This window comes from Carettochelys insculpta, chromosome 3 (genome assembly GCF_033958435.1).
Source record: "Carettochelys insculpta isolate YL-2023 chromosome 3, ASM3395843v1, whole genome shotgun sequence".
NCBI classification, from domain to species: domain Eukaryota; kingdom Metazoa; phylum Chordata; order Testudines; family Carettochelyidae; genus Carettochelys; species Carettochelys insculpta.
The window spans coordinates 157,259,524-157,331,612 of record NC_134139.1 but is presented as its reverse complement, the minus strand read 5'-3'; positions in this window follow the sequence as shown (position 1 = coordinate 157,331,612).

The window sequence follows — 72,089 nt, the reverse complement described above, 5'->3', positions numbered from 1 at the left end:
TAAGTCTAGTATTGGAAATTAAATTGTGAATTTCCTGATTTCTAGTGGCTTTTCAATTACTTTATTCTAAATGTAAAAGGATAGGATGCTCTGGTTTTATGCCATTTTTAGTAATATATTTGCAATGTAATAATATATTATTTTCCAAGAAGAGTGTCCCATTTTTTGACCACCTTTACTGTGCCCAATGGGATCACTACTTTGACATGGTGGAGGGCTTGCCTGTCTCAGGGACCTTCTGAGCTATGTCTGCAGGAGCCTAGTGCTCCTGTTAGGGTCATCCACGCTGGACCGGGGAGTGTTATCAGCAAGAATGTGGGCACTGAAGAGACTATCAGCCCGAGAGTAAGAAACAAGCAACAAGCCTTTGCCGTATTATGACCAGTCTGGTCTACAAGAGCCATTTCAACAAAAAACAAACTATGTATATCCACTTACAATGTGAAATCAGGGCTGCTGTATGGCTCAGAGAAGTGGAGAGTTGCCAGAGCAGCATTAAGAAACTTCAGATGGTTTTCATTAAATGCCTTAGATATATTCTTCAGCTAAGGTGGTTCGATAGAATTCTAAACAAAACCTTGTAGACCAAAACAAACCAGATGCCAATGGAGGTCCAGATCAAGAAGAGCAAATGGTGATGGGCAGGCCATATCTGTACAAGGACTGTGGGGAATATGTCATGAGACACAAGTTAGAATGGAATCCAAAGGGAAGGAGGAAAAGGGAACACCCCAAACAAACATGGGGACAAAGTTTCCTGGTCAAAGTAAAAGCAGCTAGTTTAAAGTGGGATCAAATCAAGACTATAGCCAAGGATCACAAGAGATGTACAATGACTGTGCTATGCCGTATGCTTTACTAGGAGCTCAAAGGATTAAGAAGAAGAAGAAGAAGAAGTGTGTGTTACTCAGGTTATATGCATTCTTTTCCATTATAAATCAATATGCTTCAGAGTCTATGTCTACACTAACACCCCCCTTTTGAAAGAGAGATGCTTATAAGACAGTTTGGGTATGCTAATGAGGATCTGTAATGAATATGTGGTGCCTCATTAGCATAATGGTGGCTGAGTCACTTCAAAAGGGCTGTGTTCGATTGCACACGGCTCATTCACATGGGGTCGTTTTTGAAAGGACCCCACATACTTTGAAATCCCCTTATTCCTATAACTTTATAGGAATAAGGGGATTTCAAAGTGTGTGGGGTCCTTTTGAAAAGGATCCTGTGTAGACAAGCTGTGCACGACTGAAAGCAGCTGTATTATGCTAATGAAGCACTGCATATTCATTGCATCACCTCATTAGCATATCTCAGTGTCTCATTAGCATCCCCCTTTCAAAAGTGGGGTGCTAGTGTAGACGTAGACAGAATGATTATTTCATGATAGATAATACTTTCCCTGTGAAATATATTATTTCATTCTTTAACAAATGCACTTCATTATACAGAGTATATCATTCTATGTGTATCTCACAATTCATAACATAAATTATGTCTAATGGTGTTTCTTACTCTTCCTTTAAAATACTAAATCAAGTGCTGTTTGCCTAGACCTGTTTTCTCACATATGTAATATCAATTGAAAGTAAAGCCATTTTCAGCCATCAAAGGTACTAAAATAGTCTCTTAATAACAAAAATTTATGCTGAGAAAGCAGGAAATAAATGGTAATTCTTTAACGTAGTAAGATAGAACAGAACAGCCCATCCACATTTCTTCCCAGATATAAAAATAAGAGGCAGAGTACAAAATTCTCTCTGACATTCTGCATAAACATAGTGAAAAATTGTAATGTGCTTCAAAATATATTGATGTCAATCACAATACAGGTTGAACCTCTCTCACCTGGCACCTTTGGGATCTGACCAGTGTTGGATGAGAGAATTTGCCAAACCAGAGAAGGTCGATATTGCTTAGCACATTACTAACACTTCCACTGCTTACTGGGCTCTTAGAAAACATTTAGGGGTAAAGTACAGCTGAATAACAGCCCAGAACACAGAGGCAAGACTGGGTGGCTGTATTCAAACTTTGTAGGATTGCAGGAAACTTGGCCACACACATAAGTGATCATCTGACTAACAAAAATCATGTTAACTTATGTATGTTGCTGGGTGAGAGAGTTCCACGTTAGAGAGGTTCAAGCTGTATTATAATGGGACATAAATTCTTTAATTAAACAATGTATACTATGTTTTACCATTCCTAGAACAATCTCGTCATTTGGTTTTGGGTCAAATCATATTGAACATTTTGAAGATAATTCAATATTTTTCAATAAAAGCAAGAGAAATTTCATTCTTTAGAACAGGGACAAAATAAAGGTCTAATTCTTATCTTAAATCTACAAATCACACAGAGCAGCCCTGTTAGTCTGTGTCTTCACAAAGCGAAAAAGAAGTTTTGTAGCACTTTAAAGACTAACCAAATAATTTATTAGGTGCTTAGCTTTTGTGGGACAAATCCACTTCTTCAGCTCATAGAATTCCCATATCTGAAGAAGTGTGTCTGTCCCATAAAAGCACATCACCTAATCAATCATTTGTTTAATTGTTAAAGTGCTACAAGACTGCATTTTTGGATCTACAGATCAGTTTATAAGAATATCACAGTGTTTATTCAAGGTGGATTAAAAGTGTCTGTATCAATCTTCAGGGTGTTTTATTTTTTAAAGAGGAAACCAAAAGCATTTTTATTTATAAAATTAACTATTAGCTGATTATATGAAAAGTCACCATACAGCTGTGATTGGCTTTCATTACTTGTCACTCCTGTCAGAAAAAAAACAAAAGTATGAAAAAATGTAAGTGACTTAAATAGAGTGGTTGAATGAAAGAAAACAGCTAGAAAGTTCAACAATGGCTTATGAATTCTGGAAATGGAATTTAGAGTACTAGACACTTCAGTGTCTAAATCCCATTTACTTTCAATGACACTTAATTGCTTTTGAATATGGGGACTAGCATCCTAATTTCCTTGCAACATTCTAAAAATTGATGCTACATCTTCAGCCGAACAAGAATCTTTAGGCACCTACCTATCTTTAAAAATGTGGCCTTATAGCCTTATGAAAATTCTAATTTTAGTATTTAGAAACTAGTAGGTTACTCTAGGTTTTTCCTCTCATCTTTCTGATATGGGTAGATGGAAGTCACCATCATCATCATCATCATCATCATCATCATCATTATCAATAACTGTGGGCTTAGCGCCCATTGGTGTCTGATGCCTCTCTCACTATTTCCTTCCATCTTTCTTGTCCAGTGCAGAGTGGCTTCGTTTCTGTAAAGTAGCTCTGCACCAATTGACTATATTATCTGTCCATTCTCTGTGGAGTCTGTCTCTCCTAACTGAACCATCCATTATGCTGGATACCAGGGTCTTGATTTTTCATTCATCGTTCATTCTGCAAATATGCCCAAATAGTTGTAGCTTCAGTTTTATAACCTTCTGCAGCAGTTTCTCTTTTGGCTGTATCTTTCTATACAGTTCCTCATTGGTGACCTTCTGCATCCATCCTATTCTCAGAATTTTTCTATAACAACTCCTTTCAAACGCCAATATTCTTCTTTTCGCATCTTTCGTTATCACCCATGTCTCACATCCTTACAACATGCCGCTGAATACACACTTTTTCAAGACACTCAGCTTCGTTTCTTAATTGCTTTGCTTTTCCAGATCTTATCCATTGTCTTCAAACTCACTCTTGCTTTCACTATTCTAGTTGCTATTTCCTTCTTACAGTCTAGATCATATGTTATGTTGCTCCCCAGATATGTGAACTTCTCTACATTTTCTAGTTCAATACCATCAACACTGATCTTTCTTCCTATTTCCTTATCTCCAAATACCATTGTTTTTGTTTTATTGATGTTCATAATCAGTCCATACCACTTCCCTTCTTCATTTAGTACCCGCACTGTTTTCACTAGCTTCTCCTCATCTTCCTCATTGATAACTATATCATCCAGGAACCTCAAGGTGTTAAGTCTTTTCTCTTGCACAAATACTCCTTCTACCTCTTCCTTGATCTTTTTCATCATTCTCTCCAGATGTGTGATGAAGATATTTGGTGATACTGGATCTCCTTGTCTCGAACCTCTACTTGTTTGAAACTAACTTCCCAACTCCCCACATGTTCTCACCGCTGCCTCTGCATTGTCATTCATATCCTTCAACAACCATATCAGTCTGCTATCCACTCCATATGACTCCAACACCGCCCAAGTCACTTTTCGCTCTATACTGTCAAAGTAGATGTAATTGCACTGGACATTGTCTACAACTGGCAGTAACTTCTTGGGTATGATTTTTAGTGATATCTGTGTATTCCTTCTTTCCATCAATTTAAAAGGAATTGGGCTATCATATCCCATTAGCAGTATTAAAAACTCAGCTTTCTCATTTGTCCTAATGGTAATAATAAATGAGGCAGAGCTGTGCTCAAATTCAAGAACGATCCCTTCAGAACAAGATATTCTTTACTCATAACTAGCAGATGAATGTTGTCCCCCTTCTCAATGCCCCTCTCCTTCCATGTTCTGGAAATCCATGGGATTTCAGCCACTTCTCCCTTTCCAGGAACAATCAGCTCCTGTCATTGGTTTAAGTTACAGAGGCAGCACTATACCAAATTTCATAATCGTAGCTCTAAGGGTTCAAAGGGCATTCTTGAACAAACATAGGACAGACGGAAAGACAAAGACACATCTAAAATAGAGAGAAAGAAGCTGTGGGCACACAATTCCTCTCTTTCAGAAGGGACATGTTAATGAGGGAGTTCAGAAGATGCTAATGAGGTGCTGACATGAACATGTAATGACTTATTAGCATAATGGAGGCTGCGTGCATTTCAAAAGTGCCACTTTCGGAATGAATGCTGCTCGTGTAGAAGGGACCTTTTGAAAGGACCCCAGACTTTGAAACCCCCTTCTTCCTAAAATCAAATAAGAAGAAGGGGCTTTCAAAGTCAGGGGGTCCTTTCAAAAGGCCCCCGTCCACCTGGGTGGCATGCAACCTGAAAGTAGCACTTTTGAACCACGTGCGGCCACCATTATGCTAATGAGGTGCTGCATATTCTTGTCAGAGCCTCATTAGCATCTTCCAAACTCCCTCATTAACATGCCCTTTCTGAAAAAGGGGGGTAGGGGGGACACAGCCAAAGAGAGAGAGAGAGAGAGAGACAGAGAGAGAGAGAGAGAGGCTCTAAGATAGATAGATGGATAGATAGATAGATAGATAGGTTATAGAAGTTTATTCCTGAAGTTTTTAGCTGAGCAAACTTCCAAGGATCACAATTCTTGGAAATACCATGATCAAACTAGATAAAATGTAAAAATATTTAACATGTACTAGAGGGGTTGATGACTGCCAATAAAGTCAGCATTCAGAACAGTATGTACAGTATAAAACATACTTAGGCTACTTCTACACTAAGAAATAAAGCTGAATTTATTGAAGTCAATTTTCTAACACTATATTTTATAAAGTGTCCCTATGTGTCCATGAAGTCAACATAATGTGTCTTCATTGTCTTTGCTAGGGTCAACTGTGTCACCAATGCATTGCGGGTACCTATCTCACAGTGCCTGCTGCCCCATTGAATTCTGGAGTTTTGTGTCATTGTCTTATCAGAAAAAATACACCACAAATGCTTGTGGGTATCTGATGGTACCATCCCAGAGTGCATTGCTCCCCCCACCTGTGGAAAACAAATGGCCCAAGGAATTTTGCACCATTTTGGGCCATTTTTCCAAAGCCTGCCCTGGCTCATGATGCTACACAGTGTTAGCATGAATCCTGAACAGCTTAGAGCCATTGCACAGTGTGTTATGGCCACTTCCCAAAATATTATGTGGTATTTTATTAGAAAAGTCCAGTGGGACCATGAGGTGGATGTGGACCTTGATTCAGATGACATTGAAGGACTGGAAACCAAGAATGCACAGCTGTTGAGACTGAATTGTGTTGGAGCTCTGGGATGACCAGAAGTGGCTGCAGAACCTCTGCATTCACAAGGCCACATTCATAGGACTTTGTGATTTCCTGCCCCCTGCCCTGAAGCACAGTGATACCAAAATGAGACCTGTTTTGACAGTTCACAAGCAAGTGGCAATTGCTCTGTGGAAATCTGCAACACCCAACAGCTACCAGTCACTGGCAAATCAGTCTGGGGTGGGCAAATCTACAGTGGGGACTGTGGTGATCCAGGTAGTCAAGGCAAGGCAGGTAGCCTGTCTGATGTGGAAGATTATGACTCTTGGAAATACACAGAACATAGCGGGCATCTTTGCTGCCATGGGGTTTCCTAACCACAGTGGGGTGTAGATGGAATGTACATCCCCATTCTGGCCCCAGATGACCTGGCGTCAAAGTACATAAACCACAAGGGGGTACTTCATGGTATTGGAGGCTTTGGTAGATCACAAAGGCCATTTCACCAACATCTATGTGGGATGGTCGGGAAAGGTCATGTCACATACATCTTTAGAAGTTTAAGTCTGTACAGAAACCTCCAGGATAGGACTTTTTCCACAGACCAGAGAACCAAGATTGGCCATGTGGATCTGCCCATAATGTTACTGGGTGACCCTGTTTACCTTCTGCTCCCTTGGCTCATGAAACCGTACACAGACTCCCTGGACCACAGCAAGGAGCACTTCAGCTACAGGCTGAGCAAGTGCAAAATGGTGATGGACTGTGCCTTTGGTCATTTAAAATCCAGATTCAGATGTCATTTGACCTGTTTGGATCTTTGTGAAGATCCAAATCATTGCTGTGGTTTCAGTGTGCTGTATTCTTCATAACATTTGTGAATCAAAGGGGGGAAATTTCATGCCAGCCTGTGTGGCAGAGGCAGATGTCCTGGGCAGTGTTTATGCACAACCGGATACAAGGGCAATCAACAATCCACAGAAAGATGCAATGAAAATTAGGAATGCTTTGAAAAATAGCTTTATGAATGAGCAAACACCCACATGAATCTGCTGCACTTAACTATTATGGTACCATCCCCAACCCTCAAAATGATGTGTGCTTGACCTTTATGAAAGCACCTCCAACTACACCCCACCACACAGAACCAATAAATGATAGCGTGGTTTTGAGAACAACATCTTTTTTTAATTTTTATCTCTCACCAGAGAGCCAAGCATTGTCTCCTGATGTATCCATGAAATTCTTGGTGATTGTGGTTGTGTCCTTCCTAAAAATTGCATCAAGCTGCTTATAAATGCAGCATGCTTTGGGAGATGTCCCAGATCACCCATTGGCTTTTTTCTCCTTCTGATAATTCTGCCTGAGCTCCTTGAGTCTGATCCAACATTTCTGAGAGTCCCTGGTGTACCTATTCTTCTTCATGCTCTGGGAAATCTTCCCATGAATGTCCACCTTTCTTTTGTTGGCTTGTAGTTTGCTCAGCACAAATTTGTTACGCCACAAAGAAGTGTGATAAGAACTAGAACTCTGAGAACTCATGATGGCTAGATGCCATCACTCCTGGGAAGTGCTCTCCATGCTGGTCAGAAAGAAAATTAATTCAAATTCCCAAGCTCCCTGTTACCTACTTCCTGTGCACCTGGAAAGCAGTGGAGGATAATGCAGCTGGAAAGGAGCATTGTGAGGCATTGTGAGATAACTCTGTGATGCCTCTGGGGACCAATAAAATTGGTTTAAAGTAATGCTGTTTCCACACAAGCATTATTTTGACCAATTAAATTCAAACTTGGTGTTACACCTCCTTGGAAGGGTGGCAAAAGAGAATTGACCTAAGCACCCCTTAAAATCAATCTAATGGTATTTGCAGTGAAGACAGTGACACTGTAAAACTGAGCTAAGTGCCTTAAAATTGACTGTATGCTCTAATGTAGAGGAAGCCATAGAGTCATCATCTCTAGTGGATTAAAGTACGCTGTTTATTGTCTGAAAAGTTAAACTTTATATTAATTTCTTAGGGCAACAGTGTAATTTTTGAGTAGCGTGTGGTAGGCAGGCAACCCACCTCAGTGAATATTATGCTTCAGAGGCACAGTGCTTCCCAAGGTCTTTGAAACAGAGTGTGAGTGTTCTCATTGCATCTGAACTTGCTGTACTCACATGGATGGCCATTCCTCTGGCCGGCGGGGAACAGGCATAGTGTCCTCCATTACGCTTTTGTGGTAGATTGTAATCTAGCTAGAGAGCACTAGCCAGGAAACATCCATGAGCTCAGCATGGCAGATAGAGGCTACGTCTACACTTAGAAAAATCTTCAAAATGGCCATGCAAATGGCCAAATCAAAGAATATTAATGAGGCCCTGAAATGAATATTCAGCACCTCATTAGCATGCCTCCAGCCATGGTACTTCAAAGTGCTGTGTTTCACTCACCTGCAGCTTGTCCACACAGGAAGTCCTTTCCAAAATGACCCTGCAAACATTGAAATCCCCTTATTCCTATCAGAGCTCTAATTCAAAACCTACAATCATTATTTATCTATCATTTGTGCTTTATGCAGTTCCGTGTAAATGTCTGAGAAATCTTTCAATAGACCTACAAAATTTATCTATTAAGAATAAACAAAAGCTCTAATTCTCCTCTCCTTTGCAGGAGAGTATATCAGGAGCCTGTAAATATGACCAGTGGAGTTATGCCAGTGTAAAAGTATCAAAACAAAAAGCAGTCAAGTAGCACTTTGAAGACTAGCAAAATAGTTTATTAGGTGAGCTTTCGTGGGACACACCCACTTCTTGGTCTGAAGAAGTGGGTCTGTCCCACGAAAGCTCACCTAATAAACTATGTTGCTAGTCTTTAAAGTGCTACTTGATTGCTTTTTGTTTTGATAGTGTATAGACTAGCACGGCTTGCTCTCTGTTACTATTCAGTGTAAGAGTAGTGTGAGAATGGAATCTGGCCTAAAGACCCATCACTAAGTTTACATCAGATGTAAATCCAAACTACTGAGATGACATCTTGAAGACTTGACATATATAATGGGATTGTTTTCATAACAACCAGGGTATTAACACATTTGTGCTAAAGAAATTCCAATACAAGTAATTACACTGTCAATATAAATCCTCCTACATTTAATTTCAACAATCTATTTCCTTCTCTCCTACTGCACTGTTATGTGTTTTTTGGTGTATACTGTTAAATAACCACTGAGTTTCAAAAGATGGTTGCATTTCAAAAGTGTGCAAAGTGAGTGATCGCTATACAATATAGTGTATAATTCATGTATCTGTTTGGAATGCATTTTGGAATCCTTTGTGATGAAAGCCATTATATAGATAGAAGTGATTATTCTGCATTTTTATGGTCTCATGGAACAAAACTGTTCACAAAACACAATAATAGCAAGAAGAAAATGTAATTGAAATACTGTGAACTAAACTTTGCAAGTTCCTACTTTAATCTACAGGAAATACACTTTGCCTGTCTTATGTATATTAAGATACTCTTCAGAACTTCTGCAGAGTTAGCAAAACCACTGTTAATTGGTTCTGTGGCTTTTTAGGGATGATGCATGTCAGCTACTGAAGAAGAAAATAAGTATGTGTATAATTGTGATTAATTAGCTAATGCTTGCACAGTTCTTTGAAGGTGTGAGGCACTATATATATGCTAATTATTATTACTATAGGAAATATTCCACAGAACAGATGAGTACTTACCCCTCTCACCAGCACTCATAGCTTCCTGACAGTGATTAATAGAAGCCTGTGTAATAACTTGAAATAATCATGCATGTAAATTAATATTGGTATACTTTACAAAACTATTTCCTTGTGCATTTTGGTATGTCAAGCTTCAGAGCTGGATGAAATTTCATTCCTAAAAGGTGTTACAAAGTTGTATAGATTAATGCTAATATCCTATTTGAAAATAAGTGACAAAGACTTGCCACACAAAACCACCTGGGGAATAAAGATGACAAATACATACAATTTAGATTTAATATTCCAGCATATCATTTGGTAAATGCTGACATCTAAATTGATACATCCTGTGGAACCATGTCAATTTGAGCACATTTCAGTAGAAGTCAGAATAGGTTTCCAATAGAACCCTGCCTGCCAGGCTAGGATCTGTAAGGAATGCCTTTTTTCCTGTTAGGCTTGCCTACCCAGCTCCTCAGCAGCCTGCCCGTTCAGCAGTTAAGAAACCTGAGACCTGGAGTCCTAGGTGCTCAACAACCCAGGCTTCTAAACTCTTGTTTAGGCCACCAGGCACCCTGGAGCAAGAATGCCTAGGATTCCAAGCACCCCAGAATCTCCCAAACATGCTTCCAGTGCCCTAGCTCTCCAGCACTCTAGAAACTCCAGATCCCAGACTCGCTGAGTTGTTCAATTCCAAGGTTCCCAAGCAGAGGGGCCTCCCTGAGGTCTGGGGATGCAAGGAGCAATTCAAGAAGGCTGAAACAGAATTTCACCTTGAATTTTCTGAAATTACATTTAAGAATTCCAGTTCTGGAAAAAATATTTAAATCTTCAATGTTCTTGTTCCGTTTCTGAAGGGATTTTCTTTTCTTTTAATTTTAGAAATTCCCATGGAACAGGAATTCCAGTTATTGGACAGGGTTACTAATGGGCTTGTCTACACTTGTTCCCAGTTTTGAAGGAGGCATATTAATCAGGATGATGGGACATTACGAATGAAGTGCTGCAGAGAATATGCAGCACTTCATTAGGCTAATTATCCTCTGCTGCAACTTCGAAGTGTCAAACACATGCTGGCATTTCAAAGTTTGATATTTCAAAGTTACCACAGGGGAGAATTAGCCTAATGAAGTGCTGCATATTCACTGCAGTGCTTCATAAGTAATCTCCCATTGCCCTGATTAACATACACCCTTTGAAGTTGGGAGCAAGTGTAGACCCAGCCAATGTGATTAAAGTAGACAAAAAGATTATTTAGAGATTAATTTTAATTCTAGAAATTCTCTTAACCAGGCAATGATGGTAGAGGGGGCAGTGGCAGGATATGCGAAGGTTGCTTGGCAATGACCATGGCGAGGGTCTGGAGGCCACAGCGACCTCACTCCAAGCCTCCTGCTGACAAATCATGTCTGCCTCCTCAAGCTCCATCCGGCACTGGAGCATGGTCCCAGTCTCAGCAGCTGCTTCCTCCTCCTCCCAGCAGCAGTGGCAGCACATCCTCCAGGCGCAAACAAGTCTAGGCAATGGGGGATGGGGTGCCCAGGCCCTCTTAGTGCCTGATGCAGGTCACACCTGGCCCTGGATGGGGTTGCCCAGACCTCAGAAAGTGGAGCTGTAGGGACAGAAGAGAGAAGAGAGGCAACCCAGTCCTGTGACCCAGCATCTGGGGCTGTACCTTCTACCCCCTGTGGCCAGCGCCCCCTGCCATCTGCTGGCCTGGCCACCCTGGGGGATCTTTGGCACCTGGGGGTCCCCACATGGGTGGGGCACATTCTGGGAACAATCCATCCACCCCTTCTCTTTTCCTGGATTTGAGGGTTGTGGTCTTGTCCATGGGAGAAGGTGTTGAGTGCTGTGTATGACCCGCTGCATGGCCCAGGGGATGCAGTCATCCGGGATGCGGTCATCCAGGATGCGTCCAGACAGGGGCTGGTGGCAGTGTCTGAAACACCATTTGCCTACCTGAGGGTCCCTCGATGAATTCGAGAGAGGCCCAGGTGGAGGGGGCCTGGTTCAAGGAGCCAGATGGAATTTCAATCACCAGGGACCCCTGCTCATCAGACAAGGACTCCAGCTCCTGGTCACGGGTTCTGCCCGAGAGTCCTAACAGCTCCTGAGGCTCTTCCTGAGGCTCCAGCTAGGGATCTGCCACAGGTGCCATCTCTCCTCATACCCTCAGCAATGCTGGGACTAGGCGAGTAGCAGGAAAAAGCCCCACTATGCCTTCAAGCTCAGGGGCCGACCACTAGAGCTCTCTTGGCCACACCTCCAGGGGCCACGGACTCACGTGGTACCCCAGGAAGACCAAGAGTGAGCATGGCAAGGAGGCCAGGCGGGAAAGAGCAAACTAGGATAAAAATCAAAAGTTTTACCAGTGTATTTTGGATTGATGTTCAATAAGTACTTACACAAGTCAGGATTGTCACAAACATTATTGAAAAACCAGTAGGTGTGAACTCGAATCTGGTAAGGATCCAGGTACAGTACGAGGGTAAGTAAGTTATATATGTATATTTTCTCTGTTTATTAAAAGGGGGGAAGAGGGCACTACTCCCCTTTCACCTGCCAGGGACTGGGTCGCTGCTCCAGTCCCAAGTAGTTTTCTCTCTATGAAATTATATATATATTTTTATAAGTGGCTGATAGAGGCCATTACCCCTCTAACAGTCCAGGGTAAAATGAATCGGAACAAAGGTGTCAGTGGTGTCAGATGGCAGGACAAGGAGTAATGGTCTGAAGTTGAAGAAGGAGAGGTGTAGGTTAGATATTAGGAAAATCTACTTCACCAGGTGGGTGGTGAAGCATTGGAATGCGTTACCTAGAGAGGTGGTGGATTCTCCATCCCTTGAGGTTTTTAAGTCCCGTCTGGACAAGGTCCTGTGTGGGATGACTTAGTGGGGGTTGATCCTGCTTGAAGCAGGGGGCTGGACTAGATCACCTCCTGAGGTCCCTTCCAGCCCTGTGATTCTGTGTGATTCTGTGTGTGAAAGGGGAGGCCATGACTTCACCCTGGTAAGTACATTTTTTTAACTAATATACTAACAAACCAATGATTACTAAGAACAACTTATCTACTGACTACTAACAATTATGAAAACTCTAACAAGAAGTATAAAAATGGTTAAAACAGTAACAAATTTAAAATATAAAACCCTATTAAGTGTCTATATAATTTTTAGTCTTGGTCAGTAGCTCGCAAGGGCTGGCCTGGGGTCGACCCCTGGGGTGCTGCACCTGTCTGGCCAGGCAGGCACACAGCAGGGGGATTAGCCCCACTCCTCTGGCAGAGGTCCCCTTTAGGCTACTGAAGGAAAAAATTGAGAGTTGGCTTTCCCATGGGCCCCGCGCCGAGGCGCTCAAAAGGCCTGTCAAATCAGGTAGGATATTGTTGATTTAGGTAAGTTGAGTCAAGTCTGGTGAGTTACATTCGGTGGGTTGCCATTGTTCAGGCAGGTGTCAACGATGCACAGCTGCAGCTCGAGTGGCAGGCCCTGAGGATTACAACACAAGGGACACAGTGCCTGCAAGCAGGCCAGGTCAATCCCTAGCATGTGCACCTACAGGGGCGCTGCCTTGCTGTCTTGAGCTGACACCGCTAGTGCCACCCCAGGAGCCGCCACTGCCGCAGGAGCATAGTTAGATGACAGTCTTGCGCCTCAGGTGTTCTTCAGGCTTCAGTCCTATGATGTCTTCTGACCAAAAGGGTCAGACCTGGAGAACGGTGGACACTCTTAAGAGCCACACCCCCACACCCCGTAAAGGGTTTTCGGATGGGCTTAGAGCCCCTGCTTATATAGACCAGATTCATACATTATTCATGAGGACATTAGCATATTGCTAAGTCCTCAATCAGGTCCGCTCTGGCATGGAAAGTCCTAGAAGGTTTTGTCTTTCCTCCAGTCAGAGTGCTCCATTCCCTTATATGTTAATTGCTGGTGACCTCATCTCATGATTATTCATAGTTCTATACATATTCATGAGCATAGATTCAAATTCTCAGGGGAGTTACTGGTCAAAATGGAACTGTTACAATGGTGCCAATGGGCAAACAATAACAATTTAAGGTTTCATGTGTTTGTATAGTTTCCCATCAGCCAATCCTCATTAGACGAGATCATGTTTTCCCCTGAACAACGGGGATGATAATGCCCGTGTTGGTGGTATCACACGACACCATCATGTCCAGCAAGGTCCTTCAGCCATGGCAGCTTCTCTAAGTCATTGTAGTGGGGGGCAGCCAGAAGGCAGTGTCCCCAAGTGGCTGGCTGCAAACAAAGCCCAGAACTATTCCTGCCGCAGCTCCTTGACTTTTCACCATACCTGGTCAGCTGTGTAGTGGGGAGGTCGCCCAGAGAGGTCAGTCCACCAGACAGTCAGGAGAATGCCACTGCATTCTGTCACCAGCTACTAGCATGGAGGAGGACCTCCTCTTCCCCCCACAGTCCCAGCAGGTTTTGGAGCTCATTTTCACTCCAGGAAGGGGGCCCTTTTCTTTGGCCCCTGGCTGAGCTCCTGAGAGCCATATGGGTTGGAGGGGGGCATCTGGCAAGAATGGGGTCCTTGGTGCTGGCCATGACATTGGTGGGGTGCCTGGTGCTGCTCAAACATCAGCTGGAGGGTGTTTAGGAGGAGGGTCGTGCCTTTATTGGCGCCAGCATGCTCTTAGCTTCCTGTCATGGGGTTTGTAGGTCACTGTGTCTTTAAACATGGCCAGATATGAAAACCATAGAGCCCTGCTTGTGCTGACAGGGGCGACTCCGTGCTTCGGCTCGACGGCACCATGGAGGATCCCCTCTTTTGAAAGAGCAGCCCACGGAGCATTTACACACACTTTCTTTCAAAAGAGGCTTTTGAAAGGGGGTGCTGTTCCTGAAACAGGAAAGGAAGAGTGAATTTGAAAGGCAGGCCATATTCTTTTGAAATTCCTTTTGAAATAATGCATTTTGTATGTAGACACACTGCAGTATACTTGGAAAGAGTCCCTCCTTTCAAAATATATTTCAAATTAACTTGCTAGTATAGATGTGGCCTCAGGGAGCAGGAACATAACAAATTTAGTACAGCTGTCTATATACATTCATACAGATTACAAGACATCTACATTTAACAGGATTATGTGCACTCAGCTTCTGAAGTTTCATAACAAATGTTGCAGTTCAGAAACAACTATCAGAGATTTATCCCCTAGAGAGATTTTCTTAAGTGCACCCATACAGAAATTTTGCATGGACTGTAGCTAATTAAATATAAGTTACATATGTTATTATTTATGTTAAAAAAAATTTCTCCTATGTTATATGACATTGACTCTTGACTGTATGGCTGTTGTTAAAAATAGTATGAATAAAAAGTATTTTAATCACCAACATAAAATAAGATGTAAGAGATGAGAAGCTAATTATTTTGGCATGTATAGGCTTACTGAAGGAAATTGTGTGTAAAATGTATTTAATATAGAGAGTGACTTTTCAACAGGTCATTATATTCACAGATCAAATTTAGTTTTCACTCAGTTGCTGAACGATGAATATGAGGGTTTTGTTAGCTTCCTTTGTAAAAAGGCTCTTTCCCTGTCCAATTTGAACTCTCTCACCAACCTTTTTGATAGCTTATAAAAAACAACTGATTTTCCCTCACCTCTCCACCACTTTCTACTCTATGAAAAATGACTCGAAAAGTTCCTAAAAATCACCTTTAGAAAACAAGCAAGGGCCAGCTATTCAACAGATGTAAAACAAGATCAGTCCATGAAATTCTGTGGACCTGTGCTGATTTACAAGCACTAAGGATCTGGTAAGCATGGAGATGTTCAGATTGAAAGAAGAAGCTTTCAGAGACTTAGAACATGTTTAAGAAGGGGCTGTCCTTTAATCTATCCATGATATTCACTACTGCCCCTGCAAAAATATATGAGGAACATAAAGAACAGAGAAGTAATTTTGGGGTTATATTACCTAATAACTGTTGATGTGCTCAGACGATTTATATATTTTCAGTCTCTGAACCATTTGATTACCAAATCTTTAAGTGTTGCACATCAGTATAATCTCATTTTCTTGGGTATGGTGTATTTTTATTTAAACTCTGGCTGATGCAGAAATGTGTTTTATTCAATTGATAAACCTTATTCTTGAAAATCTGAACAAATAAATATCTCATAGGCTACGTCTACACGTAGTCTATTTTGATGAATAACATCTACACGTCCTCCAGGACTGGCAATGTCAACGTTCAACTTTGACGTTGGGCAGCACCACATCGAAATAGGCGCTGCGAGGGAACGTCTACACGCCAAAGTAGCACACATCGAAATAAGGGTGCCAGCAACAGCTGCAGACAGGGTCACAGGGCAGACTCAACAGCAAGCCGCTCCCTTAAAGGGCCCCTCCCAGACACAGTTGCACTAAACAACACAAGATCCACAGAGCCGACAACTGGTTGCAGACCCTGTGCATGCAGCATGGATCCCCAGCTGCAGCAGCAGCAGCAGCCAGAAGCCCTGGGCTAAGGGCTGCTGCACACGGTGACCATAGAGCCCCGCAGGGGCTGGAGAGAGAGTGTCTCTCAACCCCTCAGCTGATGGCTGCCATGGCAAACCCTGCTATTTCGATGTTGCGGGACGCGGATCGCCTACACGTGCCCAACTTCGAAGTAGGGTGCTATTCCCATCCCCTCATGGGGTTAGCGACTTTGACGTCTCGCCGCCTAATGTCGATTTCAACTTCGAAATAGTGCCCAACACGTGTAGCCGTGACAGGCGCTATTTCGAAGTTGGCGCCGCTACTTCGAAGTAGCGTGCACGTGTAGACGCGGCCATAATGAGAAATAAGGTCAGTAGCAGATCAAAAAACTTGTTTAAAATAATTATTCGTGTTTATTTTTGCACTGGGAGACATTTGTTGTTTGCAGTGTTCTTCTTTCATACATACAGGCTACTTCTACACTAGTCAAAAACTTCGAAATGGCCATGCAAATGGCTATTTTGAAGTTTACTAATGAAGCACTGAAATATATATTCAGCACCTCATTAGCATGAGGGCAGCCACGGCACTTCGAAATTGATGTGGCTCACCGCCGCGCGGCTCGTCCAGATGGGGCTCCTTTTTGAAAGGACCCTGGCTACTTCGAAGTCCCCTTATTCCTATGAGCAGAAAGGAAAGGAGCCCAGTCTGGACAAGCCACGCGGCGGCAAGCCACGTCAATTTCAAAGTGCCGTGGCCTCCCACATGCTAATGAGGCACTGAATATGTATTTCAGTGCTTCATTAGTAAACTTCGAAATGGCCATTTGCATGGCCATTTCAAAGTTTTTGGCTAGTGTAGACATGGCCACTGTGTGATAAACAGAACAAAAAATTTTCTTTTGTTTAAACATTTAGAAAACTGATTTCTATTACTTCCCTGATTTGTTACTCAGTAACTAGATTTATTAATAGCTTAACAACTACATTTTAATATAATGGAAAATTTTAATTTGCTAACTCATTTTTTTTATTTTATAGCCAGTTTTTCATATCTATGCTGTTATGAGAAAAGATAAATGTACCATCATTATGCTCTGTCTTCAAAAAGAAAAGTAGAGGTATATCTTGTTGAATGTAGCTGTACCTACTTACTCAGTTCACTTTAAAATAAATTATAAATATTAAATTTAATGGTTGGCTGGCAGATTGTGAAGTAATTTACAAAAATCAATTAATATATTTGTGGACAAAACACACAGGAAGCCCTTGGGCTTTTTATGAATGCTGTCATTTACTAAACTAAATATGAGAATGGCATTTACAATTGTAAAGCTCTGATCACTCTTTCTACAAAGAGAAAGTGATACAGTGACAGAAGGTCAAGTAGCACCTCCAGGGAATTCCTGCATTAGAGGCACAAATGCAATAATGAATCATTATGACAGCATTCTAAAACAATAACTGACTGAAAGTTTAGATGAAAAAAAAATAGTACAGGTTTGAAAGCTTCATAACTACAAAATAAATGGCCACAGCATCTATCCATAGAATATGATGAAATTTTTTTTTCTTTTCTAGTGTGGCAGAGCTGTTGAATTTTCAGCCATTTTTAAGGATGGTGAACTTGAGGGGAAGAAAGAAACTTCCAACCAAAACTAAAAGAGAAGTAAAAAAGTAGACAGTCTTTTTAATGTTTCTGGCTACATTACTTTAATTAGATTTCTGGAGCAAACTGTTCAGGATTTGGGGTGTCTATCCTGAATAGCTTTTGATTTCTGCTGACCACAACATACACAAATTAGTACATGATGTAATGAACAATTATGAATGGGCTGTCTGTCTCCTTACTGCCCTCTTATGATGCAAAAGCAATCTGTGAGGGTCCAGCCTCAGTGTCCCTTTTTTCAGCTTGGAGTAGTATGATGGGGCACACTCCCCCTGCACTGGTCAAGAAGGCGTTAATTCTGCACTGAGGGATGAGAAAGCCACACCTCTTCAATTTATTGGCCATGCCCTAGCTGCTCTTGTATAAAATCAAATACCTTAGCTCAACTGGAGCTGACAGGGGAAAGGAAAGTACCTGCGCTGGTTGCTCCAGGAAAGCTGAAGTGAGAATCCAAATTCTGAGGAACCGCAACTGACACTGATGTTGAGAAGCTTCCAAAAGGCCCACAGGGACTGAAGACCCCAGGAATGGACAAGCCCTTACATCAGGGAGGAGAAACGGAGACCCACCCTACAACTGGAAGGATGTTTCCCAACTGTGTCCCAAGCATCGTAAATCAAAGTGACAAACTTGTTTTCTCTGGTTCAATCATTTTCCTCCCTAAGATTGGATTTATTAAAATAAATTATTTCAACATAAAGTTCTCAGTTTCCATTTATACAATACAATGTGAATGCAGATGGCCCTGGAGAGAATAAATGGGATAAAAAGTAAGAAAAAGGCATCCTTTGACTTTACTCGCTGTTGGCAGGAACCAAAATCTCATTTCTTTGCTCTTCTGAGAAGAATGAACCCTGTGAGTTACTGTCCTTTGGGAGCAAGCACCCCAATATGGGAAAGGAGAAGAGCTCTCCTACTACACAGGGAGAGTATACTGAACCTTATGAAGTGGGTTTGGTGTACGTATATTCTTCTTGTGTCCTGGTGATCCCAGGAAATATTTCAGAGATTTTGTTTAAGTGGTCACCAACCAAATGCCTCCATTTTTAAGTACCCAATTAAATACATCTTGTCTGCCTGTTCTGGCACAGAGTTGAACACTGCCTCAAAAATGAACTTAGCCCAAATGTTCAAAGCCTGTGCCAAATGACACCTGGTCATCTTGAAATGAAAATCACCTACTGAAATATATTAAGGTAAATGCCTATCCTTCTGAAAGGAAATGTTAAAAATTCTCTTATTCCTTTGAGAACCTGCTATGAAGACAATTCATTTTACTACATGAATAATAAAATATTTATACATAAATATTACAAACTTTTTAAAATCCCTAGAGTTTATTGCTGTATAAATTTGGGATAGTTATACATTAAGCATTTATGATTAAATTTATTGTTTGTACTAGGCTACTAAAAACTCCTTTCTTCTGGACTATTTTAAGCCTCACATTGTTTTCCTTCAGTCAAATCCAATACACGTAAGCTGCCATAATGGCAATAGAGTTCTACAAGGGGCTTTATTTCACCATAATTGCTCGTTATTTGCTGCATCCAAACTGCTGAAATGCCTTTTTCAATTCCCCTTAGAGGCTTTGAAGCCAGAATTATTGCTATGAATTGGAATCCTGCGATGAAGTCTGCAATACGGTAGAAAAGACATCAGGAAAAATGAAGATTTATGATGGCATAGTTCCATAAAAATAAACATCTATTATGCAGCCCTTTTGTCCAGATTTTTGGAACTGAGTTTACTGTAACTAAATTGTTCAGATTCACAACATTTAGGCTGTAATATGGCAAAATGTACCAACAATATATTTTATAATAACCAATATTGGCAGTAGATATCAGATGGAAAACATCTATTTACTTCTCAGAATGTTTGAATAGTTTTCTGGATGGAGTAGTTAATATATGGTCAAGAAATGTCAGGAACAGGCCAGTTGCCCACTTTCTATGGTGTTTGTAAATTGAAAAATTCCTGACAAATTCATATGACACCTAACATCTAAAAAGCTTTCTGACAAAGAGTAAATAGTGAACTTCTTTGACTAACAGGTTCCAATAAAATTTATTATCCATCAAGATCCTTTGAACAACAGATTTTTTTCGCTTCTTATAGGCTCTGGCAACACTTGGCCAAAAGTTCAAAATGGCCATGCTAATTGTCAAATTGAAGAATACTAATGAGGTGCTGAATTGAATATTCAGTGCCTCATTATCATTAGCACACTTCTGGCCGCGCTGCTTCGAAAGCACCATTTTTGAATATGCATGGCTTGGCACGGCTGCAAGGGGGTTCTTTTTGAAAGGACCCTGCACCTTTTGAAATCCCATTATTCCCCTCAGCTGAGAGGAATAAGGGGATTTAGAAATGTCTGGGGTCCTTTTGAAAAGGATCCCCATGTAGCCACCCTGAGCCGTGCGTGTTCGAAAGCAGTACTTTCGAAATGCCATGGCTGGCAGAATGCGAATGCTAATGACGTGCTGAATATTCAGTTCAGCACCTCATTGGAATTCTTTGATTTGGCCATTAGCATGACCATTTCGAAGTTTTGGCCAAGTGTGGCCACAGCCATAGGGATAAAAATGGGACACAATTAAAAGATGAGTAAATCAGGGACCTCTTCCAACACATTTCATGAGCGTAGGAGGAAGTATTACCTTAATTTACACTAGAGAGACCACCCAAGCTTACACTAGTATGGATTTATTAATTGAGGACTGGAGCACTCTGCTATATGGTTAAATTAAAGAGGATAGAGCTGCCACTAAAGGTTTCAACTAAAGAGGGAACCAGTTCTCTCTCTCTCTCTCTCTTTCTCATTCCTAGTCCTCAGGCATTCACACTTTTAAGCCGTGTCTACACGTGCACGCTACTTCGAAGTAGCGGCACTAACTTCGAAATAGCGCCCGTCACAGCTACACGTGTTGGGCGCTATTTCGATGTTAACATCGACGTTAGGTGGCGAGACGTCGAAGCCGCTAACCCCATGAGGGGATGGGAATAGTGCCCTACGTCAAAGTTGAACATCGAAGTAGGGCACGTGTAGCCGATCCGTGTACCGCAACATCGAAATAGCGGGGTACGCCATGGCGGCCATCAGCTGAGGGGTTGAGAGACTCTCTCTCCAGCCCCTCAGCTCAATGATGGCCGCGTGGAGCGGCCCCTTAAAGGTCCCCTCCCCCTCCCTTCCTGTGCAGGAAGCTGAGGGAACATGCAGGCAGCAGCTCAGACACGCGGCCAGCCTGCACATCCCTCAGCAGCCACAGGACACCCAATGGCTGCCCGGCAGCCCCCCCAGCGCCCCCAGGGGACCCCCCCCAAGGGGAGCCAGGGCAGCCAGCCCAGCCAGGTGGGCAGCCAGGCTGGCAAGTGGCAGCGGGGCCCCTCCTGCACGGAGGCCGAGCTGCAGGACCTGCTGGGGCTCTGGAGCAAGGAGGAGGTGCTCCAGGTAATGGGGAGCAAGAGGCGGAACGCGGATGTGTTCGCTCAGCTGGCTGACGGCCTGGCTGCCCGGGGTCACCCTGCCCGCACTCCTGATCATGTCAGGAGTAAGGTAAAGGAGCTGCAGCAGGGTTATGCCCAGGCCCGGGATGCGGCCGGCCGATCTGGGGCCACCCCCGTCACTTGCCCCTTTTACAGGGAACTCAGGGACATCCTGGGCCCCCGGCACACCTCCTCCCCTCCGGCCACCCTTGATACTTCGGCCGACGAGCCTCAGCAGGCCCTTCAGCCGGAGTCCGCCCTGGAGGTAAGCCCCGCACCCCGGGGGCCCCCCCCCGGAGCCCACCCCTGGGCCATCGCGGCAGGAGGAGGAGGAGGAGGAGGAGGGGGGCTCTTCCTCCTCAGAATCCAGGCTGCAGATCCTCCTTCTGCCATACCGGAGCAGCAGCCGGGCCTCCGCCCCCCGGGGATCTCCGGACCATGGGAGTGGACCGACAGGTATGTACCACCCTCTGGTGTACACCCCTGGGCTTGAGGGGCGGGGGTAATAGATATGTGTCCAGGGCCCCCGACATGCTCACATGGCCATGGCCCCAAGGACAGCAGGGCCATGTCCCTCACAGCAGTGCCTCAGCCCCTGCCCCCCCGACCCCGCACGACAGTGCCATGCCCCATCCCCGGGGCAGGGGGGAGCAGAACCTTGAGGGGCCCCCGGGAGGAGGGGGTGGGACACCCTGCAGCAGCAACAGCATCAGCAGCATCATGTGATGGAGTGGGGGGAGTGCAAAAGGGAGACTCAGGCTAGATATGAGCAACAAGAGCCAAATAGCTCCCAGGGGCAAAGGAGGATCCTGGGGCTACAGCTGGCAGGTGACACCTCTGCCCTGAACAAAGAGGAGGGAGGAGCCGAGCTGGCTTGGAATTGGGGGGGGAGGGCGGGGGCCACAGGTAGAGGCTAGGGGAAGGGAGAGCTGGAAGGCAGCCAGCCTGAGGAGGGGGAAAGCTGCATCCCAGAGGGGCACCCCGTGGGGTCTTCTCCCCAGGACGGGTTGGAAGGACTGTCTCTTCTGACAGCTGGTGCTGTCACTCCTGGGAGAAACTGGGCATCTGTGGCCTAAGAAACCTTTCCTGTCAGACCCTGCGGAGTGAAGTGAGAGTCGCTCCCACCAGGGGACGGGGTGCAGTGCAGGGGGACCCCTGTACCCCATCCATCACAGCAGCATCTCCCGGGGACGGGGATGGGGAACCTGCAGCACAGGGCTGGGGGGACAAAGGCCACGGCTCGGGGCCCACACTAATGCCTGTCTCCATTCTTCTTCCCCTCCTCCTCTCCTGTGTCCCGCAGCTGCGCCATTGGAAGGGCCGGAAGAGAGCGCCAGCGAGGCATCAGTGGTCCCGGAGACCCCTCCGGGGCCATCGCTCCAGGCAAGCCCTCGGCCGAGGACCGACCGGCCCCACGGCGGGCTAGACGGCGGACCCCGCGCCACCACCAGCTGACAGCGACGGACCCCCAGCTGCTGGCCATCCACCGTCGGCAGCTGGAGGTGGCGAAGCAGTGTCTGCGGGTGGAGAAACGCCGCCTCGAACTGCAGGAGCGGGCGCTGGCCTGGCGCCAAGAGGCATGGGGGGCCTACATGTATACTTTCAACCGCCTGGTGGACTACCTGGCCCCCCATGCCACACCGGCCGCCGCAGCGCCCAATGCGCCTGCTCCACCCGCCGCACCACCAGCTGCTCCACACGTCGCCGTCCCGTCCGCCGTCGCCCCGCCACTCACCACCGAGTGCCGGAGCGCCAAGGGACCCCTGGAGCCAGCTGAGACTCGCCGGGCATATCTTCCGGTCTGCCCCGCCCCCAGCCAGCCCCGGACAGGGCTGCGGCCGCGGTGGGGCTCCCGGCTGCCCACGCCCAGTGCGGGACTTTAGGGGCGAGGGGCCCGGGACGTGGCCCCCCCTTGTATATAGTTGTGACGTATTAATTTGTGCCCCCCGTTTGCCTCGTCCCCCCCATGTAAATAGTTCTCCCCTTTATCATCCCTGGTTTTCTTTTTATTAGTGAACAAACCTTTTTATTACTATTGTTTTATTTGTAGACATTACTTTTGTTACACACATGTTGTATATAGTTTGTTCTTGTTTTATTTATAGTTAAAAAAAAAAGTTCTAAAAGAAAAAGCAGTTTAAGTTCAGCCACAAGTGCGTGCTGTCATTTGTCCAGGAAAAGTGTTGGGGGGGGTGCAGTTGGGTGCTCCATGGTGTGGGCGTTCGGGCAGGGAGTGTTGTGGAGGAAGGGGTGGGCAGTGGGGAGCCTGGCAGAGTTCACCCCGCGGCCTCATCATCAAAGTGAGCCTGCAGGGCCTCCCGGACCCGGGTCCCTTCGGGGTCCACCTGCCGACTGGGGGCAGCGGGTGGCTGCACGTTGGCCCTGCCAGCCTCCACAGCCCAGCCCTGGAAAAAGGCCTCCCCCCTGCTCTCCACCAAATTGTGCAGGGCGCAGCAGGCACCCACAATCAGGGGGATGTTGTTGGGGCCCGCATCCAGGAGGGTCAGGAGACATCTCCAGCGTCCTTTCAGGCGGCCAAATGAGCGCTCCGCCACCTGGCGCGCGTGGTTCAGGCGCTGGTTGAAGTGCTCCTGGCTAGCGGAGAGATGGCCCGTGCACGAGTGCATGAGCCAGGGCCGGAGGGGGTATGCCACATCTGCGATGACCCAGAGGGGCATGGTGGTGTCCCCCAGAGGGATCTCCCACTGGGGGATGTAGGTCCCCGCCTCCAGCCGGCGGCACAGGCCCGAGTTCCGGAAAACCCGGGCGTCATGGGTGCTGCCAGGCCAGCCCACATAAATGTCCTGGAAACGGCCCTGGCTGTCCACCAAGGCCTGGAGGACCACAGAATGGTAGCCTGTGCGATTGATGTAGCGTCCTCCACTGTGATGCGGGGCGCGGATGGGGATGTGAGTCCCATCCAGAGCCCCGAAGCAATTGGGGAAGCCTAGGGTGGCAAAGGCCGCGATGGTGGCATCTGGGTCCCCCAGCCTCACGAGCCTGTGCAGGAGCATGGCATTGATGGCACGCACAACCTGCAGGGAAAGCACATGGGAGAGCACCAATGAGGGGTGAGCAGGGTGTGCGTGGCCCTGCCCTGCTCTCCCCTCCCCTCCCCTGCCCTGCCCTCCTCTGCCCTGCCCTGCCCTCCCCCGCCCTCTCCTCCCCTCCCCTCCCCTGCCCTGCCCTCCCCCGCCCTCCCCTCCCCTCCCCTCCCCTGCCCTCCTCTGCCCGGGCCCCCCTCCCCTGCCCTGCCCTCCCCCCATGGGTTCTCTTACCTCCACGAGGACAGCCCCGATTGTGGCCTTGCTGACACCAAACTGCTGTCCCACGGATCGGTAGCTGTCTGGAGTGGCCAGCTTCCAGACAGCGATGCCGACCTGTTTCTCCACAGGGAGGGCACGCCACATGGCAGTGTCCTGGCGCCTGAGTGCGGGTGTGAGCCACTGGCACAGCTCCATAAATGTCTGCCGGCTCATCCTGAAGTTCCTGAGCCAGCAGTCGTCGTCCCACTCCTCAAGCACCAGCCGCTCCCACCAGTCGGTGCTGGTGGGGTAGCTCCACAGCCGCCGGCGTGTGAGGCGGGGGGGGGTGGGTGCTGCAGGGTTGGGGGTTGAGCCCTGCTGCCCTGGGGGCAGCTCCTCCTCCAGTGTAGCAAGGAGGTGCTCAGCTGCCTCCCGCATGGCATGGATCAGGGCGAGCCCTGCTCCTGCCGGGAGGGCTGGGTGGACCTCTGGCTGCTGCTGCTGCTGCTGCTGGGGGTCCATGCCTGCGTAGTCCGGGGTCTGTGTGCCTATGGCTCCTCAGACCGCGTGCTGTGCAGGCTGAGTGTGTCTGGGAGGGGCCCTTTAAGGGAGCGGCTAGCTGTTGCCCCAGAAGTGCTAGTCTGCCCTGTGACCCTGTCTGCAGCTGTGCCTGGGATCCCTATTTCGATGTGTGCTACTTTGGTGTGTAGACGTTCCCTCGCAGCGCCTATGTCGATGTGGTGCTGCACAACGTCGAAGTTGAACATCGACGTCGCCAGCCCTGGAGGACATGTAGATGTTATTCATCGAAATAGCCTATATATAAGCTATTTCGATGTAGGTTTCACGTGTAGACGTAGCCTTACACAGGCATATAGGTTGCAGAAGGAGCCAAGGCACATTGGTCCTGGAGGGTCTGTTTACTGACTGAAGAGCCGGTCAGGAAAGAAGCTGGCTGCAGGAAGGCAAGAGAAGTTAAAAGGGCTACTGCTAGGTGCTCTCTCCTTTTATTGTTTCTCTACCACCCCGTGACTCATCCACATTCGTCATCAAGGGGCATGGCCAGATTTTCCTTGAGACAGAGATCAGCCCTGTTCAGCCTGGACTAGGTTGATAAGTCATCTCCATGTGCTCAGCTTTGCAGTTTTTAACCCCAAACACTCAAGTCTTCACTCATACACATTCATATCAGAGGGGATAAATGCAGTCCACAGCAAGTCATAATCAGAATGGATGGAAATTAGAAAAGGTTACAGGGTTCAATCACCAAACTAACAATAAGTTTCTAAACTTATGAAGCAAAGTTGCTTAGAGTTATGAAGTTGCAAGGCTCTACAAATATTAGAGAGTACCAAGGTCTAAGATCACAATGAGTTGCAGAGATTAAAAAGCAAAGCAAAAGAAAAAATTACAAAGAGAATCCTTTGGAGAATCCTTTACAAATCAACACAACTGAGGGGCTTAGAAGGAGTTTTTTTGTCAGTCTCTAGTCACATTACAGGACTTTACAGTTTAGAGTATTTCCAGAAAAGCCACGTGTAAAGTAAAGTAATAGCTCAAGTGGAGGCTTTAAGCAATAGGAAGAAAGTTTGGTATTAAGCCTTTTAAAAATGCATGCACAGCCTGATACAAAGCCCAGTGAAATTAACAAAATGATCCACACCCAAGTGCTTTGGGCTCCAGATAAAGCCCATAAATCAAAACTAGGAGAGTCAGTTCTGTGATGTTGTAACTAATGAATAGTATAAGCATAAGAAGACTAAATCCAGAATAACATTGATTTCTATGAAGTTTTCCCACCTTCCCTTGAGTATATCTAAAAGCAAATTTTCAGGGTAAAATCTGTTCTCCATGGAAGTAAATTTGACTCCTATAACATGAAGATCAGCTTAAAGAGAGGAATAAAACACTGTAATGGATACAGTAATCAATCTCACTGTGGAGTGGGACATTTAATAGTTTCCTAGTTTTGTCTTAAGAAAGTGATTGTGATTACCTCAGCATTTGTATAAGCTACCCAAAATTTACCATACAAAATACCTCAAATATTACAAATACTGAGCAATTTAGTCACGCAAATAATGCAATGAAAATGTGCACACTTACTACTGTTTCCCTACTTTCTCTCTGTACTTAATCAAATGCTTTCTCAGAAGCAATGAGAAGTACAGCTGTGCAGAATAAGGCTACTCTTTTTAAAATTAATTTGCAATTTCTCTTACTAAAAGGAATATCATGAAAGAGTTGTAGGTTTTTTTTTCTGTTGAAAAACTATATCTGATCATTTGGGATCATTAAAGGACACAGTGCTTTATTTATTCTAGTTGCCAGACAGTCATTTCTGCATAAAGTGCAGACTGAGATTAGAAATAAGATGTGGTGAGATTTAGCACCAAAGAGGATCTCACTTAGCATATGAGATAATAGGAGCCATAAAAAAAAAAGAAACAAAAATAAAAGCTAAACTTGTGACAATTTGACTATATTTTCCAATTAATTAAAGGAGTGAGATTTGGAGACAAAATATCCTAATTCTAGAGCACTTACAAAAGTCAGTCAGATGGGGATAATTAGAAAGAGAAGGTGGTAGCTGTATTGGCTGGGCCCAGCAGGAAACAGGATTCAAAAAGGTTGCACTTAATGAACAAAGGGCTTTGTTTTAATTATTATAAAACATTTGGTATGTACAAAATAGCACTTAATACACATTATTTCAACCTCTGCATGAACTTTAAAATTGTTGTCCTCAGTTACTGACCAGCTGAATTGGTCTTATTAAACATTCTTGAAATGCTTAGAACTAAGTGTTTGTGAAGGGAGGGGAGAAGTTTATGAAGAGTTGCTATTGCCATTGTGATCACTGTTAGGTTTTGTAGAGTGAAAATCTATTCTGAGTCTCTAACTTTTCCAGAAATTGTCTTGCTGAGAATGCTATCACCTGCCTTTGCTACTTTCTAGGCTATGATCATATACAGTACTTTGCTTAGCACAGATAAAAGTGTGTTACCAGCTCCTTTCTTTCTATCTTGTCATGTTGGGATAGCCTGCATATGTTAAAGTTCCCCAGAGTCTGTGCAGGTGGGAGGATTTTTTGCTTCTACCAGATTCAACCATGCTGGACTGATCAGTGGAGAAGGGTCCAGACAAAATCAGATGCTTAGGGTCTGTAGGTGGAGGTTAGGCACAGGGCTAACACCACTGTCCTAAAAAAACAAAACAAAATATACTACAGAAACAATGACAAAGAAATCACCCATTACCATCTGTGATGCCCATCAGCAGTCAATGGCCAGTATGACTGACAGTGGTGAAAGATGAAAGGAAGTCACTGGAGTAAAAATAGGAGTTCCTATATCATGTCAAAAATAAGGTTGCAGCACACTAAAATGGCAACCCCCCATTTCCTGTCAGAGATACAGAGAACACTGCAAATACGCAGAATTAGTTTCTGGCAATATAGGAAAAATCACCTTTAAAAACCCAGCAAAGTATAATTTCATTAAACTGAATAATTTGTATACATAATACATTGACAAATAAGTGGGAAGGGTACACAAGCTAGGAAGATAATGTAAATTAAGGAAGTCCTCTTTTAATATTGAGAACTGAGGTATCCATTTTGATATCTGTTGTACTAAAAATATGACCATTGAATGTTTTTCTCTTATGTAACTGTTACTTCTCTTCCTTTTTATTATAATAAACATGGCTGAAAAACATTTCCTCTTCCTGGTACAATAAACAGATCTCACACTGAGCCTAATTATGTAGTTCTTACTCAAGCAAAATTCCCATTCAAGCCAACTGAAGCATCAGAGACATTCTTTTATTAGTGTTTCCTCTATTTGATTGCTCAGGGCTAAATCTATTGGTTTCCATGGCTTCTAAAACCCAGACAAAATACCTACTTTAAGTTGAATGACTATCCCTGGACTTATTGCTGTCTGAAACAAAAAGCATGGCTAAATTTCACTATAAAACACTCCCTTTTTCAGGTAATTTCCTTAGCTAATGAAGCAACACACATTTTTAAGTGCAGACAGGAATGCTGCTACTAATGACCACTACTGTGGAAGTATAAGTAATTAACACTTTTACTGATAAACTAAAGAGCCATGTAAGCAAACATAATTCCACTGAAAACAGATTCACCGCTTTTGCATCCAATCTGAATTTGGCCCCAAATTTTTTCATCCATAAGAAACTGTTGGTGCTGATTTTTTATGCCGACCTGACAATTCATTTAGCTCACAACTCTGAGAACCGGGAGCAGTATATGAGGTAGGAATTCTCTCACATTAATCCCCATAGTTTCAAAGCAGCTATTAAGAGCCTTTGTTCTTCTGATGAGAAAGTCCATGAATGGTTGCTAGCCAGGATGGGTAGGAATGGTGCCCCTAACCTCTGTACGAGTCTGTAAATGGATGACAGGAGAGGGGTCATTTCATGATTATCTGTTCTGTTTACTTCCTCTGGGATATCTAGCATTGGCTACTGTTGGAAGACAGGATACTGAGCTAGATGGACTTTGATCTGACCCAGTCTGGTTGTTCTTATGATAGAATAAAAGATCAGGGATCCTTAACTTTATTGCTGCCTTTTTAAACAAAGACCTACCCACTTTGTTTCTCCCAAGGGAGTTAGATTCCTTTTTACTTGGAAACTGATAGAAAAAAGAAAGGAGGGAATATAACTCAGCCATTTTTTACTTCATTGAGCATTCATGTACATTAGGGAGGTTAGTGTGAAATAAACTGAGTTGTTTTGAAATAACGGATTGTCTGTGCACAATAGACAATCTGTTATTTTGAAGTTATTGGGTGTTAATTTAAACTAATGTAATCATGGTTTTGAGAGGAACAAGCACTATTTGGAAATAGTTATTTTGAAATAATACCAGTGTACATGAACAGGGGCTGTTATTCCAAAGCAATTGGCCTCCAGAGGCCTGGCATAGCTGCTGACCTAGCCACACTAGACACACCTGTGGCCAAGTGTACTGCTTGCCCCTACTGCAGAACCTGAAAGGAGCCAGCCACAAGTGGAAGAGCTAGGTGCCATGACCTGCACCAAAGCCCTAAGATGAAGGGTAGCCAGAGGGAAACATGAGCCAGGCCACAGCTGCTTCCATGGCACCCAGTGCCCCAGGAGGCAGGCAAGTGCCATCAAACTGGTGCAGTTATCCAAGATCTCGTATGCCTATACTGAAGTCTACAGCCAGGTAGCTGGTGGCCTGGCAGAGGAAGGGCATACCAGAACTTTGGAGCAGCATGAGCTGAAAAATAAAGATGTGTGCCAGGGCTGCCACAAGGCCCAGGAAGACTCCAGCTGTTCTGGAGGAGCACCCCACAGGTGCTGCTAGCATGAGCAGCAGGATGCCATCCCGAGCGGTGGGGAAGAAGGGGAGAGAGTCATGAAGTCTGGCCAGGACATGCGATATGTCACTCTTGGGATGCCTGAGGATGATGACAGAGAACAGGAGCAGCAGGTAGAGGCCAGCAACAAAACTATTCCTACCAGGCAGGAGGTTCTGGTGACCCTGGAGCCAGTCCTGTACTCCCAGGATGTCCCCCCAGGATCCCAGCAAGGGCACTTCAGGAGAGTTAGGTCTTCTGAAGATGGGTGTGTCATGAGCATTTCCTGGCCAGGTTACATTGATGTCCGTGTAGCAGCCCTTGTGGTCCTCGAGGGCTTGCAGCACCATGGAAAAGTAATCCTTGTGGTTGGCATAGTCTACAGACTGCGGGTGGGGGTGAAGATGGGGATGTGCATATCGTCTAGCCCCATCTACTCTCCTCCAGTTGGGAAAGCTCATGGCAGCAAAGCTATCCATGACAGCATCTGCATTTCTCAGAGTGATGACCATGCACCGCAGGGCATGGATGACCTGCCGAAGCACAATAATGATGATGGGTTTTCCCACACCTACCTGGTTCTCAGTGGAGTGGTCACTGTTTGGCAGCCACTGTTTATCATCCCATCAGTGTGAGGTAATATTTCATTATCACTATTTTTATCTAATTGTTGTTCCATGTGAAATGTTAGTGGTAAAAAAAGTTTAAATATCGAAATAAGATGGAGTCAAAAGATTTCTTAGTAGGCAGGCTATGATGTACAATATAAGGACCCCCCACACTCCTAAAGTATATTTTATATACTTTATTGAATAATGGTATTAATTGATAAGAGCCCTACTATGTTACAATGTATTTAATTCTGGTTGCAAAATCCTTTGAAAAATATGAAAGGCATAAATCCTAGGCAAATACTTTCAAGAATATTTTACTTTTTTACTATACACATAATGAACAGACTGAAGGCCTTTCCTACTCAAAGTCTATTCATTCTCTGGGCAATAAAAAAATAATAATAATAAAAGACCCAAGATCTAGAAATGTCACTTTATTCAAATACCTTTCCTTTACAAAAGAAAACAATGTACAGGATAAATTATAATACTGTAGAATCCTGTATATTAAGAAGTACCGGCTCATGTCTAGCCATGGCTCACTCATTAGTAAACTCCCAACACCCTAATTACCATCCTTCCTTCAAAGGAGGGTGGTAGTGTAGAGTAGCCCAAGGGTTTTAATGACATTGCCATGCATGTTTCTGGATTTTCAATATAGAAATTTTCATCTTTTTTCCTTTATGCTGTGTTTCCTAGTGAGACCTGGGTCATCAGCATAGGGAGTGTGGAGAACCAGTTCACTCATTCCTCCATTGCATGTTCCAGTTCCTTCTTGGGGAATTCCCCAGAATTCCCAGGCCAACAGGGATATATAATCCCTCCTGCGTGCCCTGTGTGAGCCTCTGGGCCTTTGCTCAGTGGGACATACTTGGTAGAGTTCCAATGGAAGCTTCCAAGGGGGTATCCCTATCAGGTGCCTAAACCACCTCAACTAATCTTCTGGATCTGAAGAGGTACCAGCTCTACTCTGAGGCTTTCATGGTGTGCCAAACTCCTTATCCTATTTTGGAGACTAAGCCACTCCTCTTTCCATTGTTTGTGTGTCACTGCTGTCACCACATAGAACTGCCAGTTGATATCTCCCTGTTTCAGAAATTCATCAAGATAACTGTTTACATCTCCAAAACTGCTTCAGCTAGTTCCTTAACCACCCTGAGATGACTTTCATCAGTTCCTTCATATTAACTACACCTATCTTTTCTAAATACACTCATCTCTTGCCATACGAGCACAATTGATTCCCAAATTTCTGCTCGTAGGCGAAAACTCATGAGTGACATTAAATTCCCATTAAAATACATGTAAAACTCTCCAATTCATTCCAAGGGCTTGTAACTTGACATAAACCAGTTGAGTTAAGGTACTTTTCTGATGTATTTGAATAGTTTGGCACCAGAAATAGAATGTAGTGTATGTATGTAGAGCAGGGATTTCCAACCTAGGGGACAAGACCCAAACATGGGTCCCATTAGATTTGTTGAAGGTCATCAGCTGGGCAGTTTCCAGCTGCATGTGGCTGTTAAAGAAGCCATTTGCAGTTTCTTAATACTGCTGCCTCAGGCAGATATCTATTAATAGTGATAACTGCTGGAGATGGCAGCTATCTCAATCACTAGAGATAGCAATTACCCCATACCTAGGTGCTGAAACCTTAACACTGGAGTTAATTGCTGCGACCAGGAGGGCTGGGGAAGCCACCCAGCCTAGGAGCCCCAGTGAAGAGGCTGCAGGAGGAGGAGGAGTATCTAAGACTGGGGCTGTTGAGGGATGCAGTGGGTGTCTAAGACTGGGGGAAGTTGGGGGCAGCAGGGAGAATCTAATGCTGGGGGTGGCTTGGGGCTGCTGGGGGGGTGCAAAGCTAGGGGCAGTTTGTGACTGCTGGGGGGATCTATGACTGGAGGAGAGTTGGGGCTGCTGGGCTGGTTTAAGGCGGGAGGCAGTTTGGGACCATGGGGAGCAGTTAAAACCTGGCCAAGGGTGAGGTCTGTGGGGCGGGCAGTGGGTCTAATACAGTAAACCCTGGAGTTACCCAGGGTTTGTTCCTGCAACCCCTGCATAACTTAAATTTTCCTGCAAGGGGAGGGGAGCCAGGAACCACCAGGGCTGGTCAGTTTCCTGGCTCCCAGAGTGGCTGGAGCTCAGAACCAGGGGCAGGCTGGTTCCAGTCTCCCCATGGTTTGCGGGGCCAGGAAACTGATAAGCTCATGGCTGGTCAGTTTCATGTTCCTGCCATTGCAGGGGAGGGAACCAGGCTAAGAGCCTCTCCCTCTTTTCCCCCCAGCAAAAGGGCTGTCAAACAGCTGCATGTCTGAGGGAAGGGAGGGAGAAGGCTCCCGCTGCGGGTCTCCCCGCCCCCAGCCAAGGGCCCCACACCTACAGCTGGGCCAGCTTCAGGGCTGTGGGTCTCCCCACCCCCCCAACCAGCGACAACGCTCATATAAGTGGGGGAAATTTACTCATATAAGCTGCGTCTACACGTGCACGCTACTTCAAAGTAGCGGCACCAACTTCGAAATAGCGCCCGTCGCGTCTACATGCGTCGGGCGCTATTTCGAAGTTAACTTCGACGTTAGGCGGCGAGACGTCGAAGTCGCTAACCTCATGAGGAGATAGGAATAGCGCCCTACTTCGACGTTCAACGTCGAAGTAGGGACCGTGTAGACGATCTGCGTCCCACAACGTCGAAATTGCTGGGTCCTCCATGGTGGCCATCAGCTGGGGGGTTGAGAGATGCTCTCTCTCCAGCCCCTGCGGGGCTCTATGGTCACCGTGGGCAGCAGCCCTTAGCCCAGGGCTTCTGGCTGCTTCTGCGGCAGCTGGGGATCTATGCTGCAGGCACAGGGTCTGCAACCAGTTGTCAGGTCTGTGGATCTTGTGTTGTGTAGTGCAACTGTGTCTGGGAGGGGCCCTTTAAGGGAGCGGCTTGCTGTTGAGTCCGCCCTGTGACCCTGTCTGCAGCTGTGCCTGGCATCCCTATTTCGATGTGTGCTACTTTGACGTGTAGACGTTCCCTCGCTGCGCCTATTTCGATGTTGGGCTGAGCAACGTCGAAGTTGAACATCGACGTTGCCAGCCCTGGAGGACGTGTAGACGTTATTCATCGAAATAGACTATTTCGATGTTGGCTGCACGTGTAGACGTAGCCATAGTGAATAAAAGTAGGTATATATGTTCCTTGTAATAGCGAGTACTCATGAGTAAAGTACTAATTAAATGAGCGATGAGTATATTCTTTAACCTGTTCTTTTCCTGTTTTGGTTTGTGTTCCTTCCCTATTGTTTTTAACAGTAATTGTGCTGAATATCAGAACACCTCATCTATGCAGCTGTCTCAGTACCATGTCGTACAATCCATTAGCTTTAGTTTCGTTGCTCCGGCACATAAAGGAATAATTTGGCATCGTTCTGCTGTAGAAGAAAACCATGAGAGTGCATGTAAGGCCCAATGATGCTAATTTAATCTAAACCTCTCACATGTCTGCTTTCTCACACCTCCCAATGAATTAGTAACAGTACCTTTGAAAATAAACTTATATACCTGTGTTCAGAACCTGCCCTGAAATGATGAAGCAGCAGTCATCACTAGATGCACAATGGTGGATGAGCAGATTATCTGAACTGGGAAGTCAACAAAACAATGACAACATAATTTACCTATTTAACAAAAAGAAGTACCAAACACCATTCAAAGTCTGTCGGTATTGAAGTGCAAGTAAAATGTGTGAAACTCAGGAGAGGAAAAAACAGAACATATGAAACAGAATGGGATAAAGAGCAAAAGCATTTGTATAGTTTTTGGCACAATAATTGGTTTCTTAAAAATTTAAAGAAACAAAAAAATTAAATATATTTAGAAGAATTATAAAAAACACAACAAATTAATCTAGTGGTTTAAAGTATTATCTGGGAAGAAGAGAAAGCAGATATAGAAGAAGTAACTGAAACTAAGGTAAGATTATATTTTAAAAGAACAAAGAACCAAATTCATAACCACCAAATAATATATTCATGGAAAAACAAGTGGTAATGTTTAATTAATTAAACTCTTGTGACATTGTAATTTGTAATAGAGATTAAATAGATACTCTTACTTTCCCAAGGGACGGAGATGACCAGAATCTGAGCAAAATATGTAAGTTTAAAGAAAAATGTGAACATAGTATTATTAAGTACCAAGACAGAGTGAATCACATAGACTTTTTACAGGGTTTCTGCTACAATATTAAGTTCTGTGAAACTCTGAATGATTTTAAGCAGATCATTTTCTCAGTAAAAATAAATTCATCAAAAAAATAAACCTTTGCTCTCCTAAAAGGTCTCAGAAAAGATCTCCATAATGAATTAACCAGTTTTCAAGGAAGCTCCTGACAAAAAATAAAATAAAATAAAATTTGAGGAGTTCAGAGAAGAAATCAACTTCCTAACATGAAAATCATAAAAATGAAAGTCAAATCCATTTGTAACGTCATCAAAATTCTTTTAATTTAGTAAATCTTTGAGGCGGTAGAATTTTCTTCCTTTCCACCACAATCCACTTACAATTTTGGGCTGTGTCTACACAGCCATCTCCCTTCCAGAAGGGACAAGGTAATGAGCAAAGGAGAATATTCAAATGAGGTGTGAATCTAAATATTTCATGCCTCATTTGCATAGCCCTATGTCATTTTGCTTCCAGAAGAGCCACTTGTAGAAGCTACAGAGCTGTGTAGATGGGGTCCTTCCAGAAGGAACCCCTCCCTTTCTGGAAGCCCCCTTATCCCTCAAATGTTTGAAGAATAAGGGGGCTTTCGGAAAGTGGGGTTCCTTCTGGAACAGCTGTGTCTACACAGCTCTGTAGCTTCTGGAAGAGGATCTTCTGGAAGTGAAACCTCTCAGGACTATGAAAATGAGGTGTGAAATATTTAAGTCTACACCTCATTTGAATATTCCCCTTTGCTTATTACCTTGCCCCTTCCAGAAGGGAGAGGATTTACACAAGGGTTGTGTTTCCATGTGCCCTCACATAACTTGAATTTTGCCTAAGTTTAGGGGTGAGATTTTTCCCTCATGGAACACATGTTCTGCAGCCGGGAAAACAACAGGAGTACCTGCAGATCCTTTTGAAAGGTAAGTCCTGGCATTGGGGAGGGTTAAATCTGGCCATGGGTTGGGGCTGCAGGGCATGGAGTTGAGCCAGAGCCACATGCTAGAGATTGGTTGAAACGAAGCAGGAGGTGGGTTGATCTAGAGCCATGCTCAGGTGGTGAGCTGGTGGGGGGTCTGAACTAGGGCTGTACATGGGAGGTTTGAACCAATGGAGGAGGGGGTTGAGCCAGAGCCAGGGTGGGGTTTGAACCAGGGCCAACAGGGTTTGAACTGGGGTGCGGGGGTTGAACTAGAGCTGCGTATAGGGGAGGTGAGCCAGAGCCGTGGTCAGGTGGTGAGCCTGTAGCAGGAGGTTGAACTGAGGTGGTGGAGTTGAGTCAGAGCTGTGCATGAAGGGTGGTGAGCTGGAACCAGAGCTGGGTGTGGGGGTGGCGGGGTAAGCTGGAACCAGAGTCGGGTGTGGAGGAGGGAGGTGTACTGGACTCATGTGCCAGTGATGAGTGAGGCTAGGGGAAGGTTGAACCAGGGCCAGAGGGAGTGCACTTTTGAGTTGCGCTTAACTCATAATAATCACAACTCAAAATCACACCTTTTGAGTGTTTACTGTATGTGCATCATACATTGAATCATTCCAAAGTCATTTATTTTTTCAGTTGATAAAAGTATACCTATACCAATACGTCTGGATGCATGTGCAAATCTACATGATGCCATGAGTAACCTAACAGAATCTGTGCAAAACTGGCTTCCCATGGTCAGCTACAAGCTTAAAACATAACTCACTTTATGCTGTAGGTACAAACAAAAAAATCCTAAGGAAAAAGGTACTTTTCACCTTTTGCCCTGAGGGCTAAGAAACAAACAACATTAGTACTTGTAATCAGTGGAACGCATGGTGGGTTTTCAGAGGAGGATAAAGATTAGAACTGGTCTGAAATTTTATATAGAATAGTTTTTCATTGCAAAATGCTGAATCTTCCTGGAAGCTCATTTGCATCCATAGTGATCTACCTCATAGTCTGCTGCCTAGCTGAGCTGGAAGCTTTACAGCTACAGTTCAAACCAAAGATTTCAGGGCTTCTAAAATGGGGACCACATGAAAGCTCTGAAGCCCCAAGCTTGGGCTGGGTCTTTTAGGCTATCAGTCTCTCAGATGCCTGACATGGGGCCTGGAAGCAGGATCATTGTGCCTGTTTTATACATGGGGGTAAATGCATAGCAGGAATATGAGATGACTTACCCATCGTTGCACACCAAATTAAAGTCAGAATTGGGAACTAAACCCTGGGGTCAACTTTTCATGTAGACAGTTCTTATACCAGGTGAACTTCATTGCATTCAGTGCAGAAGATTTACTTTAGTGTCTATAGGGGAAGAAGATCCCTAGTCTTGGGCCTTATTTCACTGATCCAGACTTTCACCCTCAGATTTCCCAGGACAGGAAAGTCCAGAGTCAAGGGTCCTCCATGCAAAATGTTCTGCCAGCCTTCTAAGATAAGCACTTCTGGTGAGAATGGTGTAGGAGGACAGAGGTAATTTGCCTCATGTTGTATTTAATTAAGATGCACTGGGCCTGCTTCTTCCACTTTCACTGGTGTAAGTCAGGAATGGTTCCATAAACTCTGTGGAATTAAAATGGCATAAAAATAATTTATACTAAGTCAGAATCAGATCTTTTTAAATGTGTTTGTACTGTAGCTGGGAGGGTCCTTCCCAGAAAACGTAGATAGACATTCTATTTCCGCTCAATCTACCAGCTAAAAATAGAAGGATACTGGGACAAGTTCATACTAGTTAGCTAAGCACATACTGCACTCAGCTAAGAGCAGGTGCATATTCTGCTAGATAGTCTGTACTGGACCTTACACATCATGTTACTTTGTTATTTTTGTGTGCTAGGCTGTAGAAATAATTTAAGAGAAAAATCCACCTTTGATGAACTGCTCCAAAAACATAGATGAGCATATTTGACTATAAAGTACTCTGATACGATACCAGGCAGCCATTTGCAGATCTGGAGAAGATAGCAGCATACTATATCATGTCCATGGAAGAAAAACACACTAAAGAGGTGTCCACATTTGTATTCCTCTTTTGAAAGATGCATGCAAATGAGGGAAATTGAAAATGCCAATGAGGTGTAGATTTACATAGCTGGCACCTCATTTGCATATTCTTCTTTTGAAAGAAGAAAAGCAGTGTAGACATGGTTCTTTTGAAAGTAAACCTCATCTTCAAAAGAACCCTTCTTCCCATTTTTAACAAATAATTATGAAATCCTGGCTTTGTGATTTCACATGTGTTTTAAATAAGCTTCATAACCCCAATTCTTACATATTTCATGTTATCATATTAACTTGTTCAATTTTCGCTTATATTAGTAACATTTTTCTCCAATGTAAACTTAATTTCCAATTGTATTAGTTGTTTAAGCACTGAACATGTAACTGAAAACCTGGGTCCAGATTCAATGGGGTATGCTAAATATGGGATATAAGTTAAGTAGAATGATGCCACTGAGCTGCAATTCTGTGAGGGTGTCAGTGTAACTTACATGTTTCTGGAAAAGATTACACTCAGGTACACTGGAGTAAATCAGAAAAAACTCTACGAAAATCAATGGACTTGTGCTGGAGAAAAACCCTGGTAAATGTTGACATTTACATTTTATGGACAAAGGGCAGGATACTGGCATCAGCTATTCAGCTATTCATTTAAGTAAGCTAAATGACTGTTGATAAAAGTCATTGTAATTGAGGGGGGAAATACCAAGCCCAAACTGGTTAGTGTATATATTTATATGAACTGATTAGTGTATATATTTACCACAGCCTTCTACTGAATGATGTCTTCCAATATGTGTCAAAGATCTTTTACTTCCAGTGCTCTACTGTGCTCTACTTTAATTCGAGTGCTACGGTCCTGAACTTCTAGATCAGCAGTTTCTGTGTTCTCTTTTTGCTACTTCTGCAGAGAACTGAACCTGTATACAATACTAGTAAATTATAAGAGCGTACAGAGTAAGGTCTTTTCTGAAAGCTAATGGTTCACCGACGATAATGCCATTATATCTAAGTGTTAATGATACTTGAGAAAATATGAATGCTTAATGATATTGCACTTTAAAGTCTGTGGCCAACAGATTCCCTCCCAGACTGCACTGCGAAATCTAAACAACTGAATCTTCATTTAAATATAGGGGCATGAAAAGCCTACAGGAAAGGGGAAAAACAGTATAAGGTCACTCTGACTCTTGAATGAAAGTCATGAAACTTTGAAAGATACAAGCAAAAAATGAAGCCACCATTGGGTCTATCACTAGACAATCAAGAGTCCAGAATTTTTGGAGCTGAGAAAGATAGGGGTGAGTTGGCTAAAGTGTCTAGAAACTAAACTTAAGTGCACAGCCTACAGGGTAAACTGGTTGGTGTTGAAGGATTCAGGGTAGCGGCCTGGAGAAATGGGGAGCTGAAGCAGGGGGCTGGGCATATGTAGGGGTGTTCAGAGAAGGCTGTGTGTGTGTGTGTGTACGTGCGTGCGTGCGTGCGTGCGTGCGTGCATGTGTGTGTGTGGTGACGATGCTGGCTTTTCCCCATCCTGTCCATGTCAGGGAGAGAGAGCAAAGTGCACAGCTTCTCTGCCTCCTGCCCTTCCCAGACAGAGTGACAAATGCAGCAGACTGTGCACTTTCCCCTTATTCCCTGGCAGTGACAAAGGGCAACAGCAAGCAATGTCCTCTTACAAATATGGGTAGAGTAAACTTCAGTCCCCTCCCCACCCTTCCTAAATAGTGCCTGGAGGAGTGTGAGACTTGGGCTGGGGCAGTCCCAGACTGCGGGGTGGGACTCTGCCCACCCCTTTCACTTGCCTGGCTGCCTGCTGCATAGCATGGCTGCCTGTAGTAGAGTCCCAGGAGGTGATCTGGAAGCATGCCCTCCCTCCTGCTGCAAAAGAGCACACCAGCAGACAGCTCCCTTTTACAGTACCAGAGTCCTGGGGAGCACTGGTTAACTTTTACTGTTGTAAGCACTCAAGATTGAAGGACAAATGGTGACACCTCATTCCTGAGCTAAACTGAACCCTGAATACCATAACAGAAGGGAGCAACTGAAGACACTCCTCTCTCCTCAGCTTCTATCATTGGTAAAGTTAGGCAACTCCAGACTTAGCATTCTGGCTTTGGTGGATCCCATACTAAGATGTCTAACTCTTCTCTTGCATTGTATGTTCCATATGGATTCTAACCCAAGGTTTATGGATTCTAGTGAGCCTCTTGGTACAGCAATATTTAAATCCCTAGTGTCTATCTCACAAAAGACTGTCAAAAACAGGTCAGACACCACATACTGGATTTCTGATGCATCTGATGAAGTGGGTCTTTGGCCACAAAAGCTTATGCTCCAAAATATCTGTTAGTCTATAAGGTGCCACAGGACTTCTTGTTGTTTTTGAAGATACAGACTAACAGGGCTACGTTTCTGACACTTGCAACAGTATAACCAGCTTACCAGGGAGTTACAGAATGTCTAGAAGAAAAAGAAAGCCAGTACACATGTCCCCAATCAATATAGAGATAAGTAATCACTTTCAGGCTCTCTCTGCTGGTTCTGTGGTGGTGAATGCTTTGCAAAGAGACACACAGGGAAAAAATCAGAAGGGAACTGCTTCTACTGCAAGAAATGGGATATGTAGTCATAGGGGTGGGGGTTCAATGAGAACCCCCCTCCCAAGAGGGACTAAACCATCCATCTGCCGACGGGACCTAGATTCTCATGAGGTGTGCTGTTTACTGGGAGCTCGATTTCAGGATGTGACTGAGAGCCTTACAAAACTGCTCAGGCCTTCGGAATACTACCCCTTCCTACTTCTGCATGTGTTAACTAACGATACAGCCAAGAATGACCTTGAGAGGGTTACTGAAGATTACATGGTGCTGGGAAGAAGGGTCAAAGTAGTTGGAGTGCAAGTGGTGTTCTTGTCCATCCTTCTCATTGAAGGGAAAGGGCTAGGTAGGGACTGTCCAATTGAGGAAGTAAATGTATGGTTATGCAGGTGGTGTCAGAGAGAGAGTTTTGGATTCTTCGATCATGGGATGATGTTCCGGGCACAAGGATTATTGGGAAGAGGTGGGGTCCACCTAACCAAGAGAGGAAGGAGCATTTTTGCAAGTAGGCTTGCAAACTTAGTTAAGAGAGCTTTAAACTAGCTTCACCGGGGGATGGTGACCAAAACCCTGAGGGGAGAAAGGAATTTGGAGGCCGGGAAGAAATGCAAAAAAGGAATGTACAACAAAAGTGGATGCCTGGTTCAAGTAGAGAGGGCAGGGAGATCAATTGGTTATCTAAGGTGTTTGTAAACCAATGCCAGAAGCCTGGGTAACAAGCAGGAGGAATTAGAAGCCCTGGCCCAGTCCAAGAACTATGACTTGATTGGGATAACAGAGACTTGGTGGGATGACTCACGTAACTGGAGCACTGTCATGAAAGGATATAAACTATTCAGGAAGAACAGGCAAGGGAGAAAAGGAGGAGGAGTTGCACTGTATGTGAGAAAGCACTATGATTGCTCAGAATTCCAGTACATAGAGGGAGAAAAGCCTGTTAAGAATCTATGGGTCAAGCTTAGTGGTGAAGGCAGCACTGGATATGTGGTGGTTGGTGTCTGCTACAGGCTACCAAATCAGGAGGATGAGATAGATGAGGCCTTTTTTTTTGGACAACTGAGAGAAGTTTCCAGATCACAGGCTCTCATTATCATGGGGGACTTTAATTACCCTGACATCCATTGGGAGACTAATACGGCAATACACAAGCAGTCCAGGAAGTTTCTGGAAAATGTTGGGGATCACTTCTTGGTACAAGTGCTGAAGGACCCTACCAGAGGTCGTGCGTAGCTCGACCTGCTGCTTACAAACAGGGAGGAACTAATAGGGAAGGTAGAGGTGGGTGACAACCTTGGAAGCAGTGATCATGAGATGGTAGACTTCAGGATCCTGACCAAATGAAGGAAAGAGAGCAGTAAATTACACACCTTGGACTTCAGAAAAGCAGACTTTGACTCCTTCAGGAACCTGATGGGCAGAATCCCCTGGGACGCTACCATGAAGGGAAAAGGAGTCCAGGAAAACCTGGAGTATTTTAAGGAAGCCCTGTTGAAGGCACAGAAAGAAACTGTCCTGATGTGCAGCAAGAGAAGTAAATATGGTAGGAGACCAGACTGGCTTACTGTGGAAATCCTTGGAAAACTTACACACAAAAAGGGAACTTACAAAAAGTGTGAACTTGGACAGATGTCTAGGGAGGGATATAAAGGTATAGCTTGAGAATGTCGGGCAGTTATCAGGAAGGCGAAAGCACAACTGGAATTGCGACTTGCGAGGAATGTGAAGGATAACAAGAAAAGTTTCTACAGGCATGTTACCAAGAAGAAGCTGATCAGAGGGGGCGTGGGGCCCCTACTGGATGAGGGAGGTAACCCAGTGACAGATGATGTAGGGAAAGCTGAAGTACTTAATACTTTCTTTGCCTCTGTTTTCATGGACAAGGAAAGCCCCCAGACTAATGCAATAAGTGGTGCACTGTGGGATGAAAGTGGACAGCCTTTGGTGGGGAAAGAACAGGTTAAGAGCTATCCAAAAATGCTAAATGTGCATAAATCCATGGGCCCAGACCTAATTCATCCGAGGGTTCTGAGGGAGTTGGCGTATGTCGTTGATGAGCCCTTGGCCATTATCTTTGAAAAGTCATGGAGATTGGGAGAGATCCCGGATGATTGGAAAAAGGCAAGTGTAGTGCCTATCTTTAAAAAAGTGAAGAAGGATGATCCAGGGAACTATAGGCTGGTCAGTCTTACTTCAGTCCCTGGAAAAATCATGGAGGGGCTCCTCCAGGAAGTCATTTTGAGGCACTTGCAGGAGGGGAAAGTGATCAGGAATAGTCAGCATGGCTTCATGAAGGGCAAGTCATGCCTGACCAATCTGATTAGTTTCTACAATGAGATAACCGGGTCTGTGGATAGGAAAAAATCAATGGATGTGATTTATCTTGACTTTAGCAAAGCTTTTGATACAGTCTCCCACAATATTCTTGTCAGCAAGTTAAAGTAATGTGGATTCGGTAAATGGACAGTAAGATGGATAGAAAGCTGGCTAGAAGATCTGTCCCAGCGGGTAGTGATCAACAGCTCGATGTCAGGATGGCAGTCAGTTTCTAGTGGAGTGCCCCAAGGTTATGTTCTGAGTCCTGTTCTGTTCAACATATTTATCAATGACCCTCAGCAAGTTTGCACATGACACTAAGCTAGGGGGAGAGGTAGATACACTGGAGGGTAGGGATAGAGTCCAGAGTGACTTAGACAAATTGGAAGACTGGGCTGCAAGAAATCTGATGAGGTTCAATGACGACAGGTGCAGAGTCCTGCATTTGGGCCGGAAGAATCCCAAGCATTGTTACAGGCTGAGGTCCAATTAGCTCCATAGTCGTTCTGCAGAAAAGGACCTGGGAGTTGTAGTGGACGAGAAGCTGAATATGAGTCAACATTGTGCCATTGTAGCCAAGAAGGTTAATGACATATTAGGTTGCATCGAGAGGAGTGTTGCCAGTAGATCCAGAGAAGTGATTATTCCTCTTTGTTTGTCTTTGGTGAGGCCACATCTGGAGTACTTTGTCCAGTTCTGGGCCCCCAGTTATAGGAAGGATGTAGATATGCTGGAGAGTGTCCAGAGGACAGCGACCAAAATAATTAGGGGGCTGGAGCATATGACCTATGAAGAAAGGTTGAGAGAATTGGGACTGAGAGGAGACTTGAAAACAGCCTTCAATTTACTGAAGGGAGGTTACAAAGAGGCTGGAGAGAGGCTGTTCACAGTTGTCATGGATGGCACAGAACAATTGCACAGAACAATTGCGGTTGGGAAGGTCCAGGTTGAACATTAAGAAAAACTTCTTCACTAGGAGGGTGGTGGAGCATTGGAATGGTCTACCCAGGGAAGTAGTGGATTCTTCATCCCTGGAGGTGTTTAAGTCTCACCTCGACAAAGCCCTGGCTGGGCTGATCTGATGGGTTTGGTCCTGCCTAGGGTAGGGGGCTGGACTTGGTGGCTTTTTTAGGTCTCTTCTTCTATTGTTCTGTGATTCTATGATACAGAAAAACCCATTGATGTTCCAAACTATCTTGCTGCTCTGAAAAACTGGACTTAGTGACAGTAGCCACTTATAACATACATAATACAATAAGGTTGCTTCCAGTTCTAAGACTCCAATCGCTTACCCCAGATCAATTGAAACCCTAGATTTTATAACAAGGACAATACCTGTTACCAATCCTGTTACAAACTCTCTACAGGTTTACAAATTAGGGAAACAGAAATAAGAGTTATTTACAGGTTAAAGAAAGCAAATATCAACACAGAAATTAGTTACCATGTAAACTGAAGAGTGACAGGGCTGTGTTGATCTGTCAGTTCAGTGTGTCATTCAGGACAGACTCAGGAAGTAACCACTGGATTCAGCTTGATGGCTGTACTTCTGTTAGTGTCTACACTGACTTTGGAGACCGTGGCTGGCTTTCACTAATCGGCTGAAGCTTGTGAGTTGTAGAGCTGTTGCATTGCAGAGTAAACTGCTAGGCTTGGGCTAGAATGCAGGCTCTAGTATTCTACAAGGTGGGATGGTTGTAGATCCTGAGCTCCAGCCTGAGCCTGGAAGTCTAGACATGTGTAACAGCCCTGCAGCCCAAGTCAGCTCATGTGATCCAGCTGTGGGTGTCTTGCTGTAGTGTATCTATGCCCTTAGATTTCAAAGAGATGAGACATTTTCCTGTAACTGTGTTTCATTTGCTTTATTCAACTTCCGTGTTCACAGAAAGAGCTGCCTTATATACAGCATTTCACCAATCCTTCATATTGCAAAGTTACTTGATGACCTATCTGACCTGATAGTTCCTCTGAACGGGTGGGACGAAAGGGGGTGTTTCTCCTGGGTTCACATGTTCAGAGCAAACATTCTCAAAATTATAAAGGAAAACGTGTGTGTTTTCTTATAGTTTGGAATACCAACAGTAGAAATGGCATTAATGCATGCAACAATTTACAAGCCTTTCATAGATATAAACCCTAAAACATTGGTATCAGACCAATACCAATTTTGCTTTGGTCTCCACCTAGGAGTTTGTGAGTTCTTAGCTAATGAATAACAGACCCAGGTTGTTGGCACCAGGGATAGAACCTACAAGCATAGGGTCTAAGACCCTGCACTCTACCATGTGAGCAAAAGGCCAGCTGCCTCTCAGCTGAGGCTGTACAGCAGAGACTTAACTCACCCCAGATGAGGTCTCAGTGCCTCTGGGTACTACATGTAATGTGGGTAACAGCAGGTATCTGACCTGACAACATCACACCATTCTATACAGCTAACTATGCAGCAAGCAGAACTTCATCCCACATACAGCAGACTGGCAGGATTTAGATAGGCCATTGACTTTCAACCTTTCCAGACCACTCTGTCCCTTTCAGGAGTCTGATTTGTCCAGCATAGCCCCAAGTTTCACCCTGCTTAAAAAGACAAACTTACAAAATCAGTCATAAAATTCAAAAGTATCACAGTATGCTACTGTTGAAACAAATGTTTATTTTCTCGTCTTACTATAGAATTATAAGTAAATCAACCACAATATAAATATTTTGTACTTATACTTCAGTGTACAGTATATAAAGCAGATAAACAAGTCATTGTATGAAATTTTAGTTTATACTGACTTCACTGAGATTTTTTTGTGTAACATGTTTTAAAACTAGCCAAATACCTTGATGAATTGATGAACAACTGAAAGACTTCCAGATAATCTCAGTGATATTCACACTACTGGTTGAGAACCACTGGTGTAGGATATGGTTCCCCCAACATTCAAGCTTGCAGCAGATACCTCATAATGGATCATAAATGCAGACTCCACTGCTTGCGGTCTAGGCAGTCTGGCAAAGCAACAAGAAGGACAAGATCATCTGGGCTAAATGAAAGTGTGGGAGCAATATTGGCAGCAGTAGTGGTATGGTTCAGAGACTGCTATAAACAAAATATAAAAAATGTTGATCATAAAATGGTAATTAACTTTAGTCTGCTACCAAGCCAAGCTTTGAAGCATTGATTGATTAGGGCTGTCAAATGGCATGTTTTGTTCTTTAAGGGAAATGAGAGATGAATTAATATTGAAAATTAGTGAGGAAAAACCCCACAAAAATAAAACTTTGCCCATTTATGATGCTAAGCCAATTAAAGGCAGCTATGGTAGGTTGAGGGGAAAATTGACAGGACTGTAAGAATTTTATAGATTTTTTTTTAAATTGCAACTATATATAACTATCTATTTACTGAAAGGGATCCCTCTCTCCTATTCCTCCTATGTTACTTGTCTTGGCTGTGTCTACATTAGCTCCCAACTTGGAAGGGAGGATGGTAAGTAGGGTGTCGGGAGATTATTAATGAAGTGCAGTGTCACATATGCAGCAATTCATTAAGCTAATTCTCCCCCATGGCAACTTCGAAGCATTGAACTTGAAAGTGCTGGCTTGCGTGTAACTGTGGCTAACCCGCTGGCACTTCGAAATGCCAGTGCTACTTCAAAGTCCCTTTACTCCTCAAAATTCGAAGTACTGGTGGGTTAGCCATGGCTACATGCAAGCTGGCACTTCAAAGTTTAACACTTCGAAGTTGCCACAGGGGAGAAGCAGCTTAATGAAGTGTTGCATATGCACCGCAGCACTTCATTAATAATCTCCCGATGCCCTACTTACCATCCTCCCTTCAAAGTTGGGCGCTAGTGTAGGCACAGCCCTAGTGTTCTAAGAAGGGGATACATCTTGTAGAACACCTTGTACAAGATGGTATGTGTCTTGATTGGTTTCTCTGCATGCTGCTCAACATAGGAGCTGTAGGTATTCATGTTAAACATGTGTTCCATAGTAGTTGTTGCTGAAAAACTCTTTGTTTGGATGAAGCTTGATGATTTTAGTTTTGTTGAGTAGCAGCAATGTATTGGACACAGTACAAGATAAATTGTCAGAGTTTGTTCTTCTCACATCTATTCCACCTGATCTGTGCACTTGGATGGTACAAAGCATTCTGAAAGCTGCCTTAAGCAATGACCTTCTAATTACACTTTTGTAAGAAGGAAAGAACTAACTTAGTGGCTATTAATCTCTATCCTCAACGGACAGCAGTGATGGTGAGTGAATTGGAGCATGCTGGTTATTCTGGATTCTGAAATGGTCCCTTTTGGACCTAGGATAATTGGGCATAAATTAGAACAGACTTTGGTGTGAGTTAAGTTTCTGGGAACCTGGCCATTTTTTTTGTAAGAAGAAAATATAATATAAGTTTTAAAACTTGCACTCAAGTAGATATTAACCAATTAGTCATAAATGATTTCAAGGGAATTATTTTGGATGAAGAAATGTCCCAATATTACAACAAAAGAGGAACAACAATAATTAATACATGAAACAAAGAGGATGTGGAAGACTATAGACTCAGAATAAATATTGTAACAAATAACAATGTGAACAAAGGCACAAACTGAGACAAAACAACAAGTTCCCCATAATCTTGTCTGGAAAAAAATAATAAAATCAGTAGACAAAGTCATTTAACCCTGAATCTTCATGATGCTGATGCTGCTTATCATCTCCCACCACTCTAAAACAGTTATTTTCTCAGTGGTATATAGCCCCATCTTGCATCTGAGTCAATAGTGCTGAGGGAAGCCAAAGAATGAGAAAAGAGTCATTCTAGAGGAGCCTAACTCACAGGAGAAAAAAAGCCAACTTCACATGTACTACTAGAAAAGTAATCAGTCAGTCAATATCACACATAGAAAAGAAAAAGATAGACATCATGGACATTGTAGAAATAAGCCACAAGTACCTTAGCTATTCTTTTATGTAAGATTTTGTAGCTTCACAATTACAGCTCTCTTTCTTTTAAGTTATTTAAATACTTGTTTTGTTTAATAAAAAAATGCAGTCACAGCACAAGCCCTTTTCTTTTTGGTACTCCTGAAATTATTTTCATATCTGATCAACTAGTAAACTCTGGGATCTAAGAAACATATTGTAGAAGTAAAACCTTAGTTAAGCAACTATTTATTCATAGGGTCGTTAACAGACATTCTTTGGGTTTTTTTTAAAAACCTGTTTAAATAAATGATTTGAGAGTTTCATTTAGTTTTATAATCTTAAGAACAATAAAAACTAATAATATAGGATATAGGACAACAAAAACAGGATTCACACAGGGGCCAAATGACAGGAAAAAAAACGCTCAGTTGAGATATCTCTTTTTCCTCATGGAATGAGCTGTACAAGGATGTTGACAGAATGCTCTTGACTGACAGATCTCTTCTGAGAGATCTGCAATCTGGGCATGTGCTCTGTTGACAAAACTGTCAACTTGTTTTGTGCAGTCTAGACATCACCTAAGAGCCGTGCAGAGCATCAAACTTCAAAGTGCCTGCATGAGTTTAGTTGTGGGCACTTCCAAGTGCCCTCATGAGTGTAGCTGCAGCACGTCAAAGTGACCGCGCTACTTTGAAGTCCCTTTACACCTCAAAATTTTGAGGCTACACAAATTCTGGCCCTTCAAAGTTTGATGCTTCAAAGTTGCCGTGGAGTAGAATTAGCCTAATTAAGTGCTGAATATTCACCACAGCACTTCATTAGTAACCCCCTTTTTCCTGATTACCATGCCCCCTTTGAAGTCTGACGCAAGTGTAGACCCAGCCCTGGTTGCATTAGATGAATTAGGTTCATTATCTTTATCAGGCACTTCATAGTTCCCTGCAACATGAAATGTTCTTTACAGACTGCTCTTCCCTCCCACTTTCAGCATGACTTAGAATTCTCTGTTGTCTAAAGGATGAGGTCAGTCTAGCTAAAGGGACACAGAAAAGCTATTCCACCATGAGCACACCTTTAGCTGTTCTTTAATACACACTAAAGCAGCTAACTAGGGATGCATCAGAAGGAGCATTTCCATTAGAAAAAGAATTCCACAGAATAAAAACCTTATGCCCACCTCCAAAATTAAGCAGAAAATTGTTCAGGAGCTCTGCTCATTTCATCCTTCCTTCATAGCACAAGTATGAAATCTTCAGAGACGTCTCAACTTGTTATTCTGTCTCTCACCTACATCCTTTATTCCTGAACTCTTGTTGACTTCCCAATGAGACAGTTGGCTTAATCTCTAACTACCTAAATCAAACAGGCTAACAAGGCTTTTCAATTATTTCATAGTTTCCATCCCAGTAAAAAGAGATTTATATTTAATGACTATCCACTCTGCATCAATCCAAAGCAATGATTGTCCAAATGCTCTTTATAAATTCTTTGGAAAGCAAGCAATCCAAAACTCCATAAACAAATGTTGAAGAAATCAATGAAATTGTCGTTAAATGTACAAAATATAATTTCTTTGTCTATTTAAAAAATGTATCACTTCTATTGCCGTATTAGACATATGCAGTTTAGACATTCAGATGCTATAGGCATAACTGCACAAAAGTTATTGCTAGTGTAAACCTCAGAAGCTTACATCATGTAGACTTTGCCCCACTACATATAGGCTACGTCTACAATATGGCTACGTCTACACGTGCACCCAACTTCGAAATAGCTTATTTCGATGTTGCGACATCGAAATAGGCTATTTCGATGAATAACGTCTACACGTCCTCCAGGGCTGGCAACGTCGATGTTCAACTTCGACGTTGCTCAGCCCAACATCGAAATAGGCACAGCGAGGGAACGTCTACACGCCAAAGTAGCACACATCGAAATAAGGGAGCCAGGCACAGCTGCAGACAGGGTCACGGGGCGGACTCAACAGCAAGTCGCTCCCTTAAAGGGCCCCTCCCAGACACACTTTCATTAAACAGTGCAAGATACACAGAGCCAACAACTAGTTGCAGACCCTGTATATGCAGCACGGACCCCCAGCTGCAGCAGCAGCAGCCAGAAGCCCTGGGCTAAGGGCTGCTGCCCACGGTGACCACAGAGCCCCGCAAGGGCTGGAGAGAGAGTATCTCTCAACCCCCCAGCTGATGGCCGCCATGGAGGACCCCGCTATTTCGATGTTGCGGGACGCGGATCGTCTACACGTCCCTACTTCGATGTTGAACGTCGAAGTAGGGCGCTATTCCCATCCCCTCATGGGGTTAGCGACTTCAACGTCTCGCCGCCTAACGTCGATTTCAACTTCGAAATAGCGCCCAACACGTGTAGACGTGACGGGCGCTATTTCGAAGTTACTGCCGCTACTTCGAAGTAGCGTGCACGTGTAGACGCAGCCATATTGTCCTGGGTTCTGAGTAGTCTAGAATGATTTAGAATTCCAAATGTGTTTGCTCATCCTGGAGACATAGCAATGGCTTATATAATTTTTTTCTTTGTCACTCACACTTCTCAAACACCATCTCACCCACACATGTGTGTTTGTCATTCCTCATTATTTAAATTGAGGCCTGACTGGCATTTCTTATATGACTACAGGGTGGAAGAAAAGGTCTTTAGAGAATAAATTTCTCTGGAGAGGGACATTTTATTCAATCAGTAGAAATAACATAAGCCCCTGTCATGCTCCATAAATCTTCAATTACAATAATACAAATAACTCCAAAAGAGACTCCAAAAGAGGGAGGAAAATCTTCATACCCCAATTTTCTAATATTTTAGCAAAGGCTTCCTATGATTCATTTCCACCATATCACTGTGTCATACCCTAACAGAAATAGGGTTGAGTCTTCATTTTCACTAATTCAGCTTTCATGAAATGAGAATTAACAGCTCATAAGAAATATGCAGGCTCTTTGATAAGTAAAAACACTTTAATTTTCACCTCCATTTGAATCTGATGTGTATTGTGTATTGTGTATGACCAATAAATAAGGCCTTTGCTGAAAAATCCTTTAATTTCCTATATATACGATATGAAATAGAAATGCTTCTTTTCTATCGCCATCTTGTAGAAAAGAAAGGGTTCCTCAGAGGAATAATCTAATAATTTCATCCTATTCATCAGATCTTTTATATTAATATTATATATTTAGTTACATACCAATAGAAATACATCTGCTGTCCTTTTCATTTTACAGAGCCATTAACCTGGAATGAAGTGATACAGTCTTTTATCCATATAGACAGAGAACATCCTGTTCACCATGGCCTGGTCCAAAAAAATATCTTTTCTAGGGTGAAAATTCCTCTGGCAGGCCATAGTTTGTGCTAAAGACCCCCTATTCAATTCTTAAAGTCTGAAGTAGGCCTATAATATAGAAATCCAGATAGAATGAGTGGAAAGATACCCTGCTGGGCCCCCTTCTCCCTTATCTCCTCATAAGACCCAGAGAAGGACATCCCAGCTCAGGCAGGAAGGGCCTTGAAGTCTGAAGGGAGGAATAGCTGTCTCAGCAACTACATTCCAAGAAGAAGCCCTGCATGTGGAAACCAATTGTTAGTGCTGTATGCTGTTAATGATTTGTGCTTTAAATCCTCTAGATAAACCCCTCAGATGCACCAGTGTGGAAGTATCATCACATCCTCTACCCTAGCTTGATATGAACTGGTCATTGTGTAGCTGTTTTGTTTAACATGTAGAGGAAACCACCTGTACTAGAGAAAAGATGTTCTATAAGCTATGGGCGTGGATACTCTGTAACCTTTTTAGATTATTGGATTACTGTGCTCATTTCGTTTTGCTGCTAGACCCTACCCATGGGTGGGTGACACCCATGTCATAGTTTCCCCCCGCCCATCAATAATCTATATAATCAATTGTAACCTATTGTCCGGCAGTGCTCCAGTGAGTCCTGATGGGCAAAGTGGCACTCCACCAGCGCTGTGTGTAATAAACCCTCCTGCTTACTTCATACAAAGTGCCCAGACTTTGTTCCAACATCATTGATCAGTGAAAACGTTCTTTCCCTAATATCTGGATTAAAAAGTAACCAATTATATCTATTTCCAAAGATATAACATTCTAATATGAATCTTACTACACTGCTTACCGCAGCTTACCGCTTCCCACTGCTTTTAGGTAAGCCAGGTGTCAAATGAAGAACAATATGACTTTTAAGAATTGCTCTCTCCTGCTCTCAAAAATAAGACGGTAATCGATAAAAGACAAACCAACAAAAAGTATTTCTCAGACTGTTCTTGTAGAGAAAAGTAGCAATAAAAGTTACAGAAACTTAGATTAAATACATGGCATTCTAGATACTTTATCTCTCCTCTTCTTAAAATGAAATAAAGAAAACTTGTCTTTGTGTAGCTCATTAACATAAATAAATAAATAATAGCCAAACCTTTATTGTGTGTTAGGCATTTAGATACTTCTTTGGTGCGAGCCTGTTACAAACAGCTATTGGCAGGTAAAGAGTTATCCACAACATATAATCATGCTGACAAAGAATTTAGGATGGGATTTTTAAAATAACTCCCTTTGGTATTCTCCTAACTATGCTGATATTTAAATATATAATACATTGGCCATGTCTACGCTACAGGGCACTTTCAAAAGACAAGCTATGAAAAAGCATGAGCACACCCATGCATAGTGGTTTATACCTCTTACCTCCTCCACACATGGCTCATGTGTCCCTACAGAGAGCAGACCAACCATATCCTGAAGCACTGCAACTAGGTTCTGAGTCAGGCCTGGGATATGGTGGAGCGGGCCTTTGGCCAGATCAAGGGATACTTCTGGTGCCTCCACACAAGTCTGGAGGTCAGCCTGAGGAACGTGCCCACAGTAATGGCTGTGTGCTGCACTCTCTACATTAATGTATAGAGCAAGCAGGAGCACTATATCCCGGTTTGTGCTGCCGAGGCAGCACCTAGGTACGAGCAGCCTCTGACCTGCCATACGCCGTGCCACTTGCAAAACTGGGATGGGGTGCAGGTAAGGGAGGCCCTCAGGGCAGCCTTCAATGAGGGGTCTCAATGACCATCCCCCCTGCACCTTCCACCACGTCCCCCCACACATACCCCACCACTGACCCATACATGTGCCCTTCACCACTGCCCCACCACATGCACACATCCTCCCTCCCCACCACATATCACATTGGACAAGGGGTTTGTCAAATAAATTTGTTGAAACTTAAAATGTCCAGACACACTAATACAAATGGTGGGGCTATATACTGGGGTAAACAGGAAGAAGTATATACAGACCATGGGGGTCAGGGAAAGTAGAACCTGGAGGGGGATGGTCCTTAGTTCCCTGCAGGGCTGGGGGCTATGACTAACAGTGACCATGGGGGGCCATACTTCACAGGGTCTGGGGGCCCTGGTGGGAATGGGATGGGGCTGGGACCATGGGGAGGTAGGAGCATGCCAGGGGTGAGGCAACTGCCTCCTGGGTGCTAAGTGAGGTGGGGCAGTGCAGCATGGCCTGCCCAGGCAGGAGAAGCTGCGCCAGCTCCAGCAGCACAGCTGGTGGGACATCGAGTGGGAGGAGGGTGGCAAGGTCAGGGGCAGGAAGAGCACTGGCAGGGAGGCAGCAGGGGATGTGGCACAGGATGTGGCATGGGAGGTGGTGGAGTTGGTGGCAGGTGGTGGGTGACAGCCTGAGTGAGGGCCCATAAGGCCCCGGCAACTTTGCCCCAGGCTGCACACTGCCACCCCATGTCTGCCTCCTTGAGGTTGAGCCACCACTGGAGCATAGCTGTCTGTTCCCATATTACTGCCCTCTGGGAGGCCTCATACTCTCAGTGGCAGCAGCAACATCACCTTCACACATGGGCCCACACAGGTGGTGGGCAGCCTGACAGCCCGTCTCCTTCAGTGTTCGGGGTTGTGGTGTGCTGGCCCTAGACAGGGCTTACCTGGCCCTAGGTCAGTTTTGCTGTGGGGACAAGAGAGGAGGGGGCAACCTGTTGGCCCCTTGCTCTGGTCCCAGGGGTCATACCTCCTACCCCCATGACAAGCCCCTCCACTGATGGCCATTGTGCTCTGGGGGACCCTGGGCACCTTCAGGTCCCCACATGGGTGGGCTGCATACCAGGCATGCCACGCTCCACTCCTGAGCCCCCTCCCTGGGCTTGTGGGTTGTGGTGCTGTCCAAGGCACGGGATGCTGAGTGCCATGTGCAGGCCACCCTGTGGGCTGCAGCTGGCCAGAATTTGTTGGGCTGGGGGAGGCGGCAAAGGGTGACTTCCTACCCCCAGCTCATGGTGTCTGATTCCCCAGTCAAGTACCTGACAGTCCGTTGAGGACTTTGGGGGTGGCCCAGGTGGAGGTATCCCGGCTGGAGGATGACTCCTGCTCCTGGCCATGGTCCACGCAGAAGGGCCCCTCCTGCTCACCCAGCAGGAGCTGGGACTCTTCCTCCAGTGTCTTCATGTTGACCACGGTCTCTGGCTCGGCTGGGTCAATCAGTCCCAGCAGCCAGGTGAGGGATTCATAATGGGGGCAGCTGGAAGGTGCTGCCCCCAAGTGGTCGGCTCCATCCTGGCCTCAGGCTTATGCCTGGGACAGCTCTTTCACCTTGGACCAGACTTGGTTGGCTGAGCAAGAAAGGAGGTGGGGGTGGAGGGTGGTCCTGGTCTTCAGGCTGGCTAGATGAAAGCTGTAGCATTCCTGCACCAACCCGTGGTGTGGAGGAGCACCTCTTCCTCCCCCCAGCCCCAGAGCCCCAACAGCTCTTTTATCTCTCCCCTTGCTCCAGGAGGGATCCAATTTTTTTAGCCCCTGACTGCCCTCCAGGTGGGTCAGAGGGGGGCACCTGGGGGTCATGACGGTCTTGGAGTGTCACCATGAGGCCTGTGGGATGCTTTGCTGGCCTCAGTCTTCGCTGTGAGGCTGTGCTGCTGCAGGCTCGTGCAGTGCCTGCAGCCAGTAGGCTCACAGCTTCCTGTGCTGGGTTTGTGGGTTGGTGCATCTTTAAATGCAGCTGGATGCAATGGCCATAGAGCCCCTCATGTGCTGGCAAGAGTGGCACCACTCACCAGCTTGTTGGCACCATGGAGGACCGCCCTTTCAAAGGAGCAGTCTGCGACACATCTACACTGGCCCTCTTTCGAAAGAGAGATTCAACAGGAGGGGCTCTTCCTGTGATGGGCAAAGCAGAGCGATTTCAAAAGCCTCGCCAGGATCTTTCAAAAATAATTTCGAAAGGGCGCTTTGTGTGTGTTGATGAGTCATGAGTTATTTCAAAAAGGGCCCTCCTTTCGGTTTTGCTTTCGAAAGGGCCTACTAGTGCAGATGCGGCCGTTGTGTTCAATGGGAGCAGAGTTAGGCCGACGTTAAATTCTTTTAAAATTCCCTCAATCCATTGATAAACTTCTACCATAGAAATGTAGGAATGGAGGGGACCTCATCAGGTCATCTAGTCTGTCGTCTTGCACTGAAGAAGGACTCTATTGTCTATACCACCCATTACAGGGGGTTGGCTAACGTGCTCTTAAAAGCCTCCAGTGACAGAGATTAAAGTAAGGATTTTTTTTCCCAATGTTTAACATAAATCTCCATTGCTACAATTTAAGCCCATCACGCCTTGTCCTCTCCTGAGTCGTTAAGCAGAAGAACATATTGTCCTAGTATTTGTAACAACTTCCTTTACGCTTGAAAATATGTTCCCCATACTCAGTCTTCTCTCCTGCCAACTAAACAAACCCATTTTGTTAATCTTTCCTCATAGGCCATACTTTCTAGAACTTTAATAATTATTGCTGGTCTCCTTTGGATGTTCTTTAATTTGTCCACAATTTTCCATGTTTACACTAGACAGTTTTGTTGACAAGAGGGGCCTTCTGTCGACATAACTCAGGAAGGGTTAACACACGAAAAGCATTCTGTCAACGGGGTCTTAGGAGAACTCTGCATTTGTCTCGACAGTGTTTAGCTCTCAAAAATTTGAAGAATACCATTTCTGTCTGCAGGGTTCTCTTCACAGAAGTGCAGTTTAGACACTTCTGTTGACAGAGAAAGCTTCCAAGTCACGAGGCAGCCCTATTTGCAGAGCTTCCTGTTAGCCAGTCTGTCAGCGGAGGGTGGGGCAGCCTGGCTGCTCTCTGTCAACACCGTGGATTGCTCTATCGATCTGCTTTTGTGCATAGGTGTATTCTGTTGATGGAGTTTCTGTTGACACAACTCTGTCTACAGATGTTACTGTCAACTCATGCTTCTCGTGTGCATTTAGCCATAGTGTGGTACCCAGAACTGAATACAGTACTCCATTTGAAGTCGCATCAGAACTAAGGCAAGGGGAAGAATTCCATTTTGTGCCTTGCTTACAATGCACCTATTAATACATATATGAGAAAGATGTTAGTTTTTTTTACTACGGTATCATATAGTTGACTATATTCAGTTTGTCATCCTCTAGAACCTAGAGAACTGAACACACTTGCCCAAAGCTGGTGACTGAGAGGGTCACAATCAGTGTTCCTTGTAAGCTGAGCACTTGGCAGCATTCATTGTTTGTGCACATCTTCACATAACCCAGTGAACATAAAATTTATTCTGCATTTGGGTGGAAAATACTAAAGGAAACATTGATGACAATCCAGAGTTTCTATACACTAAATTTCAATGCCGCTACAACGTTGCTGTGTAAAATATCCACTAAGTATATATCTAAAAGGGACTTAAATTGGGACAAGAAAAATATCAAAATCATGACTGTTGTCTGATTTACCTCAAAAGTGCTGGTTACTACCATTTACAATTACTTACTTCCAGAGGCAAGTGCTTTTAAAAGTATTTATTGTGGTTTGTAAAATGTAGTAGAAGAAAGCTGTGATCTTTTTGGTGAAAAGAAGAGCTCTGAATTGACACCATTATCTCCTAAATAACAAGGGAGACAAGAATGTCCAATCTCTTCTCTGAAGAGATCCACATACATAAATTCAAAATGACTATACAAAATAGAAAGTAAAGAAGCATCGCAAAATAAATCTTGTGTGAGCTTTTACAATTCTGTATGCATCTCCTTCCTTTATTTTCCCTCTTTTTACATACTTCTCTTTGCTCTTTTTGTCTTTCATATATTTGTTTGGGAGATTATTTTCTACTGTTTGTTCTTTGAAGCCTGATATCAAATAAGAGAGCACAATATGGAGGCAGTGCATGGATTCTTTTGTCCATATGTATATAGTATGGGCGTATCAGGATATTGGCTCCATAGCTCACACAGTGTCAACATTGACTGATTCTAGGTACCTGCCACCAGGCATGTGCATCGGCTGCACACACTAGAAGGCCGTCGAGCTGCAGAGAGTTGTTGTTACACAAGCACAGAAACGCATCAAGTAACAAGTCATAGACTGTCTCATGGCCTTACCAACAGTGCATTCTGGAGTAACAGATGGCATACTGGCCCTATGAATTGCCAGATGTCTACTATTAATACTGGACATGGCAAATATAGATTACAATCATATAAGCCTGTAGGCAATTACAAGTACAACCTACAAGGACACAAAATCACCCTTACAGAACTAACTATGACATCAGGGCCATATCTACACTTAGAGAAAACTTCTAAATGGCCATCCTAATGGCCAAATCGAAGAACACTAACAAGGCACTGAAATGCATATTCAGCACCTCATTAGCATGCCGCTGGCCGTGGTACTTTGAAATTGCCACATTTTGCTCCCACATGGCTCTTCTACACAGGGGTCTTTTTCGAAAGGATCCCGCCAACTTTGAAATCCCCTTTGGAAGGTGCCTAAGGAAAGAAGGGGAAGCTCCTAAGGAATGGACAAGATCTCTGCTAGTGACAGTAACCAAGAAAGGAAGCACATTACAGTGCAAGAACTACAGAATGAGACATCTAGGCAAGGTGCTGATGATGATACTGACAGACAGACTAAGATCATAGATAGAAGAACATATAGCAAACGAGCAAGTGAGGTTCAGAAAAAATAGAAGTACCATACAGCAGATACTGGCACTAAGACTAACAGTGGAAAAAGCTCGACAAAAGAACAAGAACATATACACTTGCTTTCTCAATTTTCAAAAGGCATTTGACAGTATAGATCAGAACATGACTTGGGAGGTGTTGGAGCCATGCGAAGTGGATAGCAGACTGATACGGTAGTTGAAGGATATCAGTGACAATGAAGGGGCAGTGATGAGAACATGTGGGGGGTTGGAAAGTTGGTTTAAAACAAGTAGAGGTATGAGACAAGGAGATCCAATATCGCCAAGTATCTTCATCACACATCTGGACAGAGCGATGGACAAGATCAAGGAAGGGATACCTTTGCATGAGAAAAGAATTAACAACTTGAGATTCACGGATGATATAGTTACCATTGAGGAAGATGAGGAGAAACTAGCAAAAATGGTGCAGGTGTTAAACGAAGAAGGGAAGTGGTACAGGCTGATTATGAACATTGATAAAACAAAAACAATGGTATTTGGATAAAAGGAAATATTAAGGAAGATCAGTGTCGACGGCGTTGAACTAGAAATGTAGAGGAAGTTCACATATGTGGAGAGCAACATAACATACGACCTAGTCTGTAAGAAGGAAATAGCGACTAGAATAGCAAAAGCAAGATCAAGTTTGAAGGCACTAGATAAGATCGGGAAAAGCAAAGCAATTAGCTAAAAAATGAAACTGAGCATCTTGAAAATATGTGTATTCACCAGCATGTTGTCCAGATGTGAGACCTGGGCGATAATGAAAGATTCGGAAAGAAGAATATTGGCTTTTGAAACGAGCTGTTATAGAAAGATTCTGACAATAGGATGGATGCAGAAGGTCACCAGTGAGGAATTATATTGAAAGATACAGCCTGAAGAGAACCTGCTGGAGAAGGTTATAAAACTGAAGCTACAGCTATTTGGGCATATTTGCAGAATGAATGATGAATGAAAAATCAAGACCCTGGTGTTTGGTATAATGGGCGATTTGAATCAGAGAGACAGACCCCACAGAGAATGGAGAGATCTAGTAGATTGGCATGGAGCTAGTCTACAGAAACTAAGCCATTCCACAGTGGACAGGGAAAGATGGAAGGAAATAGCAAGAGAGGCATCAGGCATCAATGGGCTCTGAGCCCATGGCTATTGATGTTGATCATGATGATGGTAGAGCACAGGGCTCTAACTCCTATGATTCCAGGTTCAATCCCTGGTGGCAGTGACACAGGTCTGTCAGTGTTTAACACCTGTCCTGGAACATTTTCCATCATATACACAGTTTACAGTTCAGTCCAATGTCTCTCAGGACCCTCACTATACAAATGGTTCCAGCAGCCCTTCTAGATAGTGTCATTAGATCAGACCTATGTCTTGTTATTTTAAGTGATTTAAGTGCCAGGGTTTGTCGTGATTATATATCAAGATGTAATGTGAGATGTCATCAGAGAGTTGGTAACACAAAGTCTAACAGCTTCCTTAGTAGGCATCCTTCAGTGTGCATAGACTATGGATTGCGCCCTTTATAGTTTCAATTGAGGGCTTCATTTACAGCGTCTACTGTGACTGTGAAGACCCACACGAGCGTGACAGTCCTTGCAGCATCTCTTGCAGATGTGGTGGGTGTCTGGCAAGTCCTTACTGTGCCTTCTGTGCGCTCGCTTCTCCTCTGCTAGCTGTCTGATCCTCATCTTGCCCTTCTGAAGGCCCTTGTGTAACCCCTGCCTCCATCTGCCGCGGTCATCTGCTAGTTCTTCCCAGTTGTCCAGCTCAATGTCTACCTCTCTGAGGTCTCTCTTGCAGACATCTTTGTAGCGCAACTGGGGGCGTCTGGGAGGTCTTTTGCCAGAGGCTAGCTCACCATACAGGACGTCTTTTGGAATCCTTCCATCATTCATTCTGTGGACGTGGCCAAGCCAGCAGAGCCCACGCTGCCTGAGGAGGGTGTGCATGGTTGGGATTCCAGCTTGCTCAAGGATGGCGGTGTTGGTCACTCTGTCCTTCCATGATATTCCAAGGATGTGCCTGAGGCAGCGCAAGTGGAAGATGTTCAGCCTCTTTGCTTGGCAGGCACACAGGGACCAAGTCTTGCTGCCATAAAGGAGGGTGCTGAGAATGCAGGCTCTGTAGACTTGCATTTTGGTTGAGTGTACAGCTTGTTGTTATTCCACACTCTCTTCCTGAGTCTGGATAGAGTTGTGGCCGCTTTTCCGGTCCTCCTATTTAGCTCAGTGTCCAACGACAGGGTGTCAGTGATGGTGGACCCAAGGTAAACGAACTCATGGACGACCTCTAACGTACAGTTGTCAATGCTGATTGATGGGGATACAGCAACATCCTGACCGAGAACATTTGTCTTCTTTAGGCTGATGGTAAGCCCAAAGTCCTTGCATGCTTTGGAGAACTGATCCAGCAGTTTTTGAAGCTGGTCTTCTGTGTGAGACACTACAGCAGCATCGTCTGCGAACAGCATGTGTCTGATGAGGGCTTCCCGCACCTTAGACTTAGCTTTCAGCCTTGCAAGATTAAACAGTTTCCCATCAGATCTTGTGTGCAAAAAGATGCCCTCTGTTGAAGATCCAAAGGCATGCTTCAGGAGGAGTGCGAAGAAGATCCTGAACAATGTCGGAGCAAGCACACATCCTTGTTTGACGCCGCTCCTGATTCTGAAACCATCCGATAATGCGCCGTCATATTCGATGATTCCTCTCATGTCTTCGTGGAACGACTGGATCATCTTGAGTAACCGTGGAGGACAGCCTATCTTGTGGAGCAGTTTGAACAGACCATCCCTGCTGACCAAGTCAAAGGCCTTGGTCAGGTCAATGAAGGCTATGTAGAGTGGCTTCCTCTGCTCCCTGCATTTCTCCTGCAGCTGCCTTAGAGAGAAGACCATGTCAATGGTAGACCTCTCTGCGCGGAATCCACACTGCGATTCAGGGTACACCCTCTCAGCAATCTTCTGGAGTTTGCCAAGGATGACGCGAGCGAACAGTTTACCAGTGATGCTTAGGGGGGAGATTACATGGTAGTTGTTGCAGTCGCTTCTGTCTCCTTTGTTCTTATACAACGTTACAATGTTAGCGTCGCGCATATCCTGTGGAACCTCACCCTCTTTCCAGCACAGGCACAGTAGCTCATGTACGGGTTCCAGGAGCATGTCCGCGGCACACTTGATTACCTCTGGTGGTGTACCATCCTGGCCAGGGGCCTTTCCTGCTGCAGTGCTGTCGATGGCTCTCTTCAGTTCATCCACAGTCGGTTCCTGATCCAGTTCGTCCATTACTGGTAGGAGCTCGACGGCATCGAGGGCTGCGTCAACCACAACGTTCTCGCGTGAGTACAGCTCGGAGTAGTGCTCAACCCAGCGCTCCATCTGTTTGGCTTTGTCAGCAATGACGAAACCAGATTTGGATTTCAGAGGTGCCATCTTGTTCTGGGTGGATCCTAATGCCTTCCTCATACCCTCGTACATTCCTCTGAGATTACCAAAGTCAGCACAGGTCTGGATGCTGCTGCATAGCTGGAGCCAGTGGTTGTTGGCACAGCGCCTGGCTGTCTGCTGTACTGTTCTTCTGGCTGCTCTAAGTGCTTGCTGGGTACTCTGGCTCGGTGAGCGTTTGTACTCCAGGAGTGCAGCGCGCTTCTGTTCAATGACTGGAATCCTCTCATCGGAGTTAGCTTCGAACCAGTCGTTCATGTTTCTAGCTCTTCTTCCAAACACTGACAAGGCCATGTTGTAAACTGTGTCCCTCAGATGTTGCCATTTGGATGTCACATCGGCGCCCCCAGGGCCGCTGCGCAGATTTTCCTGGAGGGTCTCTCTGAACTTTTCAGCTTTCTCCGAGTTTGCCGTCTTTCTGGTGTCAATGCGGGGCCTTCCAGCAGGTTTAGAGCGGTACAGCTTCTTGGGTCTCAGCTTGAGCTTGGAGCAAACTAGCAAGTGCTCTGTATCACAGTCAGCACTATGATAGCTGCGTGTCAGAAGGACGTTTTTGAAGTTATTACGCCTTGTGATGACCACGTCTAGTTGATGCCAGTGCTTCGAGCGTGGGTGTCTCCACGACACTCTGTGCTGTGGCTTTGTGTGGAAGAACGTGTTTGTGACGCACAGAGTGTGGTATGTGCACAGTTCAAGGAGACGCTGTCCATTGTCATTCATTTTTCCCACACCGAAGTGTCCTGAGCAGGAAGGCCATGAGGCCCAATCAGCTCCAAGTCTTGCATTGAAGTCACCCAAGATGTACAGTTGTTAACGAGCAGGTATTTGCGCTACAGCAGCACTAAGCTGGTCATAGAACTTGTTTTTCACTTCTGGTATGGCATACAGGGTTGGAGCATAAGAGCTGATCAGGTGGACGGCACCAGCGCAAGTTTGAAGCGTGATCCGAAGAAGTCTTTCTGATCCGCCCATGACTAATTCCACCATTTGTAGAAGGGTGTTTCTGACAGCAAAGCCAACACCATGCTCTCTGGGTTCTTCTTGGGCTTTACCCTGCCAGAAAAAGGTGTAGTCCTTTTCCTTTAGAGATCCCGAATCTGCAAGTCGCGTCTCTTGCAGTGCAGCAATATCAGCTCGGAGTCTCTTCAGTTCCTTGTTGATGACAGTGGTCTTTTGGGTGTCACTGGTGGCCTGAAGATCTTCAGTCAAGCCAGTCAGCATGGTCCGCACATTCCAGCAAGCAAGCTTAAATTGTTGATGTTTCTCATTTCTTGTTGATTTTCTTATGTGCCCAAATTTCAGTCACTTGTCAGGATCAGGAACCTTAAGCCTCACGCACCCAGAGAGGCAGGTGAACTGTGACAGGACACTACCCTATTGTCTAGGATGCTTTGCCCAGAGGCAAACTCCCTTCCCTGTTAGCTGCCACCCCCTGTTCGTTGCTCGCAAAGCATCCTAGAGGAGCTTGGGTGAGTGTGGGATTTGCGGGGCTGTGTGGTAAGCTGGTGGGTGAATGTCTGTCTGTCTGGGCAGCTATGTTACTTTGCAGAGAAGGGCAGTTTGAGCAGCTGCCTGTGTGCCTGAGTTTGTGTGGTGCAGAGAGAAGCAGTTTGCAAGGTGTGAATTGGGGGAGTTTCCTGCCAGGTGAGCCTTCAAGAGCTGATTAGACTGGAGGCAAGGCTTTGAGCCGGGCCTAACCAGCTAGCAGCTCTCCCTATAAGAAGGGAGCTCTCAGAGAACAGCTTCCTACTATTTTTCAAACATGCTGAGTACAACCTAGTTACCACCAACAAAGTGTTCAACAATCCATCAAGAATAATACAATATGGTTGAACCTTTGTTCAAAACACTAGGACATGATCAATAGTGTTATTATATGGCTAAGAGTTCACAATGTCAAACTCACTTGCACCATGAGACATATGAAAAGCACTAACCACTAGTCAGACAAGAGAATTAGGAGGAGTCAAAAGTCCCTCTGTAAAGCTGTCAAGCAATATTGACACCAAGAGAGACAGCAAAAACAAAAAAAATCTTTCATGATGGAAAACAGCCTTTGAAATGTAACAGAAACACATGGAAGTATTTCCCTAACTCATAGATGTTGAGACATCCTGGAAACATTTTTTGGTATGTGATGAATAATTTGGCTGCTGAAGTTCTCTGCTTGACAAGAGGAAACATCAGAGCACATTTTATTAGAATACTCCTGAGATATGTTGGCTTCTGAACACATAGCAAACAAAAACAAACAAACAAACCAAAGAAAGAAAGAAAAAAAGAAAGAAAGACAATATAATAAAACTGGTAGCAGGGCCAGGAAGACACCAAACTATTTTTAAAACAACAAAGCGGTCCAGTAGCACTTAAAGACTAACAAAATAATTTATTAGATTATGAACTTTCATGGGACAGACCTGCTTCTTCAAATCTGAAGAAGCGGGTCTGTTCCACGAAAGCTCATCACCTAATAAACTATTTTGTTAGTCTTTAAAATGCTACTGGACCGCTTTTTGTTTTGATAGTATATAGACTAGCACGGCTATCTCTCTGTTACTATTCAAAATATTTTTTCTGACTTTCTTCCTGCTTATGGCCCCCCAGCAAATATGCAGTGGGATACCACACACAAGCAATCAGCTCTCAAGTGATAAAAAAGAAATATTTGACTAAAAAGTGGAATATTTCACTTTGCTTCTCATTTCAGTTTGCTTCTCAGGAAGTGACATTTTCAGTGACACATTTTCTTCCCTAATAATCATCGGACAGTGAGGCTGACAGACACCATGAGTCCTAGGGCAAGGTGGGATGGGGCCCTGGCAGGACCTAGAGCAGTCAGCACCACCCAAATTACAACAATTCACCCTTCCCCCCAGCCAGGTGGAGCAGCACTAATATTGTAGTTCAAAGAGGCCTGGAGCTCAGGCCACTGCTACTTTCAAAGTAATAGTGGCAGCGAACAGAGCTCTGGGGCCCTCTGCAATGTTGCCTCTCCCTCCCCTCCAATCTGTGTGTCTGTAATAGAAAGAAAACTCTAGTCAGTCAAAGACCATTGAGAATTTTTTAAAGGAAGATTAAAAAGAATGCTGATGGTCCTTTGGTGCCTAGCTCCCATTAACTTTCAATAGGAGCTAGAGGCTGGAACCACAAAAGGTGTTTAAGCACATATCTACAACTTTAGGTACCTAATTAAAAGTCCTATGTATGGCTAAACTCTTGGCTCTGGGAATTCACTTTAGTATTAAAAATTTGATGCTGGGGCACATTGTCCATGCCTAAGCGGGGTCCTAAAAGTAGGTGTTCCTTGCCTATCTTGGTTGAAGAGGCCAATCAAGAAAATGTTTTCAGAGACTACTCTGTGGCTCAGGCCCTATGCAAACAATACCAAAGGGACAGCTCTCCTTGTGGCCTTTAGGTTGACCATTCATAAGGATGTTTGAAACACAGATTCAATTTTTTATTCTATCTATGTGGGCCAGATATTTAAACCTGGTCTCCGAAGCAAGTGCCTAGGTCCACCGACCTGTCTGGACCAGGTTTCAGACACTTCTACTCAACTGTTCCACTGTGTGATACTTAAATATTCATTGGGCCTGGGTGAGAGCGAGCATGTTACAGAATAGAAGTTATAGAGACCATCCGGGAAAACAGACATGAAGGTCCCAATCATCATGCTCCAGGTCAGTACACATGTTCCCCTTTTGAATCCTACCAAAGATTATTTAGGCTTTTATTAGGATTTGCAGGTCCAAACATATGCCATTCAATCAAAAGGAAAATAACATATTCTCACAAAAGTGAAAGAAAATCTACCTTTTAAAATGAGTTTTTAACATATTAGACATCATGTACTCCGACTAGCTATGCTGCAATTGAAAGAACTAGAAACAAAAAACTGTGTAAGATTTTTGGATAAGTCAATAACCTTGCTAATAATATTCTGGAAATGTGCATTAAATATGGTTTTTAAACTTGGTTCTAAGCACCTTTACAGTCATGGTCTCAGTCTGACCACCACTTTGTCATCTCAAACTTTTCTGACACATAGTCCTGTTTGAATTGAAAAGCACATTGGGGATTTGCTAAAGGACCTACTCCTCACACCAATCTATGTCTTGAAATGTCTTTATTTTGAAGCACAAAAAGAATCAATTAAAAACAATTGTGTGGCTATATTGCCATCCATTTGAGCTAATTTATTTGTCAGGACTGTCTCAGCTAGGGCAATTATTTTCGTTCTTTTTGAATGATGTTTCTCCATCTCAGATATAACACAATTAATAAGTCTCTTAATTTGGACACACTACATACTAAATGAACAGGAATAGAAAAGAAGAAGTATCACTCTTTGCCTCCAAGGGAAATTCTCATCTTTCAGCAAGCTTATTACCTTCTACTGAAATGATAGAGTCATCCACAAGTCAAAGCATATGCATATAGTCTGCAATTTTTTTTAAAAAAGTGCTTCTTTATAGACTATTGTATTGTGGTGTCAGCTTACATTTAAAATTTCCCACAACTAAACCACTTATCAAGTGAAAAATGTGATTGCAAATTTGTAATGACCATCTAATATAGTTCTCAACTGTCTGCTGCTTTCAGATTGTCTTCTGTTAGTAGAGAACACTTTTATATTCCATTCATATACTGACGGAATTGCATAATAACTTTTAAGGTATGTGAGAGCACTCTGGGGTGTTTCTTTAATTCTTCTGTACTATTGTTGATATACATAAGAGTCGCCATCACTTTAAGGTTTTTAGGCTAACAAAACTGTAATCCTTATTATATTTTATGAACAATGAAACATTAAATCTATTCCAGGCTTCTATTAAAAAGAAATATATTTTGACTATCAGTAGGTCAGTAACTTAAAAAAAATGCACACTAAGCTGCGTATACATTACCCTCCTTTTCAGAAAGGGCATGTAAATACAGCCAACCAAAATTCAAATGAGGCACAGATTTAAATATCTCATGCCTCATTTGCATACTCCCATGGGCTCTCACTTCCAAAAGGGGCTGTTTTTGAAACACAAACAGCCATGAAGATGGGGTTCCTTCGAAAAGAAATCCTGCTTTCGAAAGCATCCTTCTTCATAAATAAATAAATAAGTGAACTGGCCTTTTCCACTTGCTCTAACTGAAAAAAATATATAAGTTTCAAACATTTAGAGAAAAAAGTGTTCGTAATTTTCATGAAACACATTTTCACCTTTCCAACAACTCTCTTTTCCTCTTTTTCACCTTCCTATTTTATCTGAGAAACGTATGTTCCACAGTTTCTTCTTCCTCTTCAGCCCGGTCATTACCCTAGATAATTTCTGACCAGCTTTGGCCATCTTTATTCTTCTCAGCTACATCTACACTAGCACACTATGTTGAAGTAGCCTTTTTTGAAATAAGAACATCGAAATAGATTACTTCAATGTGTATTGTCTACACGTCCTCCAGGGCTGGTGCCATCAACATTCAACATCGAAGTAGCGATAGGGAACGTTGAAAGGAGCTGCCCCAGAAGGAAACGTGGTGCGTCCACACACGCAAGCGCTCCCCATCAAAATAGGGGGCCAGGAAACCCCACGGACAGGGTCACAGGCTGGACTAGCCCTTCTGAGTCAACAGCAAGCTGCTCCTTTAAAGGGCCCCTCCCAGACACACCCAGCCTGCACAGCACAAGGTCCACAGAGTACTCTCCACACTCTCGCAGACCAAGTCACAGCAGCTATGGACCCCCCAGCAGCAGCAGCAGCAGCAGCAGGAGGAGGCCGTCCAGGTAGTCATCCAGGGGGCAAGAGACCTGCTAGGTGCTGCCCAGGAGGCCGCCCAGTGCTTCCTGACAGAGGAGCCCTCCCTGGGGACAGACGGGGATGCCCCTGACCACCAGGCTCCCCTCTTCCTCCCCCACCAGCTGCTCCCCCGCCTGTGGAGCTCCCCCATCAGCTCTGAGTGGCGGGAGCAGCTGGTCATGGGGAGTGGGATGACGACCAGCAGCTGCGGAACTTCTGCATGCACCAGCAGACCTTCCTGGAGCTCTGCCAGTGGCTCACCCCCCCACTGAGGCACCAGGATACCTGGATGTGGCGCGCCCTCCCCGTCAAGAGGAGGGTCGCAATAGACATCTGGAAGCTGGCCACTCCAGGCAGCTGCTGCTCTGTGGGACGCCAGTTTGGAGTGGGAAAGGCCACAGTCAGGGCCATCATCATGGAGGTAAGGAGGCCTGGGCATGCACCCACTGGGGGCGTGGAATGGTTGTGTGTGGGGCTGGGGAGGAAGGGGCCAGGTGTGGGGCTGGGGAAGGAGGGGCTGTGTGAGGGGGTATCCGGGGAGGTGCCCAGGGGGTCTTGCGGGGGAAAGGCCCTGGGGCACCCTGCACATCCTCATGGACACCTGCGTTCCCTCCCCACAGATGGTCCGTGTGCTCAATGCCATGCTGCTCCAGAGGGTCATCCAACATGAGGACCTGGACGTAGCCATTGCCAGATTCACCACCATGGGGTTCCCGAACTGCTTCAGGGCCCTGGATGGGACCCACATCCCCATCTGCATCCGAGACCACAGCAAAGGAAAATACATAAACCACAGGGGCTACAACTCCGTGGTCCCGCAGGCCATCGTGGACAGCTGGGGCTGCTTCCAGGATGTGTATGTGGGCTGGCCCGGCTGCACACATGATGCCCGTGTTTTTAGGACCTTGGGCTTGTGCCGCTGACTGGAGACGGGGACCTACATCCCTCAGAGGGAGATCCCTCTGGGGGACACCATCTTGCCCCTCTGGCTCCTGGTGGATGAGGCCTACCCCCTCCAGCTCTGGCTCATGCACCACATACACTTGCCACCTCAACGCCAGCCAGGAGCAATTCAACGCCCGCCTGAACCATGCCCACCAGGTGGTGGAGAGGACCTTTGGCCTCCTGAAGGGCCGCTGGTGGTGCCTCTTTGCCTGCCTGGATGTCGGCCTCCAGAACATCCCCCAGGTTGTGGGCTCATGCTGCACGATACACAACGTTGTTGAGAGCAAGGGGGAGGCCTTTATCCAGGGGTGGGTGGTCGATGCCGGCATGGGCTTCCCCCAGCCGGCCACCGCACCCAGCCACCAGGCCCACCACAAGGGACTAAGAGTCTGTGAGGCTCTTTGGGCCCATTTTGATCAAGGAGACTCCAAGCACCTCCCTGGCTTTTTCCGGAGGACTGCTTCTCAACAAACTGCCCACACACCACCTCCCACACCCGCACGCCACCCCCCGCAACAAGCACACATCTCCGGTTCTTTGGAAAATAAAACTGTGATTTTTGGAAAACTGCTAACTGCCTTATGTTCACAACAAAAACTACAACTAATATACAAAGGAGGACACCTATGTACAAGGCGGACAACTATATACAAATGGGGGCCCGGCAGATGGCTTTGCCATCGGCCCATCAGTCTGGGGTCAGGGTAGAGGGGCGTGACCCACGGTGGGTATCGCTCACGACCCCCACACCCGCCCTTGTCCACAGTCCCTGGCGTGGCTGGCTGGGAGGACTGGCAAGTACAGCTGGGATACCTCCACCGGCCAGTCTTCAGCCCCAGTGGTCTCCAGTCTTGGGGGGTTGACAAGAAGCATGGCAGGTGGGGAGGCAGGTGGGGCGGTGAGGCAGGCAGGGTGGCAGGTGGCACAGGAGGTAGGGCATCAGATTGAGCGGCAGGGAGAGCAGCCCTGGGGGCGGGGGGCGGTGGGAGCTGGGAGATGTCCTCCTGGATCGACCTGGCTATCTCCTGGAACACCCCCATGAAATCCTCCCACTTCGCCCAGCACCAGGTGGACTCCTCCCGGTCAAAGCAGAGTCTCTCCTCAGCCACCTCCATCTGCCGCTGGAGAGCCTCCAGGAGATGGGGGTCCACAGGGACCGTCCCGCTGGCCTTGGAGTGTCTCCGGGTTCTGGCAGTGGTTGACCTCCGGCGGGCTGTCAGGGACATTGGAGGGTGCCTGACTGCCTGGGGCATTGGATGGTGCAGCTGCAGAGAGGGAGAGAGGGAGGGGATGGCTGTTAGTACTGTGCCCTGTCCTGTGGCCCATTCCCCCCATCCTCCCTTGGGTGCTGGGTCTCTGTCCCTGTTGGTGGGTGTGATGTCCCTGTTGGGTGTCCTCATTGCATAGTCCCCCCATCCCCGGGGTTAAGGCACAGTGCTGTTCATGGGTGCGGGTGCTGACGGGCGCTGATGGATGTGCCGCCATCCTGGGACAATGCTGTGGCTGGGCGGTTGTGGGTCAGTGTCTGATGGGGGTGTGTGAGGTCCCGGTGACATCTGGTGCCCCCGCCTCATGGCCGAGGGGTGTGTGCTCTGTGGGGTACTTACCAGACTGTCCATTGCCGCGGTCGGGGAAGCCCAGTGGGCGGATGCCCAGCTGGTGCTCTGGGACGGGAGGTCTATGAGGAGCCCTCCCTCCTTGCTGCTGGACCCCTTCTCCACCATCCCAAAGGGGGGGTCCTTGGATGGGCCCCAGGATGCAGGGCTGGCCTCTGGGGTGGACTCCAGCTCTGCTCTGAGGCCTGCTGGAGCTCATCAGCTGTGGTGTCAAGGATGGCCGGGGGAAGGTGTCCCAGGGGCCCAGGATGGTCCTGAGCTCCCTATAATAGGGCCAAGAAGTGGGGACCACTCCAGACTGGCTGGGCAAGTCCCAGGCCCAGGCGTAGCCCTGCCACAACTCCTTCACCTTGCTCTGGATGTGATCCAGAGTGCAGGCAGGGTGACCCTGGGTGGCCAGGCCCTCAGCCAGTCGGGTGAAAGCTTCTGCATTCCGCCACTTGCTCCCCATCACATGGAGCACCTCCTCTTCACCCCAGAGCCCCAACAGGGGCCCCCAGGAGGGGCCCTGCCTCTTTTTGTCCCCCCCGCTTGGCTGCTGGGGGTGCCTGGGTCCCCTCGGGGGGGGGCTTAGGGGTGGTCTGGGGGCTGCCTCGATGCCATGGCTGGTGGCAGTGCAAATCACGGCCTCTGGAAAGTGTGCATGGCTAACACGTGTGCGCTGCTGCCTGCATGCTCTCAACTTCCTGCCACGGGAAATCCGGGTCCGTGGTGCTTTAAGGGCTGCTGCACACGGGGACCATAAAGCCCCGCAGGGACTGGACAGAGCATCTCTCAACCCCTTCAGTTGATTGCTGCTGTGGAGGACCCCACTATTTTGAAGTAGCAGAACGCGGACCATCTACACGCCCTACTTCGACGTTGAACGTTGAAGTAGGGCACTATCCCCATCAGAAGATGGGAATAGTGATTTTGACATCTCATCACCTAATGTCGATTTCAATGTTGAAATAGCACATGGCATGTGTAGATGCAGCGTGCTATTTCGACATTGTGCCAGCTACGTCGAAGAAGCTGGCTAGTGTAGATGCACCCCTTATTTTTTGTCTTCCACATTTACCCATATCAAGAGCTCTGATCCCCCTAAACAGTCCTTTTTCAGCCTCACCTCCATCTCTAATTCCCTTCTCCCATATGCTGACTCCTGCTCAGTGAAGTTTATTGATATCAAAAGTATCTTAATCACCTGATCTCCTGACCTCACAACCACCTAGATTCCCTCTGGTGCTGCTGAATCTGCAATATTAATTTCACTCAAATCATATTCTCCCATATATCTCACCCTGGTCTGTCCACAAATGTCATGATAGGGCTTCTAGCTTCAGTGATTTTAGTGAACTTATATCCTAAACATTTTGTGGTTGATATATTGTTAATTTTACATGGTGAAGTTGTAAATTACTAGTACCTATGAAGCTCTACAACTTTTTAAATGTGCCTTTACAATATTTCTTATTTACATTTTTAAAAGAACACTGAAAGAAAAAAAATTGGTTGAGCAAAATCTGCATGGGAGCCCATGGGGACCTGGAATATATTATGATGCATGTTCATTACAAATACTATAAACTATTTGGACCTTGTTGTGTTGTAATCTATCCATTTTACTCCCTGTTTTCAACAGACTAGAGATTAGAACCATGATTGTCATTTTAAATTGACTTCTCTGTTTTAAAATAAATATTTTCCTTGTAAATTATAAATTGCGATACCTTAGAATTATGTTCGAAAGTTTGAAACCTTCAAATACCTCTTAGGAGTAATGCACAAATGCACACAGAATTCTGTTAGCTTCAGTCGGCAATGTGATCTGGTGAAAAATGTGACCACCCTGCATATTCTTAGGGGAGCAAGAGAATTTACAAGAACAGAATAATATCAAGCTGTCATCATGACAAAAGAAAATTGGATCAAGTCCCCATTGTTGAACCCCTAAAATTAGCTAAGGGCCAACAACAAATCTTAAATGTGGAGATACACATCTCATAGAACTGAAAAGACCTCAGGAAGTCAGGAAGTCCAGTACCCCACCCTCTTGGCAGGACTAAGCACCATTCCTCTTTTTAAAAATCAAAAAAAAAAAAGCTTATTTGCTCTAGAGTCCTAAATGGGCCCCTCAAGGCCTAAGCTGACAAGCCTGGGTCTAGCAGGCAAATGTTCAAACCACTGAGCTATACCCCACCTGCTGTGACTTAGCATTCTTGATAGCCAGGAAGTAAGCCATTAATGCATTCATTTTCATTTTCATTCATTTTATACTGTTGAAAAATTACCTTCAATTTCATGTTCCTGGAATATAAACCAAATCAAATATAAAATATACTAAATTATTGCTTGTTTTTAATGGTGAAGTTTATTCATATTGCAATTAATTTTTATTTATTACTAATTCGCCTAATCCACAGAACAATAGGTTAAAAAACTGATTACATTCATGATGTACACTGTGAAGCTGGATGAATATTTCATACTTTACAATAAGAAGGTGTGTTCTGAAGTTGTTCCCACACAATGACTCCATAATGAGAAATGCACCAATGGACCTTTGGTGTTTTTGTGGTTTTTGTTTTAACATTTAGGGAGAATACAAAACGCAATGAATTATATGAAAATGGGGAAGTAGTCGGAGGAAGAGACACCAATGCAGTTCATACTGTCAATTGTATTCAATATAATTTCAAAGCTATAGTGACAATAAAGCATATCTTTTTGATTATCATTCATTTCACTGTAGTACCAGCCATTTCATACTCTATTAACTATTAATAATTATTAACCACGAATAAGGAATATATTTTCAACTTGTTTTTAACTA